At 42.4% G+C, this 70,409-nt stretch overlaps 4 protein-coding genes and 1 long non-coding RNA gene across 11 annotated transcripts; 3 read left to right on the forward strand and 2 right to left on the reverse strand.

The window, feature by feature from the left end:
• Nucleotides 1–2,412: 2,412 nt before the first annotated feature.
• On the forward strand, nt 2,413–8,050 carry si:ch211-203k16.3 (angiopoietin-related protein 7). Of its 2 annotated transcripts, XR_004694266.2 has the most exons (10): nt 2,413–2,592; nt 3,132–3,354; nt 3,825–4,040; nt 5,558–5,677; nt 5,770–5,884; nt 5,980–6,117; nt 6,600–6,816; nt 6,901–7,096; nt 7,174–7,629; nt 7,735–8,050. XR_004694266.2 is itself a non-coding variant. In XM_035143825.2 (9 exons), the coding sequence occupies exons 2-9, from the start codon at nt 3,202–3,204 to the stop codon at nt 7,318–7,320; spliced, it is 1,302 nt and encodes a 433-aa protein (XP_034999716.1). In that variant the 5' UTR covers nt 2,413–2,592; nt 3,132–3,201; the 3' UTR covers nt 7,321–8,050. The 2 variants fall into 2 exon arrangements, 1 of the variants encoding a protein (XP_034999716.1); XM_035143825.2 differs by having other exon boundaries at nt 7,174–8,050.
• Nucleotides 8,051–8,989: 939 nt separating this feature from the next.
• On the reverse strand, nt 8,990–25,148 carry snx9b (sorting nexin 9b). Of its 4 annotated transcripts, XM_035143820.2 has the most exons (20): nt 24,772–25,148; nt 22,710–22,796; nt 21,443–21,517; nt 20,494–20,616; nt 19,280–19,357; nt 18,116–18,278; nt 16,847–16,882; nt 15,144–15,282; nt 14,649–14,733; nt 14,232–14,357; nt 13,924–14,041; nt 13,695–13,825; nt 13,220–13,323; nt 13,018–13,121; nt 12,778–12,855; nt 12,463–12,539; nt 11,123–11,212; nt 10,778–10,892; nt 10,591–10,682; nt 8,990–10,416 (listed from the first exon to the last, which is right to left on the reverse strand). In XM_035143820.2, the coding sequence occupies exons 1-20, from the start codon at nt 24,781–24,783 to the stop codon at nt 10,369–10,371; spliced, it is 1,881 nt and encodes a 626-aa protein (XP_034999711.1). In that variant the 5' UTR covers nt 24,784–25,148; the 3' UTR covers nt 8,990–10,368. The 4 variants fall into 4 exon arrangements, with proteins under 4 accessions (XP_034999711.1, XP_034999713.1, XP_034999712.1 ...); XM_035143822.1 differs by lacking the exon at nt 19,280–19,357 and having other exon boundaries at nt 24,772–25,146; XM_035143821.1 differs by lacking the exon at nt 16,847–16,882 and having other exon boundaries at nt 24,772–25,146.
• A 1,162-nt stretch (nt 25,149–26,310) lies between these two features.
• Nucleotides 26,311–48,762, reverse strand: LOC124851197. Its single transcript, XR_007032279.1, has 3 exons — nt 48,570–48,762; nt 46,124–46,157; nt 26,311–27,256 (listed from the first exon to the last, which is right to left on the reverse strand). It is a non-coding gene; the product is annotated as an uncharacterized LOC124851197 (long non-coding RNA).
• moxd1l (monooxygenase, DBH-like 1, like) lies at nt 27,077–32,900 on the forward strand. The gene is made up of 13 exons (XM_035144159.1): nt 27,077–27,391; nt 27,525–27,671; nt 28,420–28,572; nt 28,742–28,825; nt 29,036–29,191; nt 29,308–29,410; nt 30,342–30,514; nt 30,607–30,695; nt 30,908–31,004; nt 31,131–31,190; nt 31,549–31,667; nt 31,819–31,915; nt 32,319–32,900. The coding sequence occupies exons 1-13, from the start codon at nt 27,122–27,124 to the stop codon at nt 32,469–32,471; spliced, it is 1,701 nt and encodes a 566-aa protein (XP_035000050.1). The 5' UTR covers nt 27,077–27,121; the 3' UTR covers nt 32,472–32,900.
• On the forward strand, nt 33,306–54,466 carry rps6kc1 (ribosomal protein S6 kinase polypeptide 1). 3 transcript variants are annotated; one of them, XM_035144156.2, is made up of 16 exons: nt 33,306–33,502; nt 34,478–34,513; nt 35,703–35,823; nt 36,128–36,243; nt 36,353–36,446; nt 36,552–36,605; nt 36,730–37,152; nt 37,586–37,710; nt 37,886–37,984; nt 40,128–40,175; nt 40,678–40,810; nt 42,266–43,900; nt 44,615–44,704; nt 50,506–50,588; nt 52,226–52,321; nt 52,690–54,466. In XM_035144156.2, the coding sequence occupies exons 1-16, from the start codon at nt 33,401–33,403 to the stop codon at nt 52,789–52,791; spliced, it is 3,357 nt and encodes a 1,118-aa protein (XP_035000047.2). In that variant the 5' UTR covers nt 33,306–33,400; the 3' UTR covers nt 52,792–54,466. The 3 variants fall into 3 exon arrangements, with proteins under 3 accessions (XP_035000047.2, XP_035000048.2, XP_035000049.2); XM_035144157.2 differs by lacking the exon at nt 36,730–37,152; XM_035144158.2 differs by lacking the exons at nt 36,552–36,605; nt 36,730–37,152.
• The last annotated feature ends 15,943 nt before the right edge of the window (nt 54,467–70,409 follow it).

Genomic DNA, 70,409 nt, shown 5'->3' on the forward strand with positions numbered 1-70,409 from the left:
AGATTTTTTCCATCAAGATTTAAGTTCTCAAATCATTGAAGATTGAAGAAAGTGGGAAAAAAAATCCTGGCTCCACCTGCTGATCTGGATCTGCCCCAAAATTTCAATGGATTCTTCCTCCAACTCTATCACGTAACCTCCTTGGTAAAGGTTAAAATCTGATGACAGTGAAGGCCACAGCACAAGATCCACACATATATTCATACTAATGAGACCATTAAATGACCTTTGCCCCATTTCCCATATGGAAACCTCTGCATTCATTTATTCGGGTCAGTCATCAGTATGCACCGGAGAGATAACACTTCACAGACCCAATCAATCCATTCTCTGTAGACACTGGAGCCAGGGTTTGTGTAACTCTATTCATTTAGAAAATTTAGAGCAAGCTGTGTCTGCTCAAAGGATTTGAACTGGGATTTACGTACGAGATGTACGATCACTCTCCCTTCTCCCTCTCTCTATACACACATTCATTCATACATGTTTTTCCAGGAATCTAATCCACACCGGTTCCCCGTCAGTGGAGCAGCAGCTGCTTCACACTCAGTAACAGTCATTTCACTCAGTGTGATGGACGTTTTCCCCTTTGAGTCACACATGATCGATCTTGGGGCTCACAGCGGGCAGCTAGCCTTTCAACTAACAGTAACTTAGTGTGAGTCTGATGCAGAGAGTCGGATAAATCAGCTCAAACTCTTTGTCTTTTCTCTCGTTCTTGTTCTTGCTCCTGTTTGCGTCATGTTCCCAACACTGACAACACTCACCCGCAGCCTTGCCATTTCCATTCACTCCCTTAAAACATCACCACCTGTCCTCCATCCTGTCAAACTGCAGTGTCGCTCAGCTCCACCTTGCAGCTTGATGTCGACGCACGGCGAAAAGCCACTTAGCACACTAACAAATGTTTACCTGCCTTTTTCGTATTATGAATAATTCATCGAGGTAAACCGCTTTAAATGCAAAAGAAATTGTAAACAGCTTTTCGTCATGTCACCACTGACATGAAGTAATTTCTAAAAGAAGTAGCGAATAGGGTCAAATTATGAATTCAGCTTTGCAGCAGCAGGTTTGAGTTGTAAGTATGAGTCCATCATTAAAGGCACTAAAGGCCGGTGGGGCTAAATGTCACTTTTCCACTTGTTTCATACAGTTTGTGAGCCAAAACACTGCCGATTTTCTAAATGTAAACTGCAGAATGAAGAAATCTTGTTCATCACATTGATAATAAATCATTAATTTGCTCCATCAGGCTCTGCTGACTTCTCTCAATGAACTCTTCTCGACAGTTTTAGGCTTCAATGCTGCCTGTAAGAAAACAGCAGCTTGTGAACTTGTAGTTCACTTGAGTTATTTGCTGCTTGTTTTGTTTCTCAGCAGGCACATCAGTGGGGAAGCTCTAAGACCATGAGGTAATTAAGTTGTTACGTGGTGCCACCATGTGGCCCTGGGAGCATGGTTTATCTCAGAGGCATCCAAAAGAATGCATCATATCGTAACATGAACAGCAGACATTTTTAGATTCCTGAGAGTTTATATGTAACATTTATATTCACATTATCAATATATTAATATAATGTGTGATAAAATGATAATATGAGGGCAAAATAAACACTGGACTGCACCGTTTCTGTGCAATGAGCTGAATCCTGAGCCTTTTCACACTTGAATCCATATAAAAATAACAAACACACAGTCGCTCTGAGGTTTTTTCTCTGCAGGGCCTCTTCAACTACAAGTACTGAAGAAACAAGCCTGGAGCAGATCAATGTTGCACAGTCACAGTGCAGACAGCTGGTTTAGGAATCTTAGAATAGCTGCATTAGAAATGTGCCTAAAGTCATGTGACAGGGTCGTCATTAGCAACTCAATTTCCACATGACATTGGGACTGTTTGTGTTTCCGAGCCCCAGTGGAGGGTGTGAAGATGGAGAGTGGCTCGGCCTCTGTAATAGGATCAGCACCCCTCGTACTCCCACTCTGATCGGCCTTCATTACCACCAGCTTCGATCGGGATTATTGTGCCTGCAGGTGATGCTTATTCACTGTATGTGGGCGTTTTGCTGATGCATGTAATGTATGCGCTATAAGCTCTGCAGCAATGCATGGACTCCATACGTCCGTCTCTGTAACTGTCCTGCAGCAAAATACCCCTTCTTATTATCTATTATTTCTCTTAACACATCACTTTATTCCTCACAATAACCAGTGAAATCTAAACCTATTATGACAATGATTTACAGATGCAGCTGAGTTTGATGTATGAAAAAAAACAGCACAATAATGTGGATATTTCTTGCATTTTCTAGCATGTCTCACTTTAACCATCATTTTTTAATTGCCTCCCTACTTTATCTGCCTCTCTCAATCCCACAGTCACTGTGAATCCTCTTACAGGTGGATTATAGGACTAAGATACCTATACAGAGAGAGACAGAGGGAGAGAGAGAGAGCGAGACAGAAGATGAGCATTAAACACTCAGAGTAAGAAAGGAAAAGATTCGTGAGGAGATACAGGAGGAGGAGAGGAAGGAAATGGGCAGAACTCCTCAGCCCGAAATGGAAAGGCCTTGGCGATGGTCTGTGAGTGGGGTGAGTGAAACCGTCACTTCTACAGGTGCATTTATTTTGGGACATTTTCGCCTTTGTTGTGAGGACAACAAGAGTGTGAAACGGGGGGGAGAATGAGGAAGACATGCAGCAAAAGGCCGGGTCAGAACCGAACCTGCCGCAAGCGAAGGAGGACTCAAGCCTCCCAGCAAACATGTTTGTGCCTCCACAGAGGAAAATAAATATATATTTGCACCAGAGAATCATTCCACATTACGTTGTATTGACGTCATGCTCATTGAGAAAGTTAGAAAACAGATCATCAGCTTAATTTGGCTCAGTTTAGGTCAGGGCCTCGGTTTGGCTTCATGAGTATCAGACATGTTTAATCTTGTGTATGTGTCTTTACTGAGTTACCTCAATCTGCAGTATTGTGATAGAGTGATAGAGACTGTGGAGATCACCCCACTATAATCACACTTTCCTAAATTCATGTCTCGTTATCCAACAAATACAAAGACTTTTTGTGACGAGGTGTGAAAATGAGGCAAAATAACAGTTGTTTTTTCGATGTTGTGTAGGAAGAGCCAGCAGAGCCTGATTCACACCGGAGTGTCACCCCCGCAGGGACAGACTAACCCGGTGCCAACAATGTCTCTCCTGTCCTTAAACAACCAACCTGGCTGGAGCGTGTGCTATGCTCTCTGTGTCCTCATCGTGTTGCTCCCAGATGCCAAAGCAGACAACCTGAACGCCACCGCCCGCAATGGAGGCGGCTCCCAGTGTGGGGAGTACTCGAACCAGGTAATTGTTTGGATAACTGCGCAGGTGCAGGTGCAGTTTGATATATTGCCACCATTTTTTTAATTTAACATTTTGTTAGAATATTAAAATCTAGTAAAACGTCAACTACTTTGACATTCAACAAATTTAGCATACTTTTAGCTACAGACAATAGGTGCATATAACTGCAATCTAGTACAAATGTTTTATAATTGTACATAAACACAGTATTTTTATAGATGATGCTATTTTCCACCACTGCAGGACAGAAGCATCAGAATCGAGAGAAAATGTTATTAGTATGATCCAAAACAGAAGAATTTATATTGTAAATTGCAAATAAAACAAAAACTAGGCCTACTTTCCCTTTGGTCTTTCCAGAGTTCACTCTATTGATTGGATGTTCTTATTTTTCAATCCCACTACTGCTCAGGGTTGATAAGATTCCAAATAATATTTATTGTGACCACAAGCACTTCTTCATCTACCAGGTGATGGAGAACGGGATGTGTCGGCTGGTGGCCACGCTGCCTCAGCTGGACGAGCAGAGGTGCCCGGACATGTTCCGCTGCACGGACGAGGTCTCGTACTGGCTGCACGAGAACGAGGAGAGGAAGCAGCAGATCGTGGCGATGAGAGAGACCATCTCTGCGCTGCAGGAGGAGCTGAGGAACCACCGTCACCGCATCAAGGTGCTCGAGCTGCAGGTGAGATTTCCATATTGACTTAGCAGACCCGGGTCAAATATCAGCAGCAATCCTTTCAACCGCTTTGTGGACTTGCTCTAGTCTATGTGGCGACTCAATGGACGTTTGGACTGAGTGATTGTTTACTTTACTTATAGCAGAACTCATTTAGAAACTTGAATGAAGAAAGTTGTTGGGCCAACTTAAAACTGACCAATTGTGTTTCTACAACTTGTTATCTTGATTTGAAAAAACTTGATTAATTTTTTTTGTGCAACCACTTGAAGTATTTTTTAAAAATTGGTTCAACAACTTTCTCTTTTCAGTGTGTTCTTGTGTGTGGTATTTCACGGCTAGAATTTTTGTTAAATAGTTACCTCGTTCTTGTATTTCCTCAGCTCAGAACATTATGAGACTGGACATATATTTGTTTAAATAAGCCTTGAACACTTCCACTGCTTTCTACAAAGTTCAATTTCGGCAATTTTCTAAAACAGCCACTATGATTAAAAACCCTCTCCTGTGCTGTGTCTTAGAGGAGGAAACGCATTACGTTATTCCTTGTGTGCACTTCTGCCCTGTACCGTGGTGCCCTGCCATCAAGCTGGCTTCCCTGCAGCATGTCCTTGACCTTAGTCACTAACAGGATTAGCCTCCTACTCTTCCACGTGTTGCCTCATGCGTCTCAGGCAGTGAGCCCACACACAGCAGCAGAGACTCGCTCTCCAGCTGGAGCGTTCAGCGGCCACAGGTGGATGGTGCGCTCATGTGATGTACATTAGAAGAGGGTAGGGGAGAGGGCTCCAGGGTTGGTGGTAATGGGAGTTAGCGTTATCCTCCATGTCCAGGCTAGGAATAGACCGCACACTGAAGTGAGTGGAGTTTTCAAACAGGGGAGGTGTTGTTTTTGTCCTGAGAGCATGCAACAGACGTTGCTAGATTTAATGTGTTCAAAGAGATAGACTGTATATGAGGTTATATCGAGATGATGTCCCCTGTGGAGAGGTCAGGATGTCATAAGATTTCTCTTTTTTTGCTGTGTATTTTAGTGACATTTCAGCACATGACAAAATAAGACATTTGTTGTAACTTTGTTTTTCCAACATGCTTTCCAGTTTAAAACTGAAGAAACTAACAGTAAAAATTCAAATGTGAAATATACCAGAATGCCACATCTTCAGGGAAGAGATTACTGACGCTGCAATTTCTGCAATGCAGCACTGCTGCAAAATTTAAAGCAGCTATAGGAAAAGCAAAATCAGTGCATGATCCCTGAGCATGATGTTTCTCTGTGCTAGAAAACTAAACTATCACTTTTTTCCCCCTAATCATAGCAAAACTATTGTATTTTCCCTCGTAGAATAATTAATATTAATTTAAATATTTAAAAATCCATATTTTCTGCTACTCTGTACAGAAACAGAGCCACTGCTTACTTTTATTCATTTTTACAGCTCATGTAGTGTACTTTTACATTGACTTCACTTATTGTGTATGTCTTTGGTTGTGTGTTTGTGTATTTATGTCACTGCCTTCAGAGCGAAGACAGACACCATTTGAACGTCTCCCTGGAACAGCGTTTTCATGAGTTGGAGGTGCACTATGCTGAAGCCACCACCCTGCTGCACCTCCAGGGCACTCTGATCCTGGAACTACAGGTAAACTGCAGCTCCTCATCCTAACTGGGTCTTTTCAGGATCAATGCACACTGACTGTTTTTGATAGTTGGACTGTTTGTGTCTCTGCTTAGGACCAAGTCCACAATCTGACACTTTTGGTGAATGATGTAAAAAGAGGCCCTGGTTGTTTGATCAACGTCGTCCATCCCAACCCTCTCATGAGCCGCCAAGAAGCCCTGCACCCAGGTACACATTTCCACAAACCCACATGCTATGATCAGCCAGCAGAGGGTGCCAAACTCTCCCTGTTGATTTATTCCTCTGTCATTCTCTTCCATCAGAGACTCAACATGTGAGGAACTGCCCCATAGACTGTGCGTCTATCTACTACAATGGCGTGAGGAGATCAGGCCTCTACACTGTAGTGCCGTCATTGGCAGGCATGCCGGTGGAGGTTTACTGTGACATGGACACAGATGGTGAGTCTCATATATGAACATGAGGAAAATACATATTGGCTTCAACTACTTCACAATATTTCAACTGAAAAGCCAGAGTTGCAGTCTGTGTGTTGGCATGCACACACTACCTGCTGAATCCAGTCTGCCTGCCACAGTTGGTAAAAACTTTGTGGATGTTTTAACAGCTGCCAACGCGAGTGGTCAGTCCGACTGTGTTCGTGTCGGAGAGAGGGAAAGCGAGGAAAAGAGCGAAGCCCTCCTGTTCCTTTCAATGCCATTCGGTTTCTATTTAGTTAGGTATTAATTACAGGATGCTCCCCTGCACACACAAATCCACTATCTGCACCTGCAGCACTCTCTTTAATATGGGAAGGAGGAAAGGCTGAGAAGGGATGGCAGAATTGACAAGACATTCCCCCATTCCCCTACAAATCACCTACTGGCACTGAGGGGAAATCACGGTTATCCCAAAACATCCTCCCCTTGTCTTTTTGCCTCAGGTGGTGGCTGGACCGTGATCCAGCGGCGGGTCGATGGCTCAGTGAGCTTTGACCGCAGCTGGAGGGACTACAGGGACGGATTCGGTGACCTGCACTCAGAGTTTTGGCTGGGCAATGACCACATACACGACCTGAGCACCCAGGGCGACTACAGCCTCCGGATAAACCTGGAGGACTGGAGCAACAAGTACAAACACGCCGTCTACCAGAGCTTCAGGTCAGTGTCATGGCCACGTGTGCAACCAGGTGGGAGACACATGCACAACCATCTGTATCTCTTGTTTCACTAATGTGTGTGCAGTGTGGAGGATGAGGAGCATCAGTACCGTCTCCACGTGTCAGGCTTCAGCGGCACAGTGCAGGACTCGTTCAGCTGGTACCACGACAAGCAGGGCTTCAGTACACCGGACAGTGGGAACATCTGTGCCGAGATCTCTCACGGTGGCTGGTGGTACAACCAGTGCTTCTACGCCAACCTTAACGGCTTCTACTACAGGGTATGTGCACACAGATTATCCCTCTTTGAAGTGTTTTGTTCCATTAAGAGAGTGCTCACTACCTCTTGACCCCGCAGGGAGGCCATTACACCCCTCAGGGCCGGGGGCCGCTGGGTCCTGATGGGATCGTCTGGCACTCCTGGAAAGACTCTGACTATTACTCTTTACGAAAGGTCAGCATGATGATCCGACCACGCAGCTTCCGAACCCGTTTGTCACCCTGAACAACCGTCACCCTGACGACGGTTTAGCTGCAGCAACAATTCTTCAGCAATGGAGATGACGCAATAAATCACTGGACACCACGTTGACGGTGACGTCCAACGAAGTTTTTATTGACAGAGAGGGAGGTTAATGTTGATTGAACTGTTTTGTAGTGAGGGGACCTACAGACTAACCAGTGGATATGACATCTCCTCTGTTTTTGAAGTTATTGCATATGCATCTCTGGCTGGTATCCTTGATATTCTCATGCGGACCTGATTTTCTGCTGCAGAGTTCTTCCTGGGACATTATTCACTGACTTGTGGGAAGTGAGTTCTTCGTAATTTTGTACTTTTATTTTATACTTTTAGCTTGACACATTACTAGTGACTCGGCCAAAATAAATCAGCAGATTTTGTCTGATTTGTTGACAGTGTGATGGAACTGATGGTGTCTGAGAGGAGACGTGTACAACTGGCAGGCAGAGCATGTGAGATTATTGAATGCTTTGCATTCGCTGTGTGAATGTACTTCTTGTGATATCTATACTGTGCTATATTACATTTATTTTGAATGTCAGCCAACTATTAATTGAATCAAATGTGTAATTATAAGAAAACCTAAATGTATTAGATAAAAAAGACCCAAGTGCTACTGTCTCTGTATAGGCTCAGAGAAGAGAATATGTGCTCTTGGAGGAGTGTGTATACACACATATGTGCAGTACAATAAACACTACATATCCCATGAGTCACAAAGGTTACTATATACACACACAATGATGCAAGTTCTAAAAAGGATTTGATGAGAGTTCAGATCCATTTTCAGACCAGGATCTTGAAACATCTCTCATCATAACGTAAAATACAGTTTGTGTGTGGTATCCAGTGAGTGTTGAGTCATGTGTTCAATTCAAATGACATCACACAGGGGTTTCCTGAGACCTTTAGCATATTGGCAGGTTTGTGTCAGTATAGCAGGCATGTGTCGTGCAGTGGTAACACCAGGGGGCCAGAACAGACAGAAAGAGAGGCTGCAGCTTGTGATCACTTCGATTTGAACTCTGAAAAACTGCCTTGTGTTTGAATGCCTCCACCAACCAGAGCAGTTTCAGAAAATCTAACCAGCTCATCTTTCAGTCCAACTGAACGTTTGCACCAAATCTGAAAAAAGCGTGTTCAAAAGAATGAACAAAAACATATATGTAATTTCTCAGGCCACTGGATGTCGCCAGCGCGGTGGCATAAAAGCCTGAACACTAAACACCCCCCAATGTTTTAAGGATTATATAAAAGCCCCAAACACACAAGATCACATCCACTGAAAATAACCCAAAACAAATGAGAATGCCTGTACTGTCTGTTATATATGGGGATCTCCTCGCCTGGTGACTTTATGTGGCCTCCACATCCAGCTGCACCTGAAGCCAGTGGGAGATGAATGTGGTGTAAAAGGGCTCTTTCACTTCCTCCACTGCAACACTGCACAAACACAGTCTTTGACCCTTTGCACAGGCGGCACACTCATTCTCATTCCTCTCCATCTCTACGCACGAGTCTGCTGCTGCGAATAAGAGCTGTACTGTGAGGACAAATCAGAGAATGCGTGGTGTTTTACACTTTGAGCCCAGCCGAGAACAAGATGAGGTTTCTTTCCAACACACACACAAAAAAACAAATCAAGTCCCAATGAATACAAATCATTGTTTAATAAATCAAACAGAATTTCTGCTCCTCTCTGAGTTGCACTGTATTGAAAATACTTCTATACATAAAATAGTATCTCAATAACAAGAAGCACCTTATAGGTCCAACAGAATATATATATATATATTTATATATATGTATATTTATCATGTGTAAAGTGGTAAGAAAACAAAGAGTGAACAAGATTAGAGACTGATTGAAAATTGGGCGGTGAAAAACAAAAAAGAAAATTTGCATACATGACACAATCCATTTATAAAACAAATATTCTTCATATCAGATCTGGGAGAAAAGAATCATGTCTGACACCATCCACACACAAGCTATCTATTCAATGATGTTTGGCTTGAATGTAAAATGCTTAAAATAGTCAACCCCAACCTGAGAGTCAGTTTTCGCATGTTTTGTCTTCTGTCCTGAATTGTAAACTGCAGCATCATAGTCCACAGGCTGGGGGCAAATGTGTGAGGGGTTTATCAACTCAAGCTTATTCTATCTTCTTCAAAGGGGGTAAGGCACTTGAGCAAGACAGGAAGGAGGTGGAGCTTCCTGTTGGCTTTTTTGAGGAAGTGCAGGGTGAAATAGAACTTGGCACTGCCGGCAGTGGACATACAGAAGAGACACACTCTGCCTTCACCAACTCTTCCAGGACTTTTAAAGAAAGCTCCACTGCTTCTAACAATGTCAGGCAACATTTGCATAAACGAAGAAAAGGGCAGTAAAGCTGTGATATGCTGTCAAGCCTACCTTTAAAATTCAGCTCCCCCTGGTGACAGGAGGGAGAAAGGCTTTGGTTTTTATTTTTAATACATCGCCAGATAATCGTGCAGATAACAGTTTTGCTACAGGTGCATCTTTACCTTTTGTTTTTCATGGAATCAAGATTGAAAAAACGAGTATTGCTTTAAAATAACATGAGCAAAACTTGAATCGAATGAGGAAAAACTCATGTGTGACTCATGCAATGAAGAAAATTCACGGACGCTAACTGTAACTCGGATGTGTGCTTCCTGTATCCCAAGCTCTGGACCTTGGACAGAGGAAAGGATTGAGTGTAAATAGTGTTTCTCATTCTGCTCTCATTTCTGATCCACGAAAAATGAAAGCGCACACAAGTGCCGAAGCCTTTCCAGCTGTTGCACATGCTCAGAAACTGTTCATAAACTTCTGAGCTGACAAATGTAACACCGTGAGCTGGGTCTGTAAAAAAGGAGGCGATGAGGTGAGAGCAAAACAAATAGAGAGATGTGACGTTTAAATTAAAAAGGAAAGAGGGAAATGAATGCAGAATAAGTAAATATATTTCGGCTTGTTGAGCTGGGGTTTTACTCTTCTTGTCTTGTAGTGCGACGCTGACGGCTTTCACATCGTAGTGAACTGACTGTGTGCCTGTCTCAGCTTTGCAGCAATCTGGGGATTCAGAAGAAGAAGAGAAACGAGCATGAATACAAACTCAGAGGCAGGTGGAGATGGTTTAGTATCGAGGCTTTACGCAGCTTCTCTGCAGGTCTACAGGCCACAGAAAGGTCTGACTGGCTTCGAATTTAATTTACTGTGAGCGATGGTCGATGAAAACGACTTTACCGTCTCGTAAAACTTGACTTGCTCCTCCAGGTACAACTGCATGACCCTGTTGTAGTCATAGATCCGGTTGCTATGGAAGTGGTTCATCTCAGCTGCGGCAGAAAAGAGGCGAAACCAATGAGATCAGGCAACACTTGGTGACTAACTGCCCTGCGTCACTGCCTCTGGCTCAGAGACAGTCTGGTACCTTGTAAAGTGTAAGACATGGTGCTGACTCGCTTCGCCATGGTCACTTTCTCCTGAGGAGTAATTTTACTGGTGGCCACCAGCTTGTCACCCTCCTTCACCTTGTCTATGGCGGCCTGTAACAAATGAAAAAAAAGAACATGAGACTCGAGTTACATCGCATTAAGGACAGAGAATCATTTTAACATATATAATGCAACTTCAACCGCTGGATGGATATGGATATATATATATATTGAACCTATCAACCAACTCGTGCTGCAAAACCACTTCTCTTGAAGTTAGGTTCAGTGTGTAGACCCAATAAATGTGTTTTCAAATAAAACTAACTAATTTCCCGATGTACCTTATGGACTCCAATGGTGTCTGGGAAACATCCAAGAAGACCCTTGTATTCATTGTTGGTCTCCATGAGGAAGTGGAGGTCTTTCCTCGGCTGGAAAATGAACAAAAAAACTAAAAGATGAGGCTTTCGGTGTTGAAGTTAAAGAGGGAATAATACATAGATATAAAACTGATGAGGAAGAACACAATGAAATATAACGTGATTGGAATTGAATTTTATGTACAAAGCGGAAACAACACATGTATCATAAGGTCATAGATTCAGCAAGGACATCCAGCCGGTGAAGTAGGGAACAGTGAGATGGTGAAGGAATAAAAAACATCAACATAATCAAAAATCTAAACTTATTTTGTGCATTTTCTATCTTTTGGGCAGAGAAGGAGGAAGACACGCAGCAAAGCGCTGGGTTGAAACCGAACCTGCGGCAATGAGGCCATTTGTCCATTCGTTTAAACTTCAACACTAACACTTGTTCTTGAATATATAAAGGAAATCTCTGTGCAGGAATATAGAACAACAGATAAGGAAAGGCAGATAAGGCTGTGGATAATAGAAAAACCTTTTGGCTCCTGACATGAATCCTAAATTGCTTCCTCATAATTCTGTAAACTATCACAGGCAATGCTAAACTACAGCCAACAACTCTACTGACAAACACGAGCTTACCAGGTGAATCCTCCTCCTGCTGCTGGGACAACAAAAAGCCCACATTGATTTAACAACATTCTACACAGTGCTGTTGAGACAGAACGTTCAGCAAAGCCACATCCAAAAAGGTCAAAACAAGAACGAGGAAACACCAGAGATAAGTCTGCCATGATTTCTCCCTCCACTGATAGTGCAGGACGCAGGGTTAAAGGGGTCATTAAAACACCGCAGCTCGGACGTAAACACCGACTGCGAGCAGGAAATGTTCGCAGATATTGCGAGATGTTGTGAACTGGGACAACAATGTGGTTGATAAAAAAAGACGCCTAAAATAAACCTCAAGACCTTTGAGACACCAGAGGTCTGACAGCGCTCGTTTCTGAAAGGAAACAAACATTGTACATCCAAACACACATGACAGGTTGTGTGCTGAAAATGAAGACAAGGCCATTGCAATAATGACTGTGACACGAACATGAAGGAAACATCGTTAAAGTGACATCGTGACAGGCCTGATATCAAAAACGTGTATGGTTTTCTCTGGTTGGCCCTGTGATACACTGGTGACCTGTACAGGGTGTACCCCACCTCTCGCCCTATGTCAGCTGGTTCTTGCAACAGCAAACACCCCCACTACATCAAAGAATAAGAGGTGTAAATAACGGATGAATGGATAGGCACTCTAAACATACCTGCTCTGCAACCATCTGAGCGATCTCCTCGTACGTCTTCCCTGCTGCTGTCATGGCGTCAGTCAGGGTTGACTCACCTGAGGGATTAAAACATGTCACCACCCTGTTTCTTAAGACGACTTGTTTGTCATTTCCATTCAAAACAGATTTCCACACAACGAGCGACTGCAGAGAAAACTGCATCTGCATAGAGCTTGTTTTGAAGGAGTTCCCAAAGACAGCAAAGTGACACGACTACCAAATACGAGCTTACCAGGCTTACATGTGGGAAATTTCAATTGCAGAAAGCTCTTCAATAATATTTGTGGTCATTACCTTGGTATCCACTGCTGGTGAAGACTGAGGAGAGGTTTTGAAAGGCTTTGCCGATTCTCTGGTACTCTTTTGGCAGAGCTGTGTAGGGGGCATCAAACGTGAAAAAACACGAAAACACTGTGTAAAAAACTACTATATACTAAATACTAAACATAATAATGACGTCTTTTATTCATACAAACAGTAATTACAGCACAAAGTGAAGGGTTGGCCTGTGTGTGTGGTGCAGTGCAAACATACGGCCTGTGCATCTCTTCCAGTGCTCGTTTCCCACTGTGAGGATTTCCTTCACGCCGTCGTCCATGGCTTTAGTAAACCTGCTGAACTGCTCGCACTTCTGTTCCCTGAGAACGAGGAGCACATGTACGACACCATTACAATTAATGTAGCATGTATTAAAAACATACGCTGATGAGCCACTGTTTGCAAAGCTTCAACTCACACTTCCACAGGATCCAGGTCTGCAGCCTCAGGCTCTATTGTGGTGAAGATCATCACTCCCACCGTCTCGTCCTTCTCTGCTTTTCTCTTCCCCGTCTTCCAGTCCTGCATGAAATCAATCCATCATTTTAAATCACAAAATAAACTAACACAGCAATTAAGTGCTAGACTAAACTTTCAGTGGTCACAAATCATCTGAGTTCTTCACTCTAAGATGAAAAGAGACCCACGCTATATGCAGCCATCGAAAGTTACATATAGTTAAGTCCGACATATCTGTGTTTGTTTGCTGATATGAAAGCACAAATTTTACACAATAAACAATGAAGAAAATATATTAGTTTTTTGCGTTCAAAAATATATATTAAAATTTTTTTTTTTTTTTAAGAAAAGCAGTTTAACTTCTCCAATAATATATTATTTAAAGGCACATAAAATAAGACCTAGAGGAGGAAGAAGGAAGTGGGATATCAAACCTTCTCATCCTTGTAGGTGAGGAAAAGCTGGAAAACATCACTGCTGGAAACAATCGGGTGTCTGCACATCCTGGTCATCCAGCCCTGCAACCGCTCCATACGCATCTTAATAAACTCCTCCTCAAAACGACCTGCAATAGAGTGAAGCAAACAACGAATGAATGATTTAACCTACATGCTGACTTCAGGAATGTTTAGTTATGTGTCTTACATAGGGTCAAGCACTCACCTGTTACCTGCTTGTCTGGCAAAGAGGGGATGGGGATGGCGGACCCAAATTTGTCGAGGAGCCGCTCGTACAGCCAATCAAAGTGCTTGTATCTGTGATTGACTGTTCGGTTTGTGGTCTGCGAACCAATAACATGGAGTTATATTGACGGCAAGTAGTGTAAACTGGTGAAATTATTACTTTAACAGTAAAACTCCCTTTGGAGATAAACATTTTCAAAAGGTCGCCTTGAAATTATTAGTGGTGGACAGTGTATAAATTCTAGTTAAGCTCAATTCCAGTTAAAACACATGCTATGTTACACTTACACTGGCTGTGACTTGGTACTCGATGTAGCTCTTGAGGCCGTACAGCTTTGAGCCTTTCTTGGGATCAGCCACAACACAGTCGAGCTGAGTTTCTGGGTAAGACCACACAGGACCAACTTCTCCCATCTGAGCAGGAAACATTAGGTTTAGAAAACTGCTGCTATTTGTCTTTTAATATTAAATCATCGATCATTCTCACAAAAAGAGGAACATATTTACAACCATGCTGTGCTACTATTCTAGAAAGTATAATTAGCATAAATAAGTTCCCTTATTTATAAAATGACAAGAAAACCAAATATATTGTGTTTAGTCATGCAAGTTAAGTTACAGTACCACAACCAGTTATATAACAAGTAAAGATATCTGATGTTATATATTGCATACAACTGGCACAAATACTTAGAGAGAACCTACATAGATTGTTAGTTTTTCTTTGCCCTTAGCGAGCTGTTTGCACAGAAGGTAGAGCTCCGGCCCCGACTTGGAGAACCCTGGGAACCTGCTCAACGAGAACAGACAAAGTTTAAACAGTGATGGTGTCAACCGGTCTCTCTAACTCTGTTTGAGGAAGCTTTCTGTGGCATATTTAAGTCACAAGTATCAAATTACTGCCACTATACATAAAAAACATGTATAATCCTTAATGTTTGTGGCAAGTGAATGTTCAAGCTGATTCAAGCAGAGATAAAAGATAAAGAACGGCCTGGTCCAAACAATATGAGCATTGTAGTTGTAATGTGCAAGAGAAACTGACATTTCAGAAAACAAGAAACTCCCTCAGGCCAAAACTCAAATCCAAGCTTAATCTTATCACTAATATCAAAATATTTTGCCATTTTTCTTTGTTTCTTCCCTTCAGGCCCAATTTTTTTTACACCAAATGAATCCTCTTGTTTTACAAACTCTTACTTGTTGAGGGAGATTTTCATTGAAGTCGCGGTAGCTCCACCTCTCTGCATCGCTCCACTGTCTCCAGGGTCTGACTCCGAGTATCCTCCGCTGGACTTCACGTCATCCCACTCGTCATCCCACTCATCATCCTCAGCTCCTGAGGTCACACACATGCACACTTAAAGAAATACATTCTGTACAGGAGCTGCACAAGTCGACAGCAAGTTAAACATTTGCTCTGTTTATTAAATATCTCCAACTATTACCATGATTATTTGTAATTGTGCTTATACAAACAACTTAGGGCTGCAGCATGAGTCTGATATAGGGCAAAATTTATATTTTTTTATATAGGCTTATTTTTTAAGTATAAATGCTTTGCTAAACTTTACTCTCTGGTCCTCAGCATTAGCAAGACATTATCCTGAGATACTGGCATGTAGCTTTTCAGCCATCAAATACACTACATTTCTTTCAGTTAATGGCATAACATACAACACCCATAAATGTGTGTACAACTAGTTGAAGACATTGCACTTTGCCCTTGTTTTGATGTTAAAAAGTTGTCATATTACATTTTCTCATAGTTCCAGTTTCTCATGAAAATACAGAACATGCATCATTGTGTTAAATCCATGCTCGCAGGCAGCGTATAAAGTATATCTTAGAAAATCAAAGGTTTTTGAAATGGTTTGAACGTGGAACCAATCCTCAGTTTCCATTCCTACACGCTACTAAACAAAGATATGATTTGTATGACCTTCTCTGAAGCTGAGCACTTTCAAAACATAAAAAACAAGGTTTTAAGGTCTGAATGTGGCTGCAAGTGAGCAGAGAAAATATTCTTACTCATACACGACAAGCAAGTAATAATTTATATTATTGAGAGTACTCCAGCATTACACCTACAGTACAACAGCCAAAATCAAATAAATGGAGCGATGCTTGCGATTTAGTTCTCACAGTCAACTCAAGCTTTAATCATGTGACCTCATTCTCCACAATCCTCTACCATACACTATTTGGCGGTCTACTTAAGCTGCAAAGATTTCACATCTCTGCGTCAGTATTTCTGCCTGTCGACTCAGCCCCTCCACAACCCCAGCATCCACCTGCAGGGTCCAACAGGGGAGACACACATATCCGATTTGAAGTCAGAGCATAGAAGTCAAAACTCTATGTTCTGCTGCTGTAATGAACATTTTAAATGTGAGTTGTCCTATTGAGCCACAGATTTGGTCAAAATTAAGACCAGAGTTTCTGAAACATAATTTCAGAGAAAACAAGTTTTTTAAAGTTTTAAAAACTTCCAAACTTAAACAAAGCACTTAGTTACGTGCACTGTCAAACACTCTGAACAGCGTTCATTCTGCCGTGATGTGACACAAACTCCTAATTAATCACCAACACTTCAACGCCTGAAAGATTTCACTGTTTCCTGAGAATTTGACTGCACAAACATGTCAGATGAACATAATCCACTCACACTCTTTTTCAGTTTCAGAGGTGAGACACAACTGTCACTTTCCCACATATCATCATCATAAAATTAACACGGTGTTAATGTCAACAAATTAAATGCATCACACACATGCTTTTTACCGACACAAATCATTTCCTGAAACCATTCGCTAGAAGCTGTCAGTCTTTATGAGCACTTAGTACCAGTCCACACACAAACATTAGGAAAAAAGCTTCCACCATTGCAACACACAGAATACCTGTGCAATCGATAAGGTAAGGATATGGGTAGATGTCTTTGGTAGGAAAAGGGAAGAAAGGAAAAATCTGTTAATTCCTCTCCTCTCCATTTATCCCCTCTGTTCTCTTTTTACAAAAACAACTGGAGAATTGAAAAAACAGGTCAAGTAATTTATTCTTCTGAGTCATGCATGAGGCTAACGTTTCCGATCGTCTGGCAAAAACCAAAGCGTGACGGGCTGGTCCTGTCCACGTACTGGAGCATCTCTGCAGAGTGACACAGTATTTCTGCTGGACGCTTTGAGTTCCAGATTAGAGGGTTTCCTGTGTATCCTCAAGGTATTTCAGTTGGTATCAGGTTAAGACTAAGGTCTTTATACTTAAGAGAATATTCTTTCTCATTTTGGTCGATGATGCAAACCTCATCGGAGTCGGACACTTCAAAAAGGCAGATTTTTAGTTGATTTTTCTACTTGACCTATATATCACTCTGTGGAACATGGGTTGTACAATCTTTTTGTTGAACATAAGATGTCTGTTAAAAATATATATATGAGGGAAAGACATTATGGAAGTACTTTAAAACAATTTAAAGGTCCTCTGTCATAAGACCAAGACACCTTTTATAGCTGCTTTTCATTTTCATCCAGAGACCTTAAACCAAGCCTATAAAAACTAGACTGTGGTAACAAAAAAAAAACTCATACAGGATATGTACTTAATTTCTCTGATGTCTGACTGAGCAAATATAAATGTACAACACATGACAAAAGCCACATAATCTAACTGAGTGTCAGAATAAAATAAATTCTGGGAATATTTGATGCTCAGTAGTAAATCTTTCTTAGAATAACCTCATCGACTGGAGCCACACACTTTGTCCTGTCTTCACATTTACAATTTCTATAAGTAAACTACCCACAAACAGAAAGACAATAACTCCAAGAGCTAAAAACAGTGTGTGACCTTTGCTACGCAGGCTCCATTAACTTTCTTTGTAGCAAAACACTTATATTAGATTTGAATAAACTTCAATCCTCCTGTTAAACATTAGACAGGAGACAAAAATAAGAGGAAGCCCAAATACTTCAGAATATTCACCGCATAGGCTTCATTTCCCGTTTTCAATGATGGTGTGTTTTGAATAGTAGTTCTCAGTAGTGGAAGTACAATCAAGAGTATGAACCTTTAGAATCTTTAAATGACCCAAGATCCTAGGCAGTGGTTTTATTCTGCTGACACATAATTAACGGGTTGACCATGGCTGCTAACTGTAGAGCTGTCCTTACCGGGGCCCTGGTAAGCCTGAGGGTGACCCTGTGGTACGGAGCCCCAGGGTTCAGCAGCATTCTTCCCAGTCTGGGTGCCCTCTGGATTTGCCGCCCAGTTGTTGTTGGAGCCCCCTGAGGGGTCCGCGTTCCACACCGACCACGGATCATTACCGTTACTCGCCTGGAAGAGACAGAGGGAGCAAACGCGAGAGATGAAATGACAGATTGAGTAAGGAGAAGCAGATGAGAGAGTGGAGTCCATTCTGGTCTGTTTAATGTGGAGCTGACAGTCTTCTTAAAATAACATGCTGTTCACAACACAGAATGTAGAGCTGGCCTCTAACAGGGCGTCTGTTGAGATAATCTATCAACTCGATGGTGACAGTGTGGTTGGTGGTCTAAAACAAAAGCTTCATATCACATGCAGCAACAAGAAAACATCAAAACAATAAGAAAATTGCATTTGAAAAAAACTAATTAGCAAAAGCTACCATTCTCAAGTCTTAACACACTAATATTTAAAGTACTTGCAGGCTGAGAAAGCAACTCCATGCCATGCTTGCAAAGCAGGCATATTCACCCCTATACAAGCCTATCTGGATGGGCATGCAACCAAATATGTGTGTGGGCCTTTTGTGGGTTGCAGCTAGTTTGATGCTAACTAAACAATGAGCTGTGTGTAACGTAATGCACATTCACATAGAGAAATCAATAGTTTCAAAGCAAACTGCTGCAACAAGTGACATATGAACAAATATGAGCAGTGAGAAACAACACTGAAACAGCATTTCATGGATTTAACAGCTTCTTAACATTCAGACTATTTTTTATATAAAACTCAGTCAAGATGATATTAAAAAAAACTGATGTTTATTGATATTTATTTGATTCTCATCATAATCTGGTTTAATTCATGTGTTGTGGTTGACTGATTATCCAGTGTGATAAATCAATTACAAATGTGAGGTATAGGAATCACTGACTCAGACTGAGGTGCTGATTCATACAATTTAGAGGAAGGTGGGAGCTGAGGTGGATGAAATCATGCTTTCTTCGGAGGGTAGGAGTAGTCAGGGCCATTTTACCAAAGAAGAACAATTGGAGAGGGGAGGGGTTTGCTGGGTGAGTGTGGGGGGAAATTGGGTTCATGCCTCTGGCCACGCCCACCAACATGGCGGTTACCTCATCAGGGGACGAGAGATAAGGGGAAACTGGGGTGTCAGGGGTGTCCGGCTGGGGACTCAAGCCCCCAGCATCCACCTTGAGGGGAGAAGAAGGTGACAACATCACAAAGCGCCAGCAGTGATGGTTAATGGGATGGGTTAAAGTGATGCTGTGTGTGAAAGGGAGAGAGAGAGAGAGAGAGAGAGAGAGAGAGAGAGAGAGAGAGAGAGAGAGAGGGAGAGAGAGAGAGAGAGAGAGAGAGAGAGAGAGAGAGAGAGAGAGAGAGAGAGAGAGAGGGAGAGAGAGAGAGAGAGAGAGAAAGAGGGATGATGGTTGACACATTTCCTGCCTTGACAACCACTTACTTTGCACATTTCCCTCATTTTTGTGCAACCTCCAGCTAACAAGAAAAATAATCTCCCCAACCTTATTTACTCTCTGTTTTGAGTTAAAAACCTGCTTGGGCTATAAATGACCACGATGACAATCTTCCACAGCAGCAGCTCTCACTTCTGCATCTCAGGGTTCACAAGAATAGCCGGGGTTGCACAGACGTCATTAACGTGTGACTTCTGCTTTTTCTTCAGAATCACTCCGTCACACACGTTTGAGTGAGAGAATGGAAACATGGCAGGAGTGCCATGCAGGGAATTACTGTATAAATTCACACTTACTTCTCCAGCACTGGTCTACTCAAGGCAAGGTTGTTCATTTGATACTCTGACAATAGGTCGATAAATTGCAATGCCGCCGCCTATCAGTGGAGTTATAATCTACATTTTCTCATATTCAGCCACACTGAACATTGACCACTAAAATCGAATCAGATAATCTTTGAGTCCAGAAATTTCAAAAAGGCAGACTTGATATATCAGGTTCAAGAGGCCGAAAAGGACACCTTGACCTTTGACCACCAAATTCTACGCAGTTCATTCATGAGTCAAAGTGAACATTTGTACAACATTTGAAAGGATTCACTGGACGTGTTCCTGAGATATGGCATTCACAAGGCAACAAAACTGTGCTTTGTGAGGTCACAGGCACAGTGACCTTTGACGACGAAAATATTATCAGTTCATCCCTGAGTCAAACTGATCGTTTGTACCAAATTTGAAAAAAAAAATCCCTCAAGGCATTTATGAGATATCGGCATGTCTGTCGGCAGCGCAGACGCTTGAAAAGCAACAGTATGAGTTTGCTAAACACGTACGTTCTTTAGGTGAGCGTGTTACCTGGTTCTGTGCAGGTGTTGATGCGGGAGCATAGGCATCAAAGAAGGTCAGGTCTGGGGCTGCAACATTTCCTACACTTGGAGTAGGTGCAGCGGTTCCTGCTCCTGCGATCGGTTTACCAAACTACAAACGAAAGAACAAAAAGACAAAAACAGTCCCATTAGAAATCTAAATTTCCCATTGGAAAAAAGAGAAACTAATCCAGATATTCCAGAGGGATCTAATTACTTTTTAAGCTACATTCCTCCATGGTTATGTGATCATGTCTCCTTAGTGTTCCCTGGCTTTGAAAACTGGCTTTTTCACTTCCTCTGTTTATACAGAATTAAATTTAATATGAACGTTGCAATGAAATAGAGAATAAGCTGCTTGTCCCGATGTTTTTCATAAGAAATTACATAAGCTACAAGTGTATTTGTCATTAGAGGGTTTCTATGATCTGGACTCTTATAAAAAGCGTCTGAGGGCAGCTGGAGAGGTAACTTCAGGTCAGACAAACACATCCACGTGAACTTGTTTGCAGAGTTAAGCAGGAGAATGGTATCGGTCTCTCTCTAGTACACACACACAGACACTAGACTGTTAAATGTTGCTGTAGGAGTTGTTTAGAGTGAAGCTGAGCTGTTAAACAGACTTTGCTCGTTCTCTGTCTCTTTGTGAATGTCTTCTGAGTGAATCATATCCTCCATGATGACGTCAGGGCTTTTTGGATAAAACAGGACGCAAACACCAGAATCAGCAAAACTCTGTAGGAGGAACATCCTGTCGTCGTTTTACTTTCAGGCAAGAGTCCACAGCACAGTGTGGAAATATTTATCTGTGCTCTGATAGGGATAGTACATATTGTACATTTTGACTTTAAAGCTTGACAGCAGAGTTTTCTTTACTTCTGATGTGATGTCTGTGGTGAAATCATCACCAAACACAAAGGAACAATCGTCTCACTAACCTCGATGTAGTCCTCTGGCACCAGTCCCACCTCCCCTTTGGAGTTCTGTGCTTCAATCCAACCGCCTCCGATATGCTGTGACAGAGACGCAACACAACTTGTTAGCATTTTTGCCATCACGGACCAAATTCAGTTTTACACTTGTGTATATGAGTTTATTTGTTATTAAAGCCTGATCAATGTGGATTTTTGGAGACTGGTATTATTACTGCTGATATTACAGCGTAAAACATATCCTATAGCGATATGTTGGCCGAAAAAATGCAATGATTTCCAAGATCTCATTATCAAACCCTTTATTATAAATAAATATAAAGAAAAAGAAAACTGAAATACAACCAAATATATAGAACACCAATTAGGAAAATAAACATTATCTCTTAACTTCAAATGAAAAAACTAAAATGCTCATCTTTTCTGCTTAATTTGTTCTGCAAAGAAAAGGTCACACTGCTTCTGGTAATGCTTTGATCCCATTACTAAGCTGCACAGAACTGAATGAAGCTTTTCATATAAACATTTGTGCAGAAACTGGAAAAACGTTTCTCCTGGAAAATGTAGGCGAGTTACTATAAATGTGTTTCTGTTAATTCATTATCGTAATAAAGGAAAGCAGGTTTCCCTATTTACAAGTTGTTTAAAGATTGAAGTTGGAACTAAAATCTGACAATTCCCAAGTTACCCAAATATCCAAAAACACCCTTAACAGTAGGTTGATTTAGTGGAGACATGTTTTTCGGTCCAGATTGAATTAATACCGACTTTGATTAGGAAACTATGTAGGTCAGAACAGAATAAGTGACCTTTGAACTGTTGACACCGTCTGTAATGACATCATGGTCACTCCCACAGTTAATTGTTTCCTCTGTGTGCGTTTGTGACACTCAATGTTTATAGACAACCTCACATCATGTGACTTGGACGTTTACAGGACTGGACATTTTAAATAACAAAAATATGAAAGAGAGCAAGACGCTACAAAACCCGAATATATAATAGTAGTTAATAGTAAAATAATACCAATTAAAAAGTTAAGTAAATTTAAGAAAAAAAATTCTAACACATCGAAAACTTTTAAGTGTTATCTGGAAACAGGTAGGTCCAAATAAATGTTTTTAATTATCAACCAATTGAGACAGTGTCCATTGTAACTAATGAAAAGAATGAAGCGTCTATAGTAGAAAATTAATGTTTACACAAGTGATTGGCCACAGTGTACTGTGTTCTTATATAGAGGGATGGTAGAAGAATATCAATATGGATTTACCTGATTGGTGATAGTGACCGTCTCTCCTTCTTTCACTGACAGTTCGTTGTTTCCTGGCTCAGCGGTGAAGTCATATACAACCTGTGCCTGGACACAATCAAGAAACAGAAACACACCCTTACTGTGTGTTTGATGGGCACTTTATTTTGATGCCATAAACATATACTTGTACATGTACGTGCATGGGAACATAGACAAAAAAACACCTAATAACCCCCTGAGGAGTGTAACTCTTGTAATGTGGGATAAAGGCTCAGTGAAACAGGACAAACTAGTTATCCTGCACCTGAAACGCTGACTATTAACTAGACACCAGTATCAACCATAAACAAGGCCAGAACCAACGTGTTACCTATTTCAGTTTAATACAGAAGCCTGCAGTTCTTCTCACAGAGACCTACATCTACTTATCTGCCCTCCCCCAGGGCCCCAGAGTCCACACGCATGCACGTACATACATTCAACCAAGCAAAGGCAGATAGGAAACTGTTCTAAATACAGTTTATTTTCTCTTTTGACAGATCACATTATGAGTCTTAGGCCTAGCCACTTATTCATCTTAAATTTGACTATTCAAATGACTTTGAATTGCAAGGTCATTACCCTGACGATTGAGTGGGCATGCCATGTTTTGAGTGTGAGTTATGAGTGTGACTATCTGACTTTGTTCATGAATCAGTAAAATGAAATACAACTTGTATTCTTTGAACATAGAGGTTGTTCAGTGTCCTCCTGCCACCTCCCAGGAGTCAAAGGAGCAGGTGAATGCTTTTCAAACGGGAACAACATGTTTCTGCCTCAGCTCTGCAGCCTCACTTATTAACATATGTAACTAGCCTCCAGTGCACATCCACTGAGAATGGATGTTTAAATAAGGAAGGAAACGTTATTATGCCTCTAACAAGTATAATAATTAATATGTCTCAAAAAATGGCTGGAAGGAATCTTTGGTGAGAAGGAAGCAGGAATAAAATAATCAAATAGGGCTCTGACTCAGCCATTTATTTCCTGTTATTATAATAGTAATACTCACAGGCTTCTGATATTATTATTAATAAAATTAAGTTAAATATTAATTGTACTAAAATAATAATTGAATTAGAGATGTTCTAATACCAAATCTGTACCGATCAGATTCCTTAGGGTAGTCTTTAAAGTATATTATTTTCCCACTAACCCCTTCTTCTTCGTTGCTCCAAAAAAGCTGTAGCCTACTGTCACTGGCAAGTGTTGTTTTGATAGCGGCGCAGAAGAAGAGATTTCTTGTAGTGTCGTTTTCACCACGTCAGCATTTTAGCAATATTACGTACCGAAAAAATAAAAACTTAAAAGAAGTAATTAAACCTACAGCTATTTATTTGTGTTCTTCTACAGTTATGACTGTCAAGCCACATAATAAAGTTAGATGGCATTCACTTATTCTCTGTATGTCGTTGTTTTTCAGAGGTTTTAATAATGAGCCCGGCCCAACAACAACGACAGCAGTCATCACTTCCATACTAGAACTTTTACAAATATAAACATATTAATAATGCTAACATATAAATATACAAAAATGATACTAGTAAAACTATAAAATGAATATAAACATATGTATAATACTTTACACAAGTCTACCACTTGTGACAATGAACAATAATGACTGTCACCCACATACACAGGGCTTCTGTACACAGAGCCACACACACACACACACACACACACACACAGGCCAACAACTACATTTCCCAGCATTCCTCGCAGGAAGAAATGACCCGCAGTGGAGAGGTAGTAAAATGTCACAAGACACTTTCTTAATGAGACACATTTTCCATGTAGAAAACAACACGCACATGTATTGTTTCACATCTACCGCACGCACATGTTGTTAGCGTCCATTACACAGCACCGGGGCGGAGGTTTCCACTCCTCATGCGAAACTTATCGAGTTTCAGTTGAACTGATGCGACAAACCGCTGCCCTGTGCGCATTTTCCGTCAAAAAACAACAGCGGAACACACTCTGGAGGAAACAGATGATCCGGGTTCGGGGCGAAACAGCAGAGGGAAGCAGCGGGACTCACCTTTAGCGCCATTGTCCGAGCTTTGATCAATCATTACAGACACAGGCCCTGCGCTTTCTCCGGCTCTCAGCTGGACATTTCCCCCCGCGGCTCCTCAGCTGCGAGCGGGGAAAACACGGCGACTCCTCCCGCTGCTCACGCTCCTGTGACTACACGCTGCTAAAAAAAAAAACACACACACAACGAGCTTATTTACCGTGTTTAACTTTATAAAAAAACCCAGTAAAGTCCGGGGAGCGGAGAGAGGAGAAGACGGGACGGAGGCAGGAGGAGGGAGGAGTGAGTGGAAGTTTGAACGGCGCAGGGCTGCTGACAGAGCGGAGGGAGGGAGTGACCTGCACCGCCTGCTCCGCGGAGGGAAACCGGAAAGGTAGCGTCGGTGTGATCATACGATCCTCCGACACGCGACTGGTTCACATTACATCATACATGTGTTTTTAAACTCTTATATACATGTTATTCATATACATAACTCTTATTTTATTGGGTTTTTATATAATTATGTAAAAACAAATTGGGCTAGATGATAAAACAATATAAATAATTATGGCAATATGATTTTCATGAATAGCAATATCACAAAAGTCCAATATTATAATATAACATAACACATAATCAGTCTGCCTCAGATATTGTTTCTGCTTATTAGCCTTTAAACTCCAAAGAAATAATACTGTGACATTTATCATGATAATTATTGATATGAACTGATATCCTTTAGCTAAATCCAGCCCCTACGTAGAATATAGGTCACAGATAACAGCATTCACACAAATTAATATCCTACGAATGAAAATGTTAAAATCCTTAAAAACAACAATTCAATACTAATACTAATATCATGACTCCTCTACAGCTTAATGACATTTTGACATTATAAAAACAAATGACTTCAAGTATAATAATAATAATAATAATAATAATAATAATAATAACATCTGTAAAATATGAAATATATCTAATTTCACACAAAATATTTTTAATTTCCCCAAATTATTGAGTGAATATATATATATATATATATATATATATTTTTTTTTTACAACATATAAAGTTTTCATAGGTCCCAGCATATATTCTGAGCCTCAGTAATGTTGATAGAGTTCCGGTGTAGTAACCCACTCTGGCCTCCAGGCGGCTACTGTGTTTACTGTCTGACAGCTCTCAGCTGGCTCAACGGCTCAAAGGGAGTCACCCTCCTCTCTTCTCTAATGCTTAAGGCGAACTCTGCTGGCAGCAAGCTGCTACTACAGCTTCTTGCTCCTTTATATGGTCCCACTGAAGTTCAACATCTCTAAATATATAAATACAAGCAGTGACACGGACACAAGAACAGACTAAAGCAGAGAACCGCCCAAAAAAATTCAGGGATGAATTCTGACAAATAAAAAGCACATGTTTAAAAGCAATGACAATGAAAACTGATTTGACACTATTTTTAAAACATACCAAGAGAGGGTGGTGGGTCCAAGTTTAAAAAGTATTGCACCTCATTCCAGGAATTTGATGCTATCAATGTCAGTGGCACTGTCACCTCACAGCAAAGAAGTTCTTGGTTTATTTTTTAACGTGGGTTTTCTCCGGCCTCCTCCCACATTCTACTGTAAATACATGCAGATTGGGGTTAGGTGTCATGGTAACTTTGTATGTCAGCCCTGCCATGGACTGGACACCTGTCCAACCTGTTCTTTCAACCAGTGTCCGCTGGGATTGTCTTCTCGACCCCCAGGACACACGGTATGGATAATAATAATGATATTCAGGAGGTTTTATTTGTTTAGGACGTTTCTTAACAATGTCACAAAGTATAAAAATAAAGCCGCAATGAAATTCAAGTTAAAACTTAAATTCACACAGAGATTTAAGTTGTTTTTGAAAGTCTTATACAACAGTGTGTTATTCTGTCCTCTCTATTTATATCAATAAGAATTCATATCAGAAACACCACCTCAACAACATTGGTCTCATTTATGTGACATAGGAACAGAACTGGGACAGCAGGTTGATGATATCAGTGAGGGGGGGCGGATACAGTTTACCCCAAGTAGCCTCAGACAGGTCCACAGCCATTGTTCTCACACCAAAGACTGCGAAAGACATTGACAACAAACATTGAAGAAACCCTTTCATTTTAAACTATGGCGAAATTCAGCACAAAAATCCGAAGTGTGTGTGTTGTGTTCATCGCTGCACAAGTCCTGCTGTGAAATGACTGTGCACTTTTGAAGCCTGTATCACCTGGCTTCATCTCACGGCACAGGTGTGTGTGGGAGGAGGGTGGGAGGAGGGTGTTTGGTGGGTCCACAGACACTGAGCCCAGTGTGAAGATTTCCAGCTTCACAGAGACATCATGCGCTCTCTGCTTCTTTTCCTCTGCCTCTCCCTGGCCGGGACGAGGGGAGCGGGGGCGTCGGACCACTCCATGCCCTTCATGGTGTACCTGGACCTCAACCGTCAGGTGTGCCTCGAGTGGGGCTTTGATAAACTGAAAGGAGACATTACATTCAAACTGACTGTCAACACCACGGGCTGGGTGGGCTTAGGCTTCAGTCCCAGCGGAATAATGAAGGGGGCAGATATGGTCATAGGGGGAGTTGGACACAATGGAATCTACTTCACAGTAAGTCATTATCCACATTTTGAAAATGTGGAAGTTTGTTTTATGTTTCCTCAATCCTTGCGTATTTGTTTTTCATGTTCCACAGCAAATATGACACATCTACTGGCCATTTGTTTCCTTTTTTGTCCAGTAGGATCGTCACGCCACGGGGAAAACCATGCCTTTGGAGGACACTCAGCAGAGCTACACTCTCCTGTCTCTGACTGAAAGTGAAGGACGAACCATCATGGTGTTTCAGAGGGCCCTTCAGACGTGTGACGACCAGGACTACCACATCAACGTAAGAAGTTTTCTTAGTCACTGAAGACTCAATACTGGTTCAAATTATAACTTTGGCCTCTGATTAAGTTTTAATTTACATTGTGTTTAGAGATTGTATTTCCTTTTACAGTGTGAAAGCAAAATGATAAAAAAAATCCAATCAAATGGATGAACAATTTAATCTAAGTATAAGTTGGAGCTCTACTTCGTCTAAGAGGCCATTGTTTCCATGACAACACTAACTTATAAAGGCCTCACTTAAACTTGGTTTGTAGTTACAGATCATGGAGTTTACGTCTTTGTTGTGCTCTTTCTCCACTTTTTTGGCTCTTCACTTTTAATGCTATAACCTTTTGTATTGTTGATCTAATTATGCATGTATGGCTCAGGTTTCCGACCTGTAACCATGTAAACCACCTTATAGGACATCTTTTGTTTGGTTCACCTCAATGTTCCCTTCACGCTGGCTTCCATTGGACGATTTCAGATATGAATACAATGGCTACAATGAGACGCACCAGAGGTGTACAATATTTTGTTTACCATTGAACACCTGAAATACAATACGGTATTAGTAATAAAACCTATTTGCACATGGGGAGCTGGATTGTCAGGGAATGTTTTGAAATAGCCGGGGGGGGATAAAGACTTGATTTTTTAGTTTAAAGAATAGAGAAATATACTGTATTCTCCTCTGAATTAAGCCACATTATCACTTGAGCAGTGAACTTCAGCTTTTCACTAAAGTTGCCGTCTCTCTCCAACAGGATAAGCCCATTAAGGTGATCTACGCCTTTGGAACAACAGATGTGGTCAGTTACCACAGTAACCGCAGAGGCACCAAGGAGGTCAACCTGCTGAACTACATGGCCAGGACCTCCCAACCTATCTCCAGCTATATCAGCGCCACAGTGCAAAATGTGACAATGATTTAAACACAGTTTTGACGATGATAGACAAGACAAATATGTGAAGATTTTTGTACTTTATACTATCTAACAGGAGAACTGCAATTTCATTACAGACAAATTCAACAAGATGTGGATAGATGTGTTTATTTACCCGCATCCTTTTCAAATTTTTTTGCAGATCACTATCCCTGCTGTCCAAACCTACTACCACTGCAAAGTCATGAATCTTCTAAACTTGCCTACAAAACATCACATATATCTTGTAATTATCCTCTTTCTTCATACTTCACCGCTCTGACCAAAGTACTTATAGTATAAATCCCACATTAAAGTATTCTTAGCTGTGGGATTGTTATATTAGACACCATCTAATATAAAAGGAGAAGATCTGCATTAAAAGCTGCATTATTTTAGGTTCATTTCCTATTATTCTTTAAACCCATCGCACAAAATCTCTCCTGCTCTCCCTCAGATTTCCCCAGTGATCGAGCACCCTGACATTGTCCATCACATGCTACTGTACAGCTGTCCCTCCTCTGTGACCGAGCCGTACGACAACCCTTGCTACATCGGAGACAAAGGGGACATTTGCTTTGGGGTGGTGGCTGCATGGGCAGTGGGAGGAGGGGTGAGTCAAGTTTCCATTCTCTCTACTTTTATAGCATTTAGAAATTCCAAGATTCATTATATTGTAATTGGACGCCAGTGATGTGCTTGTGCCCTACTTTATCTCTGAAACCTCAGGTGTATGAGCTTCCAGCAGATGTGGGTATTCCTATTGGAGGTGAAGACAGTGATAGATTCTACAGGCTGGAAATCCATTACAATAACATCCACCTTGAAGCAGGTAAATACTAATTTTCATACAATCAACACTAATTACATACAAAATATGGATAACTTGAACTTAAATGACATTATATTATTTTATATTATATTATATTGTTTTTTGTCGGCTTAAATGACTACATTTATTCAATTTCATTATTTTGAACATGTGACTTTAGGCTGTAGGAGTATTGATTGGACATTGAACTGTTCATCAGCTTTTAACCAAATACAAGGTTCTGTCTAAATGAACAACAACCTCTAACGTTAATGTTTAAAAATCCAATCTTGATCCATTCAATCCATAAAAGTAGTGGCCGCACCCGCTTCTGACTCAGTACTCTGCTGCGTGTCTTCCCCATTCTCTCTCCCCATTTTGCGCTTGAACTGCCAATAAAGGCAAAATGTCCAAAGATATCTAAAAAAATATGAAAACTTATAAATAAAGAAAGAAACTACTGTTACAGGAGATTGGTCACAGGTGATATTGCATCCCTAAAAAATACAACTTACAATACTATGAAATACAAATATTTTTTTATTCAATAGAATACAATTGATTGATTAATATGGACAATATCGCAGCTGTAATTCTAGAACTTCAGCGATAATAAAGTTCATAGCATATTTCAAGTCCTGATCGAATTGGTTCTACACCTCCCAAGATGCAACCAGCAGCACCTGTTAGGGCCTCCACATACCTGATGCTTGTGAGCAGCAATCCTGCTGTTTGCAACACACAATTATCTCTTTTATGTTTATACTTTTTAGGCCCAAACTAAATAACCAGTTCAACCCATTTTCTAAGTATTGACATAGCTCCCTTATGAACCTAATGATCATTACATTGACATTTTTGTGTCTGTACTGTATTTCTTCTTTTCTTTGTTCTGAAGTCTCAGCATCCCATAACCAGGATGCAACATTTGTAAACTCCTGTCTCTGTACAGGCAGGATAGACAACTCAGGACTCAGACTCTACCACACAGCCCAACTCCGGGAGCATGATGTGGGCATCCTGTCCACGGGTGTGCTGCCTTTTGACCATATAAAATACAGAATCCCTCCAAACGTCGCTCAGTTCCACACCTACGGCATGTGTAACACCTCTCTCTTCTCTCAGGTATGGTTTGGTACTTATTTCAAACGTTAAGGGGTTCTCATTAAAGATAAATGAGGAAGATTTTCTTGATCGTCTTTATTTCCTGACACTAGTCGATGGATTCTGTGCCTGACCTTCAAGTGTTTGGTGTCCTGTTGCACACTCACTTGGCTGGGAGGAAAGTCAGAGCTGTCCACTACAGGTAAGACAGAGGGAATTTACATCAGACAATATCAAAGGGAGGAGGTTTTCGAATTTTGATTTATTTTGATGTATAAACTGTAACAAATTGTTCGTAACTACAAAATAAGGAATTTGTTGTTATGGTAGTGAATCCAGTTTTGGACACAGGTTGTTTATTGTTTTTATGTAAACGTAGCGTGAGCCTTATTTCATACCTCTCTGTCTCTGTAGAAATGGAGAGCAGATCGACTCTTTGGCTGTTGATGAAAACTACAGCTTTGAGGTTCAGCAGATTGTCAATATTGGAAATATCAAGACCATCAAGCCGGTATAGTCTCTTTTTATAGTGTACAGTTTTTCAGAGGGATATCAGTTGTTTCGGCTGTTAACACTATATAATATTCACAGTGCTGGATAATGAATAATTACTATAATTACTTGTCTCTAATTACAGAATGATGAGATTGCAGTGGAGTGCACCTACAGCACTCTGAATCGCACTAAAGTCACCGAGGTGGGTTAATACTGTCTACATTATGAACTTCCAACAACAGCAAAAGAATAACGAGTAACATGAACCCTTTAAATTAAAGAAATGAGCCGTTTTAACCTTTTCAGAACTAGGAATCTAAATCATAAAACTAATAGATGTAGGCACATTAACATGAATATCATTGATTGTGCTCTGCTCCCTGTCCAAACTATTGCAATATCATTTTAAAGCTGGACTATTTCTGTTCAATAGATCAATAGAATGCATGTGAAAATACTGTAAGAGACCTGTCCAGATCCCCCTCAAAGGATAAGCAGTGTAGGTGATGGATGGATAGATAGATTAATTATTCATGATATATGACATTTGTCTCCTTCAGATGGGGTTGGCGACCACCGATGAGATGTGCTTGGCCTTTCTATTCTACTACCCTGCAATCGAGATCACCTCGTGTACAAGCCACCCAATGACACAGTCTCTATTGAACACATCCTACGAGTGAGACCTGATGCACTGCATCACATGACATTCGTGCCAAGACTGAATCTGTAGCACCGCTTCTGGTTCACAGTTTTGATACATTATGTTTTTAAGCAGTTATATGTTGATATGCTCTTTGGCCAAGTTGCTTTGTTCTGTTTTCCGACAGGGTGACTGACAACACCACGCTAAGCCATGATGAGATTGTCGAGTATGAGAATGTGCTGAAGAGCCTTCCACAGATTCAGATGCTCACCGATGTTGATGTAAGTAAATATAAGCTGTGTGACAGTGACTTCTCTTCCCCACATTCAATGTAATGAAAAGGAACAACATTCGGTCATTGTCTCCTTTGTGTTTACGTATATAGAACATTTTCTTGACTGCTTATATATTATACAGCATTTTTATTTCATCTTTTTGCTTGAGATCTGCACTTTAACAAACATTTACTTTTGTCCTTCACACGTCCACCAAATTTAATTTTGTACAGCTTTGAGAGTTTTGTGTATTTATCAAATGATCATGGACAAAGTGTTCATCTTCCTGTAGGTGTATGTGGCATTTAAGTTAAAGCCACTAAAACAAAATAGACTTGTTGGTGTTTCAGTCTTGTTTTCTGAAGTACAGTAAAAAGGTGATTTTTATATGATATATTCTTTTCCACAGCACAATCTCACGTACAACATAAATGGCTTCATCAGGGAGATGAAGAAGAATCCGACTTTCACTTGTTCGAGAGCGTCAACTCGACTCTACACTTCCTGGATAATGAACCCAGGAGGAATCATGCTTTTGCTGCTCTGGACTGCAATAATGTAAAGTCTTTTTATGAGCAACAGATCAAATCCATTGTAATCTTCATAAAGGAAAGCACCGATGATAAGATCTGTTTGACTGATAAAATGGAATTGGGTATATTCAACTTTATTGAATAAGGGTTACTACATACCATTTTATATTTGTACTGCATCCCATTATGTACGTATACATATATCTATATAGATATATAGATATATATGTGTTTACTATTTTATACTTGTTTTGTATGACATTTGATGTGTTTTCTGTCTTTTCATATCTTTTCTCTTTGGGGTTCACTTTAAATCAAGGATCAGGTGTCATGTTATTCAGCAACTATTGATTATCGTACTGAGATTAACATTGCTATCTCACTTTAAACTCTGTTTTATAAAAGCATATATTAGTGGGCCATATCTGCCTGGAGACATTTTAATCTACTACCATAGAATATATATAAAGATGCCAATATCTATATATATATATATATATATATATATATATATATAATAATGTATTTTATACATATATTATAACTATATCAATATGGACATGATATGGACACGAAACAGAGTGAGAGCTGTAGCCCAACTTTATCTTTTATATTTCTCATTTAGTCCATGTACATGCCACTGTTAGAATATATGGCACTATCTCATATTATCACTGTTTGTTGAGTTAACTGTGTTTATTATTTGTACTTCTGATTGTTTATTGTAAACAGAGCCAATCACTTAATAAAGGATAAATATGAGATTTAAGAAGCTGGAGTCATCTCGGTCGAAAAATAAAAAGAGAATGAAAGTGACATTACAGCATGCAGTTCCTCCGGCTCTCCTCGGGGGGGAGCTCTAGCTTGTTTGCCTGCCTGTCACTGTGCGGCTTGCTGTCAGAGAATGAATGTGAGCGGCTAGCAGGCTATTAGCTTTGGCGATGTGGTCACTCTCAGGATGATATCGCAGCGGGACAGAGGAGAACTCGCTCGGTTTTATACAGTCACGGACCCGAAGAAGCACCAGAAAGGTTACACGGTGTATAAAGTCACCGCTCGGGTAAGCAGAGGGGGGATGGACACCCCGACAGCTAGGCTAATGCTAGTTGCTGTTAGCTAGCTGGTGAGATGCAAACACAGTGTTGTTAGCCTGGCAGTGGTAACTAGCTCTTGTGGGCACCGCAGTTAAAGCTAATAGGCACATTTAGACTTCATTGGGTTTTTAACATTTGGGCTTTTTCACTCCCATTGGGTTGTCAAGCTGCTAATTTACACCATTTGCAACACTGATGTGCTGTGTTTACCCAGAGCTGGACAGTTAAAGAGCCTGTAGTCAAGATGCTGCTACATGTAGCCTCCCAGTAAACAACGGCCATTGTGGTCCCAGTGTTTACGAGAATAGGCTGGTTTGTGTTGTCATCATATTCTCAGGCATGATTCCCATTGACATTAAAGCAGTAATGAGTGTTAACTGGGATCAGGAGCCAGACAGGAAGCTGAGATGGAGAAATGTCAAAGCCTGAGTTATCTTCATCACTAACATGTCAATGGCATTAACTATAAAAAATATATTTTCCAGAGTGAAGGGCCTCTGTGCTTTTGAAAATATTTCAAACAGAAAAAACACTGGGGCATTTGAAGCCTTCTAATTTCAGGTCTAGTTCCCTATTCTCAGTGATAATAAGCAGAAACTCCCAGATCAAGTGCTGACATTGAGAAATGTCAGCACTCTAGTTTAATTAGAGTGCTGACATATCCTCCATTTAGTTTCATCTGCACATGCTCTGTTCAGTAAGTCAGGATAAGGACAGGCTGAGGCTTCTACATCTCCTGCTGCCTGGGCTCCTGTTTGTTATGAATGTCAGTGATGTCTCTCGTTCTAACTCTCAAGACTTCCGTCACTGGCTCCATAATGCACTCATTGTCACGCTCAGACTGGGTCCCGGCTCATACTTGTGATAGCCCCACACTTGGTTGTGGCCCTTGCAGAAACATCAGCTTTCCCTCTGAGCTCTCCTCTCCCTCCTCCACACAGATTATCTCCAGGAAGAACCCAGAAGATGTTCAAGAGGTAAGACACCAAGCCATTCTTTTTATATGACGACTGTGTGTGTGTGTGTGTGTGTGTGTGTGTGTGTGTGTGTGTGTGTGTGTGTGTGTGTGTGTGTGTGTGTGGTGTGTGTGTGTGTGTGTGTGTGTGTGTGTGTGTGTGCAAAGCTTCAGCAAACTGCCGACTTTCTTCAGAAAGGACGTGGAATGTTTTCAAAGGAATTTTCCTCAGCCTACGTTGGTTTAGACCGCACAAGACTAATATAATAAATCATTTGATATGCAGTACTTTTCAACAAATGCGTTTAAACGATCTACGTTTTTTTAATCTGCTTTTCTCATCTGCCTCCTTACATATGAGATTGTACAAAACAAGCCGTCATTTTTTTGACTGGAAAATTCAATTTAGAAGATAATTCATTTCATCATCTATCAGGAAAAAAAAAAGTCATTCCTCTTTTGCTCTCATTTAGTCATTGTGCATTTTTGTGACATTGCAATTGTCCACAGATTAAACGTTACACGAGGCCTGTCAAATTTAAAAACTACAGTCTCATCAGCCAGACAATTTGTAGGATTTGTCTTCAGACATCAGTTCTTAAATGGTTTAAAACAACTCCTAGAATATTAGTTTTTCTCACAACATGCAGTAAAAATACTGCTCTCTTGCTTCTGAAACACTCAGGAATGCAGTCTGTCCTGGACCCAGTGCTAATGCAGCCAGCATGATGTCAATTACTGCATGTGTGTCTAAGATGCCTGAAAACAGCTTACCTCTATTACTTAGTGGTGCTCCAGTTTGGGAGTGGTGCTCAACCCAGTTTGTCTCTCACCAGCAGCTCAGACAAGAACTTAGCAAACCAGATTTGTCTCCCAACATCATGTTTTGCTTCATCTTACAGAGTAAGGAATTACTTGATCCAGGTTTGTGTCTAATGTTGTGACTTGTATGTTTAGTTGGTTACACTGGTTTATGTGTTCACATAACTGACATTAAAATCCATCCTAGTTTTAGGCTGTGCTGTTGTTTAAGTTCTCTAAAGTCAATTGATAATGAGATTACTTTTACAGACAAGTACAATATTGAGTTACTCAAGCAGCGTTTCCTAAAGTACATTGAAATAATCCATTTGATTCCCTAACTTCCCTTCCTTAAGTCAGCGTATTCTCCTCTATCTTCATCCATCTCCACTCTCTCTCTCTTTCTGTAGATAACAGTGTGGAAGAGATACAGTGATTTCCGGAAGCTTCATCACAATCTCTGGCAGCTGCACAAGGATGTATGTAGCCAGTCAGAGCTGTTTCCTCCTTTTGCCAAGGCCAAGGTCTTTGGTAAGAAACTAACCTCCTTAATTTCCTTGTGTCAAACATCTGCCCTGATGTTTGTATTGGACCTAGATGTGCAGAGACATCTCCTGCTTGATTTGTATTGTCCTGTGGAACCATTAACATTTGATAGTTATCTTAAAGCGGCAAATGAAAACTGTAATAGTGAAAGACTTTGCATTCATTTTAATTAATTCAGTTAACAATATAATAAAAGTAAACTCTGCAGTTCCCACAATGAGCAAAAACTTGACAATCGGGAGAGGAAAAAAAATCTCTTTTAACAGTGTCCTTGTATGTTCATGTGCAGGTCGTTTTGATGACTCAGTGATTGAGGAGAGAAGACAGTGCTCTGAGGATCTGCTACAGTTCTCTGCTAATATCCCTGCTCTGTACAGCAGTCAGCACATCCAAGATTTCTTTAAGGTACAGTACACACACACAAACACACAGAAACACATCCACACATACACACAGAAACACACACACAGCAACACATAATTTACTGTGGACTATGATTTAAATATCTTTCCAGGGAGGTGAGGTCCACGACGGCTCAGAGCTCATTGGACCAGCTGAGCCCTTTTCAGATTTCCTGGCAGATAGTTTATCAGACTGCAGCTCTGACGGTACGATCACAGACACTTAACTCTTCCTCGTAATCAGTCTCTACTCTTAATTTACTGTTGCTGTAAATTCAAACTTACTCAGAGATGTATGGACATGTTTTTCAGTTCAAAGGGACTTCAGTGGTGCAGATGATTTGACTATCACGTCTGAGTATGGAGGTAGAGTGTGTTCTTTGAATCAGAATGACATTAAATATACTATTGTTTTTGGTTTGGCATATATAGACTTATTATGTAGTGTTTATAGATGTCAGTATTGACCCTGGCATCCGTCCCTGCTCAGGCCCGTCCAGTGACAGTGACTTGACCTCCCTGGCTGTGGATACAGACTCTTTGGCTGAGCTGGATGATGGCATGGCCTCAGGCCGCACCTCCCCAAACCAGCCACAGGGGGGAGCTTCCCACATTAGCAGCAGCTGCAGCCCTCGCTTGCCCTCCCTGCACGACCACCGCTCCCCATCTCCTAGCCCAGTCCCTGCCTCCTCAGCCCCTAACCCCGAGGTCAGCTGGCCAGGCCGGACGCCTCTCTTTTCTGGCACTTTGAAGAAAGTCAGCGGTGGCAAACACAAGGACGTTAAGTCAGACTACCTAGAAAAAGCCAGCGAGCTCATCTGCGTGGCTGTACAGAAGGAGAAAGAGCAGGACTACCAGGCAGCTTTTTCTTATTATCGCAGTGGAGTGGACCTGCTACTGCAAGGAGTGCAAGGTCAGTTTGGTCAGGAGCTGGATGCTGTTTCTGCAGTGGAGTCCTCTAAAGAACCATTTAAGTCCAATAATTAAAAGTACTGTCACAAAACTTTTGAATATGACAGTTCATGTCACTGTAGACTTAAGTTTGATGATAAATTGAGTAGTGTTACACTGACTTCCTGACTTAAAAATCCTCCACAGACCACACCAGTGCCCTAGAGCATCCCGTTGTAACTAATCCAAAGTAACACAAATTGCTGCAGCCTTCTAAGATCCTTACATTATACCAAGTGGTAATAAATAATGTATTTCAGCTGGATTGGTAGGCCTTGTGTTTACATAGGCTGTGATTCTGTCAGCGTCTCCCTAATTATGAGGCAAACAGTTTATTATTGTAAGTAATTCAGTTAATTCAATAATTCAAGTTTTTTATTTCATCCCTGTTGTAGGTGAGGCCAGTCCCACACGACGAGAGGCAGTGAAGAAGAAGACTGCGGACTACCTGATGCGTGCAGAACAGATATCCAGTCAGCATCTGAGAAGCAACATGGGTCAAGGGTCAACGCAAACAGTAGTGAGTGGGATGAAAATGTGAAATTATGGCTGTTAAAATATTTAAACCATTAATTATGTTTTTTTTATAATTATGTCAGCATCTGATCTGATCCCAACATCAAGGTGATAATCTGTTGCCCCTGCTGTGCCGGTTCACACCCTTTAACCACAGACATGTTTCTCTCTTTTTCAAGGCTTTGGGGGCACAGTGCTGCCCTTCCACCAGCAGAGCAGGCCAGCAGAGTCCATCTGATGAGCTGAGAGCATACAGGGTGTTGGGGGTCATAGATAAGGTCAGTTTATTCAATCACTCAATCAAATTTGATTTGTATAGCCCATATTCACATATTACAATTTGTCTCATAGAGCTTAACGAGAGTAAGGAAAAACTACCAAAAAAACGTGACGGACAGAAGTGCAATAGATTCCACGTGTAGCTAAACACATCAACAAATATCAATATTTACTTTATAGTCTGATAGAAATGAAGGGAGCAGCGATGACAATGCCTTTACAGTTGCCTGTATGTTTTCCTCAAAACTGTTGACATCTGGCAAGATATCTTTTTGCACATATTTTAATAATCCGCTTGGGCTCAAATAGTAGTCACACTTTATTAGGTGCAAGTCTAAAAACAGGATTTTTATTTTGAAGTTACAATCATAATCTGTTAATCCTTTTTTCTAGCATGTGGATAAATCAACGTTAGTACTGCTTTTACTTTGCCTGATGCAATGTCAGAGTTTTTCTCCTTGAATATCAAAGGTTTTAAGGTGAAATGAAAAAAAATAACATAACAGAATAATTAGACTTAGCTGCAGCAGAGGCTCATTTATGTAACAATTTGTGCCAGCCTAGATAAATGTGGATGGTATCCATCCCCAAATTTCTCCTCCTCGTGTCCTTTCCTTCTTCGACCATCTCTTTAATCTGAGGCAATAAAACCTAATAGATTTACTGGATGGAGTAGTAAGGGCTGAGTGTGTGTATGTTTAGCGTCAGTTATGACTACCACAAGGTCAGTTTGGGTTGCCGGTCCCCTCAACCAGCTGCCGGCGAAGCAACTTCAGCACTCAGCCATGAAATGACTTGGCAAGCAGCTCAGAGAGTAGCACACAGTATTGAATCAATGATGCTCATCCTGGATACATACACACACAAAAACCCTAAGGAAAATGTTGAAACAACATGTGTTACTCTACAGAGATGCACTTAAAATCCACAATATTTCAGAAACGAATCAAGCACAGAATAAACACCGTAAGTGAAAACAAAGCTATACAGAAATGGCCTCGCTTTCCTTTGCTCTTTCTCCTCCTCCTCCTTCCTCCTTTCACTTTTAATGGGGACAGAGGGGACAGATGGAGAGAGCTCCTCACCCCGGTGCCCCCCCTCCCATGCCCCTCCACTCCACCTCCCCCTTCCCTGATGTTTGTGTCTTAATTATATTAGCGCCCTGGCTAGCACCGGCACTCTGTTTACTCACAGCTCCATTCATATCCATTTAGCCCGCACCTGTTTGGTCCCAGCCAGGGTCACATGGAGGGAACGCACCCACCAAAACATACGCACGCACGGCGCCGCGCACAAACACACAGCAGGTCACGCACATATGCTCAAGCTCTCCCTCGAGACGACGAGGGAGCAGGAGAGCAATGGAGATGTCAGAGCGAAGAGGAGGGCGGGAGGCAGGATGAAATAAAGACATTAGGAAGAAAGGAGAGACAGAGGGAGAGAAACGAAAGGAAAGTGAGATGAAATGGTGGGAGCCTCTTTTTCTGTTTTAATGTGTGTGCAGATGGGAGAAACGTTCAGAGAATGTAGCAACGGCACTGCCAGATATTACAATGTCTGCAATGATGCATTGCACAGACCTGTGGTGAAATATTGTTCACAACACATGTGGTCCAACATTTTAAAACTTTAGGAGCAGGGTAAATATATGTGTGCAACTCATATGAACTATGAGCAGTAGTTTGGCTCCTATGTCCTTTTGGTGTCATTTAAAACCTGAATTATTTTCAATAATAATTTTGGATTACTTCCACCTTGAGGTTATGTTTTGTCTGCATTTGTTTGTTAGTTAGTAAGATTATGCAAAAACTACTTAAACCTAAAAAATCGATTTAGGGGACTGATATTTATGAGTGTGTGGAACATGGTGCAGATTTGATTTTCTGTCAACTTATCAATTAATGATTGATTTGGCTGTAACTTATTGATGAAAAAAATGATTCATAGCATTGATCCCTCTTTATTGTTATCACACACAGATTTTCTGGTATAATTCAGGGACCTACATTTATCTTTCAGTGACCCTCATGTGTGCCCTGACCCAGTCATTGAAAAACACTGCTGGAGGACACAACCAATACACAATCTTAGACTGTGCGCGTCTGTTCAAACATGTCATTTAATGGCACTCTTCCATCACAGGTTCTTCTGGTCATGGACAAGAGAACAGAAGAGACTTTCATCCTGAAAGTAAGTGTAGTGTGTATGTGTATGTGTGTGTTTGTGTGTCCCTCATCCTGGTCTTCCCAACTGTAAGTGTAACTGAAGTGTGCCAGAAGCCCCTGTGTGTGACCGCTGTAATTGATTCTAATGGGCCTGTCCCTGTCAGCTCCTCTGCTCTCAGGTGTGAGACGTGTGCCAGATGCCAACGCACAGCACAGGCACAGATGACTACACACACATGCGCGCACACACATACCTACACACACTTGCAGCCAATGTGAACTTTACGTGTAGCACTGATGGATTTATGTGGCTCTTTTAAAGTCACGCGCTGTATGTGGCTTGATGAATCCAGTGACTTTGGGGCATAGCTGGCACTTTGTTAATGGGAGCTTTCTCCTTTGCCACACTCTCAAAGAAACGCTATAAACACTCACCACCCTCTTCCTCCTCCCGTCTTCTGTTTTTTTGTGCCTACTTTGATTTGAATTGCTCACCTCCTTCCCTCCTCCACTATTTCTTGTTGCAGGGTCTGAGGAAGAGCAGTGATTGTGGGCGGACTAAGAGGACCATCATGCCTCATTCTGTGCCCCACATGGTACAGCTGAGGAAGTTTGTCGTCTCTGAAAACACAGTTTTCCTTCTGCTGCAGTACGCCGAAGGTACGACTTGCACACATCTCACGCTCATCCGTTTCATCTTCCCCCTTTCATCTTCTGTCCCCTCCTTCACCTGATCTCTCTCTCTCGTCTCCCACCCCTCTCTCTGCCCTTGTTCCAGACAGATGTTTGATAGAGATGGGTGTGTGTCACAGGTCATTATTCTGAATACCAGGTGGCACCATGCTTCATTAGCTATGCCAACACCTGGGCCTCCTTACATCCCACTCACTCTAGGATGTGTGTAGGTTGCGTGTGTGTGTGGGTGAGTGCATACGGTGTGATGCGGCCATATTTTTTAATGCCCTGTAACCTTTTCAATCTGGTGTACTCCATAACCGCCCTGCACTAATATTAGTGCACTGTATTGAATATCATATGGGGCTGTAAAACATGATCTAATAAAGCCGATCAAATCCCACAAAAGGCAGTTTCCCCATTGTTGCGTCCCGGCTCTGTTATTCAGAGAATCCAGGGTCGCTCCTTATGCTTCTATAGTATGTTGTTAGCCGCTGACAGGTTGAATGAGGATAGACAGGCAGAGGGAGGGAGGCAGTGACCTGAGTGACATTGGACAAAACAACATATGGATGGTTTTACTTTCTAAGCCATCGAGCTGCCCCGCTATCATTATCATCACTGTGAACTCCCTATCCATTCTCATCACACACAACAGATGCTGGCTTCCAATTGCTCACACTACAGCTGTGTGTGTGTGTGTGTGTGTGTGTGTGTGTGTGTGTGTGTGTGTGTGTGTGTGTGTGTGTGTGTGTGTGTGTGTGTGTGTGTGTGTGTGTGTGTGTGTGTGTGTGTGTGTGTGTGTGTGTGTGTTACACAAGTTAAAAACACTAACAATACACTGGGAACCTAAAACATACACAAGCCCAAATCCCATTTAACCAAAGTGGTTTCAGTCACAATTGTTTTTGTTTACCTTTGTTACTCACTAAGTGGAAAATAATGACATTTTTCACCAAATTGTCCCTTTAGTGCAGTTGCATTTGTGCTTTCATCTCATCTTAAGAACAATAAAAATTAGACAGGAGAAAGTCAGTTTAAAAATGTTAAGGGCTTTAAAGTGGCCCCTGTATCTTTCTCCAATCTTGAAGTCCCTGTGTCAAAATTTGTGGGGGCGCGTTAATGATGTTTCTAACATGTGACCGACACAAAACTGAAACAGAAAAATACTAATATCTCAGAATAAAAAAAGTGGTGCCATACATGTAGAAGAGGCAAATGAAGATGTCAACTTGGAAAGACAAAGAGATTCGAGAGCTTTTGGAGAACAAGCTGAAGTTGCTGAGTTCCTGAAAACATTCATGGAAAAGTTCATTCAGTGGAAAAGGACTAAATTATCTAGAAATGCTTTCTGTCAATTTTCTCATTCCTCCTCAAAATATCAGCTATATCCGTAGCCTGCTTTTCTGTCTCTAACGTCCCTGTTTCTTTCATCTTCAGGTGGAAAACTGTGGTCACACATTGAAAAGTACCTACATACTTCAAGCCCCGAGGAGAGCTTTGACATTCCTTTCATTCAGAAGAGCCACACAACGGCTGTGCACACCCCACAACCTGCTGTACCACAGCTGGATGTAGACTCAGCCGGTTCAGGTTCAGGGCCCGTCGCTGGTTCTATTTCTGTCTCAGAGCTGCAGAAAAAGGGAGGAAACATCATCGCGCATCTTAAAAGAGTTCTTCCCACCAGGCTTATCAAACAAACGGGGGCCCAGTCAGACTCTGGAGCCAACTCTGAGGAAGAGTGCACCAACAGTTATTTGACTCTTTGCAATGAGTATGAACAAGACAAAGTAGAACCAGATGCACTTGAGGAGGAAGAAGCGAAGAGTGAACAGGAAATGCTGTCACTGGAAGTGCCCGTTGTGACGACCACCACTTCCTCACGTAGCCGATCGCTGATGAGCAACGACAGCCTCTCGTCACCTCTCAGCTCTCAGGAACTTGGCTTCTTCACCGAGTCATCCGACAAAAGTGGCCACACCCACGACAATGAGCAAGACCACAGCGAGGGACAGGACCACGGGGAAGTTTTTAGTCCTTTACCCTCTCCTGCTGTGCCCCTGTCACTGGATCAGTCCAAGCACACGCCAATGGAGTTTTTCCGTATTGACAGCAAAGACAGTGCAAGCGAGGTGACCTGTCTCGACTTTGGAGAGCAGCGCCCCCCTAATAAGCAGGTCCCGCTTTTGTCTACGTCTGACCTGGGCTCGGACATCCCTGAAGATCTTCCAGAGCTGGCTCAGGAGGTCAAGGGCCACAGCTCGGAGCTTTGGTCATTAGATTGCAGTGATAAAGGCTCCAATGAGTCAGTGCCAGTCATCTCATTTAAAGAGGCGGTAGTGGCGGACGAGGGTCACCCACCAGATCTCCTGGTCAACCTTCCTGCAATGAGTGGGACCGTAGACTCGTCACAGGAGGAACTGGAGACCTCGGGAGTGTGTCTGGGCCTCGAGGCCACAGCCTCTCCTCAGAAGTGCATCCAGCCAGATGTTTTACAGCTTCACAGCCAGCCGGAGGAGGAGGAGCAGACACTGGAGCAGGAGCTGTCATCTCTGTGTACAGCCTCTGCAGCCTGCGACACCAGTGTTGCATCCTCCTCTCCACTCAACTCATTGTGGGATGACTACAGCCTGGCATTTGGCATAGAGGCCTCTGACAAAACGGTTTCTGATGAATGCCAAAATAATGACCTTCCTCTCGACTCAGAAACTCCAGGAGCTGACTCAAGTAGTGAAAAACCAGAGGCCAGTACGAGAATAAACACAGACCCCAGTGCAGCCTCTATCCCAGACGTGTACGGGACAGAGGCCTGTGCTGTGGTCGAGGGTTTATTACATCTTGATGGTGAATTATCAGGAGTTGTTAGCAATAAAAGTGTCAGTGAGTTTGATAAAAAAGTATCGCGGCTGTTCGCGAAGCTGGACGAGCTGTCGCTGGCTGCATCCCAAGCTCGTATACCGGAGGAGTTTGTTCGACGCTGGGCTGTAGAGATGGTGACAGCTCTGGATTCACTGCACCAAGAAGGTATCATCTGTCGAGACCTGAACCCCAACAACATCCTGCTCGACCACCAAGGTTCGACATTTACATACTCTGTGTAATGTGTGTAAACTCTCGGTGGCATGTGGTCATCTTTCTTTATCAAACAAGTATAAAATCAAATCCCTCTGAAGCTGCTGTATTATATGGAAGGCATATTTTTCTTTCCTCAAGCAAAAACCAAATGCCTTCTTGGAGATTTGAAGCCAGGCTCTCTGCGTGTTCCTTTCTGAAAGCCTGTAGTATCTGACTGAGGGACTGTGGCTCTCGCAGAAAGAGAAGTGTTGTTTTACCAGCAGGTCACAGATTCCCCCTCAACTTCTTCCTTTGTCGTCCTACAATCATGTCTCTCCACCTCGTTATCAACAAGCGTCTAATTAGCTGAGTGGCTGTTTTCGTCTCCCTGGTGGTAATTATTGTTCTAAAGGGCCCATCAACGGCATAGTGTGGTGCATCAGTCTGGCTAGCCCAGGCTAATGGCCACGGCTACCTAATGACACCATTAGTTCTAATGATAGCGTTAACGGGTAGCCGCTAAACAGAAGTAATCGCCGTGGCCGTGTGCTTGAAAAGCTCGCAGAGAGATTTTAGAGAGGCAGAAAGGAGCGGAGGAAGGAACGTTGCAAAGGTGAATAAACAGTCAGAAAGAGTAGAAAGTCAGAGTGACACTTGACTGTATGAGGTTGACAAGAAGCAGAACGTTGGATGAATGTTTCACACAGCTGAAAACTTTCTATCTTCTCTGTGCAGGTCACGTTCAGATCACCTACTTTTGTAGCTGGAGTGATGTGGAGGAGTCCTGTGACAAAGAAGCCATTGCCAATATGTACTGTGCACCAGGTGAGCTGCACATCAACATCATGATACACGTTTGTTTGTTTTACCCAGGAGCCTCATTTTGTGTGCCTCTGCCCGTCAGTGCAGAGGTTTATGTGAGGTTCATTCTATGCTGGTCCATAAGTAGGCCACTCTCCCATGGTCACAAAACCCTCATTCATAGCCAGACATGAATAAACTATGCAAGTGTACATGCATAACTCAAAGTGGAAGAAACAAATTACTGCTGTAATTTCTTTTGGGGGGGCTAGTAGACAAAGAAATCTATATGCACAGGTTAAAGACACCTTATATTAACGGTACATAAAGTATTGTTTGAGATTTTTATTAACAGTCAGATTGCGTAATCGATGGAAAATATAGTTTTCTTTTACTCATTTTCTTTTACTGGTTTTGAGGAAGATGATTCGTCTTGTAGTACCTTTGTTGTCCTGTAGAGTGTGCTGTTGTGCAGCAGTGAGCCAGCAGTGTGTCAACCCTGAGTGTTGCTCCCAGCAAACTCGTGGCAGCTCTGGCATGTTGTTTAAAAGCTGCTTAAAACAAACTGCTGCTAGACTACAGCACCATGTCCCTGCTTAGCACTTCTGTGTGTGTGTGTGTGTGTGTGGCGGGTGTTTGTGTGTGTACGTGTGCATGCGTGCACATGCATTTGACATCTACGGGTGGATAACTTTCCGATATGCCGCTGCTTTAAGCATATGGCTTCTCACTTGGGCTGTTGGGTAGATTATACGCAGTGTGCTTAATTACACCTTTCTTAAATATGCAGGATGGATAACTGTTCGCTGAAAACACTGGACGCACTCAGAGACGTTCACAATGACCCTCACACTCATTCACTCTCCCACGCACTTATATTAAGCTATTCATCCTCTCTCTCTCAAGCCAGGAAGGTCACTTCAGATTTAAATCCTCCTTGTGTCCAGAATGTACAGTGCGACACTGTTGTAATAAATCTGAAAGCAACAATCTAATACCCAAAGTGTGTATTTCTAGTCCCTTAGCAACGGCTTGTTTAAAAGCCTACTAATGGAAATAGAAGCACACGCAGGCATATGTTCCACTGGTCAGCTGTGGATGACCTAAAGTCACAGGAGTGAGAGATGTAGGTATAATGTAGCTTCCACAACTAAGAGTGAAGCCACTGAAGTTAGTTTTTTATTAATTTAATCCTGATAATTGTAGCCAGGGAGAGTTTTTGACCCAAGTTGTGGGGTTTGTATGTAGCCTGGAATTTCCATTTTGTTAAAAAAAACTTGTGGTGAATTAAAATAAACAAACACACTTGACTTTTTTTAGAGTAAAGCAATGTTGCAATGAAGTAGCATTCATCACATCATCTATAGATAACTTTTATCCCTGCCAAGGAGGTTAAGTTTTCTACCTTGTCTTGTTTAGAAGGATAATGCAAAAACTACTCACCTGATCTCTGCCAAATTTGGTGGAAGGAGGGGTCCTGAAAAAAAACCAAAAACATTTAGTGCTGGTGCAGATTTAGAGGTGATCCAGTTTTTTTTTCAACTGTTTAATGATGAATAAAACATTTAGGTTTCACTCCACTTCCTTCATTTGTAATATTGTTCGTCCTTGGCAAGTTTTAACTCTACTAAGTGTCATTCTAGTTCACAACTCTATTCAAAAGTTTATCAAATACATTTGATGTAAAATATGAAATTAAATTAAATCGTCATAACTATTTTAAAGAAAATTATTTCACATTGGTTAATTGACTAACAGCTTGCACAGTTCGTTTCAGTCCAGTTTGATGGACACAGTGTCCAAGGAATGAAAAGGGAAAAGAAACTTAAGTGTGTTATAAATGATTGTCTGCATTGCATTTGAGTGATGCTGCGTTCAGGTCACACAAGCCTTAATATAAATAGATTTATGTAAGAATATTTTTTATGGCAAAAGAATAAACATGCTGGGGATTAAAGAGACTAGTTAGTTAACTAGATCCGAGCTGTTAGTTACACGGCTGTTGCTGTCATGAGGATCGATGGATGTATTTCATACCAACAGCCAGCAGGTGGTGTTTTATGCTGTTATTAAATGAACAGACCACTTTAACATCCACAGACTTGTCCAACTCAAACACTGGACACTTTCTCTCTTATTCTTGTCCCTCATACGGTCACTTATATTATTTGCTTATATTAATCCCACCCCAGCAAGCTCTAGATCAGGTACACACATTAATGTGTAGATGTTTGTGCTTGTGAACTTCTACACACTAACATAGAGGTTAGCGAGTGTGTCTCTCTTCTGCCCTTGTTATATATTGCTGTTTATCCAGACAGGGTCAGCTCTAGTGATGGCTTCATTCCTGATGACAGATTTATGAGTGTTTGCCAGAAAGCTAGCAGGGGGCCTGCTGTGACCGTATGTGTGTGTGTGTGTGTGTGTGTGTGTCTGTGTAAGGAGGAGGGAAACATGTTTTTAAAACGCACACATTCACACCCAAAAAAACACAGGAGTGGACTCGGAAAACACAGCAGCAGGGCGTTAATCTGTTTATTCTGCACCATTCTGCTTATTTACTGTGTCGCCATTTCGTCATCACTGATAAACATCAGATGGCTACTTTTTTGTTCTCTAATAAGAAAAAAAACAAGCTGTTGAGTGATGGTGTGACGCGGCCCATGTTTCAGCAGAAATGGTAATTGTTAATTGTTCTGTAAACAGGGAAGCAAGGACAAAACCGATTGTCTTCAGTGTCTAAGAAAAGGGAAATTCAGTATTCTTCCCCATCTGAGGTAACAAGTCTGTTACTGGGGCCACAAATATTCTTACTGTTTGTTTTAAAAAAAAAAGTCCTCCTACCTGTTCAACAACAACATGATCTACTGGAAGATAAAGTTCAGTTCCCCTTTTCAACACCGAGCCGTCATCTCATTGTTTTGAAAAGATTTTCAGGGAAGAAATTGTACCGTGAAAGTACTTCTCCTTTATTATTTGAATTGTCTGATCTGACAGTGGAGAGGACACATTATTTTACTGTATTAGATTTGAATATGCTATTCAAATGGTTATATCGGTGTTTCAACAGCTCACAAGACATGCACTCACAGTCTTGGAACATCACACACCGATCCCTCCTTACTTCCTACCTGCGCACACTCCACTTCCTCTTTCAACAATGACTGTCGGTTAGGCTTTTAGGGAAGTCGGCCTGAGAGGAGAAGAGAGAAAGTTCCTTATGGCCCCCAGGAGGGAGGAGATGGAGTGTGATTAAGATACAAAGCAGGAGGGAACTTCATTGTTGAGGGGAAAGGGAAGAAGAGGCCACAAGGTGAACTCACAGTATTGTTTCACCGATGCGTCTGAACTCCTCAGAATCCTTTTGTCTTCTTCTGAATTTTGTGATTCACTTCAAAGTTTTTTAATGTGCGGGCCAGGAAAGAAAGTGTCAAGTTACTGGCAGTATGGTCAAATTTGGAAAGGTACACTTCACACAGAGCATTGTTACAGTTACTTTGAATGACCCATGGCCTGTGGATGCAGTTAATTCTCCCTTCCCATCCTCTTTCTCTCTGTCTCCCTTTCTCCCTGCCTCGCTCTGACAGAGCGGTAAGTGTAGCCAGCTCCACTGTACTCTCCCTGCAGCTCCTTAGACATTAATCCATTGTGATGACATCGACCTTGCTCTGAGACGTGTGTGTGTGTGTGTGTGTGTCTGTCCAGTATTTCCCCTCCAGCTCATAACCACGCAGGTATCACTAGTCCGTTCAATGACGATCTTCTCTCCTTGGCTGTCAAAACAGTAGTCCTGGGGAGCCCTGAAGACTGGTTGCTCAGTTGGTTGTGTGCATGTGTGTGTTTATGTGTGTGGACAAAACGTGCAAGTCGTATCATAACCCTCTCTAACCTTGGCTGCAAGAGAGCCGCACAGGCCTCCGGAGTTTCCCGGCAGCCTCCAGGAGACGAGGGGGTCTTTGTCTCCGCAGCTGAGGAGCCTGGTCTCTGGGCACACACACTGCCGTGACCCTGGGTCTTGGCCCTCCGGGTGACCAGGCGCCCTCCCTCTGGAGAGAGCAGAGCAGAGGGGAGCTGAGTGGCACAAGAGGCCATCTGGTACCCAGTGGAGCTCACACATACTCCGATACACTCACTGACACATACACTTGTCACTTCAGCAAACTGGTATCATCACTCTGGGTGTCTTAAATACACATTGTGAATCCCAACATCCCAGTCACTTCCATCGAGCTGGCGTTCCACCCAAATCTCATGAACATCAGTTTTTGTGAACTGACAGAAAATTAATTCACAGCTAATTTAGATAATTGACTCATTCAAGTAATTTTTCACACAAAGATACCAAGCATTTAAAAGCCCCATGAAATGGAAATTGCAGTTTTAATCCTGTGTCCCTGTGATAATTGTTCTTGTATCTAATTTCATTTGCCAAATATATGTCAAAAAACAATATCATAGCAAAGTCTGTCTGTTCCGGTCCTGTAAAACGGTTTCAACAGTCTCATGACTCATTCTGCACTCAGGGGCGTTTGCTAATTTTGCCTCCAATTATAATTCTTTCTCAAATGTTTAAATGTCTCCCCGTGTCAGACTTGTCGGTTGAATCCACAGGCTTAGGTGGTTGAGAGAAGTCCTCTATTGGCTGCTGTAAAATCACAATCAATTCTTAAACATGACAATTTGTTGCTTTACTTATGTTGTTACTTTGAACAGAGTCTCTTTGGACTTTTGTTGTTTACATCTATGGATGTCAGTCTTATTGTTTTAATTATAACAACTAGTCTGCCAGAGCTGAAATACAATGGTTACACAACTGTTCCTGGTCTCTCTCCCCCTCCTCCCCCGATATCTCTCTCTCTCCTCTTTTCCACCCACCTTTCCTCGCTTCCCCATTTCCTCCGCTCGACCCAACCGGCCGAGGCTGATGAGGGACTTTTTTCTCTCCACAGTCACCAGAGAGCTGCTCTTTGTGGGAACAGTTATGTTTCTCTATAATTTTTAAGGTCTCGACCTTCTATGTAAAGGGCTTTCAGATTATGTTTATTATGATTTGGCGCTGTACAATTAAAATGGAATTGAAATTAATTGAATGAACAAAACAAATGAAACGACCTTGGGTTGTAGAAAATTGTGATTTACTAACGTGCCACTATTCCTTGACAATATACAGACCAAACATGAATTGTTAAATGGAGAAAATAATCAACAGATGAATCAATGAAGGAAATAACTGATAGTTGCAGCCCTCGTCTGGTTAGATTATCATCGGTCTGGTATAGATTAATTTTCAGCTGAAGAAAATAAAAATAAAAATAACTGTAGTTGTAGCTGTAGTATTAGTTTTTGTATTCCTGCTTTACATTTCTTTGTGTGTGTGGCAGTGCGTGTGTGTGTGCGTGTTATATGCATGTGTGTTTGAGGTCAGGTCATGCAGATGGTGTGAAGTTGCCGCACAGACGGTTTCCTCAATTTAACTGCTTTTTTATTATGCAAATAACCCTTTTATGAGACACACACTCGTGTGAGTGTGTGTGTGAGAGAGGGACTGTGTCCATGTCTTTGTGCTCATTTCGAATCGATTGTATATGTTCAATGAAATATTTTGTAATCCAAGATGTCATTCTGAAAGTGTTTAGTGTTGATGGTTTAAAAGAAAATGACCTGAAAAAGCTTCAAGTGGATTTAGTTGTACATTATTATTATTTTCTCATTTTACATCACAAGTGAATTTTTCCCATCTTCCTCCCCATCACATGAGCTGTTTCCCTGTTTTTTTATTTATTGATTAATTCTCTCTCTTCCTCTTTTTTCCGTTCTTGGTTCAGAGGTGGGAGGTATCAGTGAGGAAACGGCAGCGTGTGATTGGTGGAGTTTGGGCGCCATCCTGTTTGAGCTCCTGACGGGCATGGTGAGTCAAAAAGTATTAAAAAAACCGTTATCTTTGTTACTAAGGTGTTGGGGGATGTCTGTAGGTGTCTTGGCTTTCAACTCTCTCACACTCTTTATGGTCTTGCCAAGTTGTGTGTGATTCAGTGCGCGTGTCTGTTTGTGTTTGAGTAGGTGGAGTTTGTTGTTTTGGTGCATTTGTGTTTGTGTGTGCGAGGTGCGTCTTGGCTGCCTTCTCTTACTCTGGTTCTCGGGGAGTGCCAGGGGTGTCCGTGTGACTTTCTCCCCCAGCCTGAGCTCCATCTGCTGGGCCAGGGGGTCAGCTCTCCCCGGGCCTCTGTGCTGGCTCCTGTAGCAGCGCTGGGCTCGGAGCGTGCCGACCTCGCATTGGTCGTGAAAGGTGAAGACAGGGGCAGCTCTCAAGGTGCCGCAGCACGGCTGTCTGAGGGACCGTCTTCCAAGACGGGCTCGGGAGGACGCGGAGAATCTTGTTTGCGAGACAACAGATACACACTCAGCTGTTAGACATGTCCACAAGCACATTCACATGCTAATTATAACTTGCTGTTCCCTTGAAGGACACACACACACACAGTTGGACACCCAGTGCAGGTGCAGTGTATCCCTTCAATTTTTTATTGTCTATTAAATTTGAATAAATTCTAACTGATTGCCAGTGGGCATATTTTCATTTCAGCCATCGGTGGTTCCCATCAATTGCCCAAACAAGAGTCGGGGTGTTAGGTTGGTGTTATTATGTTGAACAATACACACCCACACTTACCTGAAAAAAAAGCCAAACCTCCGTCACACAGATGTCTCCTTTGATGATTATGTCTGGGTACGGTCCTGGCAAGGAAACACACACGCAGGCACACATAGTGTCTCTTGATCCTTGCAGGATAAGATCTTGCCTGGAGCAGTCTTGACTGCAGCTAGGAACCCAGCCAGAACTCCTGCAGCACGTATCGGGAGAGGGGGAGAGAGAAAGAGGAAGCGAGGGAGAGGAGGCCGACCTAACTGATGGAGAGAACACACAGGGTCCACCAACACAAACACACAAACAGTTGACGCACACGTTCTGCTCTAGCATTTTCAATGTGCAGGTGTATATGCTTTAAAAGTTGTGCTGCTGCATTAAACTGTGATTATTGTCAATTCTTGTATCAATAGAAGTGTGTTCTGTGTTTAGAAAATAACTTACAGGTCTCATGCTCCCTCTTACTCACTTCTGACAGTTTGACTTCACTATTTCCCTGAGTGCAACAGTTTCTTGTGAACTGAATTGACAGTTTGATGTGGTTAGACAAAAAGCTTTTACAGTAAGTTGTCTGTGTACTAACGAAGAACAAACGAACCACATTTTCCCATGTAGTTCTTCCTATGACGCTGTCTGATACACAGCAGTTCTAAGAAAGAGCAACAGCAGTGAAATCATGCCCTTTGTTGTAGTTAGTGTGATCAGTGTTGTTTCAGTTGCTCTGGCTCTTTGGTCTCCTCCTATTTGTCCAGTCAGAGTGTTCTCACGTTGACCTATAGGCTCCGCAGGTGTCATTGTCTCTGTCCCCTCAGCTCCCAGTGTGTCAGGTTTTCTTTGTTTTAAATTGATGGTTATCTACCTCTCTTCTCTCCACCCGCCTCCACCCCCTCTGCACACAGTCTCTGCTGCGGTGCCATCCTGCAGGAATCAGTCGCCACACGGCTCTCAGCATCCCCGAGTCTGTTTCAGAGGAGGCCAGATCTCTGCTCGAGCAGGTGAGGGTCTGCGGTGCTGTGTGACTTCACCTGTATGAAAATAAAAAAAATGGATACTGCTCACTCTGTTAAAGTAATGCTCCCTATCGCTAGTTAAAATATACAGGATTGATCAACCTACTTGTTCCATTGCTGTCAACTGTCCAGTTTTATCAGGTTTTTAAAAATAAATCCTTAAACAGCAATAACATGTTGTTGGGAATAAATTCAGTAGAAGTACTGGACATCTTGACAATACAGTATTCAAAGTGTCACAAAGTTTTTCGTACTGAGCGGGGAGCTGAGATATACTTCTACGAAAACATTATAACCTGTTTAATTCATATTTTTCTGTCTGTGTGTTTTTCGGTCTCTTTCCTCCTGTGCAGCTGCTCCAGTACAACCCAATGGAGAGACTGGGGGCAGGAGCGGGAGGAGTGGACGATATTAAATCCCACCCTTTCTTTGCCAGAGTACACTGGTCCAAGTAGACGCTAGGCATTGTGTGACTGCGGAAAAAGCTGAGCTGCATGCTGGGAAACTCGCAGTCCCAAATGAACTCCTTTTGAGACTGGAAACACAAGTAGATATACAGTAAATTATGCATCTCTGCACATGTCCCATTTTGTTCATTCCCCATTTACTTGTCTGATTCTTTTTTTAATCTTTTTTAATAGAATTGGCGAAGCATCAGTATTACCTTCCCTGTGCACTGCTAATTTCTTAGGGTTTAACACTTAAACAACATGTGTGGTGCAATAATTTTCACAGAAAGTGTGTGAGTGATGATCCACTGCAGCGTTGTTGCTCCTTGTTCCGAAGCCAAAATAACAACTAAAAGCGAGAGGTGACATTTTGTCCTCGTGTTTTCACTGCATTTATTTAACACGGTTTGTTAATTTCGTTTCAAACTGACGCAATTCCCTTTTCTTAAAGACCCATGTGCAATAAACTCCATTTGTCGCCACCTATAACACTTAAGTCATTCCTCATGAAGCCCACTGAGATTTAATTGTGCTGGGCTGAGCTTCTGCTTCGATGACAGGGTTGTGCTGTTGCTCTGATCTACAAACGGATATCTAATTTCTTACAGGTTTTGTTTTTTGTGACCAACCCCTTTTTACTGACAACCAGCCTAAGGTTCAGTAAGAGACGGACACTATGCAAAGGTGAATGAACAAAATCTACTGAGGCAAGAGACAGATTTTGATTCTGATTGAATATTAGTCAGAATAGGTTTGAGTTATTTAATAGATTTTTGCAAGAAAAGGTTTAAAGGTTTTGTAGACCAGACTGTATGTAAAGATGGATGACCTGGCTCCACTATCCAGGAATTAAACTGAAATATCTTGGATAGCAGCGCTGCCCATCTTGCACATTTGGAGTCTGCGCAGTAACGATTGGGAGATAGAGCCATGATAGCGGAGGAGGCGGGGTTAACTGACTAGGTGTTGATCGAGATGCTTTGGCCTCACTTTTTTGGAGCAATCATGTCGTCCATCTTTATTTATAGTCGACGGCGAGTTATTCATTCTGGAAATGAAGAATAATAATAATGAGAGCGCAGACTTAAACCATATTTGACACCGGTTTTACACACTATTTTATGAAGTAAAAAAGTTTTTGTGCACGTAAGACTATGATTTAAGTAATGTATTTAATACTATGAAGAAAAACAAATCCATCGGACAACAAATAATGTGTGTTCTGTAAATATACCTTTTAAAGGATGTGCTGAGTGAAAGATGAACACATTTGGTCAAAGCCTTGATTATCTTGTCAATCACACACTGCCTGATCAATCACATCCTTGTTTATTTGACTGTGTGTTTTGTGTTTTAAGCAGCACTTCCTCTAACCTGCCACGTATTGATTTTATAAACCTGTAATAACTGAAGATGAGACAAATGCATTTCTCTTAACCACACTCAGATAATCACTCCTGTTTCCGCCACAGTGTAAAAATGTTTCCTAACAGATAGCAGAAATTACAAGATCCATTTCCCACTAATTAACCTTTTTATCAGACACAAACTTCGCAGTGAGATGAGATTGATGTTTTTTTTTTCCTGGTTTCCTATTGAATGCTCCCTCTCGTCTGTGTGTGTGCGTCTGTACTGGTCTGTCAGTGCATTCTGGAAAACAATAAACATACCTGGAGGAGCACATGAAGAGCGGTGGTGCTTTCTTTGTAGATATGGTGTCCTGTGTGTGTTTGCTCTGAGGCTACAGTCCCCCCTCTCTGTTATCAGCCGGACTGATGATACTCCTAGAAAGCTGCTGTCACTCCTGCTGAGTGTCACCGTGACCATAATACACACACACACACACACACACACACACACACACACACACACACACACACACACACACACACACACACACACACACACACACACACACACACACACACACACACACACACACACACACACACAGCATGTTTCAAATACTCAGCACTCATTGATACAGAACTCTTTGGCCATTTTTTGGGTGCAGTTCTGTTTTTTCTGCCCTGCTTATGCTTATTCAGTAGTAATATATTAGCTTAGCTTAGCATAAAGACTGGAAACAGGGGAGAGAGCTTTGACCAACCTGAGCCCAAAAGCCCATTAGTTCACATTACACTGAAAAAATTAAGTTTTTCACTGTAAAACAACAAAAAATACTTGTATTGGTTTCACACAAATAACTTAAGTTTGGTCAAATTATATACATATATATATTCTTTTTTGTGTCATATAATGAAGTGAACAGGTTCATTAGTTGGTCCAGTGGAGTCTTGTAGAAGTAAGCGCTCCAACTAATTAGGCCTGAGCATGTTACTTTATTCACCACACAAGGTGGGCAAAGAGCTGCTCCTACCCTTCCTCTGATTAGCTAACCATAACTAGCTTTTTACCCTAACTCTACCCAACCACCACTTCATCATCACTAACCAAACCAATCCAACCAACGAGGGCAACAAGTAAACTAATCAGAGGTAAGGTTAAAAAAGAAAAGAAATGCAGCACTAAAGAAGAAACTGTTTACTTTACATTTTTTCTTCCTTATAATCTCTTTACGAATCTAATAATATTTCTTTCCCATTTTGAAGAAAATCCACATTGTAGATTGTGTGAACTGAATGTGAACTCAGTCCTGCTACATCTCTATCACCTGAGATGACACACGCTCATCCAGACACACACATACACGCCCAGGTCACTGCAGTTGTTAGCGTTTTTCTCTTGCGTCTGCCTCACTGCCCCAGGGTCAAGAGTCTGGGCTGATTAGTGCTCGCTGCCAGACCCGTCTCTCATTACACACACACGCAGGGCGACAGGTTCAGAGAAGAAGCCTGTCAATCTTACTCAGCGCAGATGTGAGATGTGCCTTCACTGCGCTCACAATGACCGGATCCCTCGAGCAAGTATTATTAAGCTACATGAAGGATTTCTTAAAATATTGGTTTAAAATTCGCTCATGTGGAATTATAAAGCCTGCAATACACACCTTCATTATATTTCTTGTGAATGATGATTTGAAACAACACGATGTCCTCTCCTTGAAACATCTCAAGCTCTAAAAGCTGTCAGAATATTTAATCTAGTACTAGACGCAAGTGCAGTTTTGAAGTATTAATACTCAACTCAGGTTTTTTCCATTTTCTACTGCTTCGTATTTTATTCTGCTACATTTTGCAGGGGACAATACCGGTCACACGTTGCAATCGTCATTTCGGGGAATACAGAACAGCCATGTTTGCTATTAGACAACACTTCATTGTTGGAAACATGTACTACCCCCAGTGAGTATACTGTGTACACAGTGTACTACATGTGAGCGTACTGCCTTAAGTATCCATAGTATTAACTTTCTGTCAGCTACATGATTTAAAATCAAAAAAAATTATTCTGTGTTAATAATATAATAACATCACACAGACTAGTTTTACCGTTGATATGTGGTTGATAGTACTTTTGTACTTCTAGGATTTTGAATTAAAATTGTTGTACTCGTACTTTTACTTTATTAAAAGATTTTAGCTCTAATCCACCAGTGTCTGCTGCGCTCTTCACACACAAAGAACCAAGGTGCATGTGTTTTGCATGTGTGTGTGTGTACAAAGCCACAGGGAAGGATCCGTCTGGTCAGAGGCAAGATTAAGAGGACATGCCAAGGACTCCCATGATGCAACACAGGCCTCCTGTAAAGAGCCCTGAAAGCGTCACCCGGGCCTGGAGGCCAAATTGACCCCTGAACCCTTCCTGCAACTTCCTGGACCTCTCTCTCTTTCTCTCTCTCTCTCTGTAGTCTTTTCCCACCTCTCCCTCTCTCTGTCTCTCTCCCTCTCCTCAAACGTGCCTCCCCTCAGCCCTCGCACCCATCGCTTTCACACTGAGGCTCCAGCGAGCGGGCAGCAGCCAAATGGCCTGCCCTCTGCCTAATATTGCTGGTGGTCAGGTTTTGTTTTTGTCTTTGACGGTTTGACTTTCGCTCACAAAGCCCAGGAGAACTCCTGTAGCCCAGGGACGGACACACACACACACACAAACGCACACTTGCGCCAAGCTGAAGAGTTTCTGCTCCGAGACCTCGGGCGTCTTCTGCAGCTTCTGTCAGAGCCATGATGTCATTATGAGGAGACACAATGCCTCTTCATTACCCTCACCCCCTGCACACAAACACACACACACACATCTTAACTACTGCACAGACATACATTAGCAACACAGTGAAAAGCTTTAAAGCAGCACGTGTACAGGTGAGCTGCACGGAGAAATGGGTCAAGGTGTAAAACAAATAAATTAATGACTTATTCCTGTTCTCATTACAATTTCTTTATATTTTGAATTTCTCTCCTTTTAGGGTATTTTACATTAGGATTAAGAGGAAATAGGTAATTAATCAATTTGTTTTCACCGATATACTGTATATCCTTTAAGCTGTTTTCAGACAGGAACACCAGAAAATATCTGGAAAATTGGGTCTGGACTCTGACATTTTACTTGGAGGCTTGTGGGAAAAGTTCTGGGAAATGACCACAGTAACTGACTCGGACATTTACATTCTCACATACAGCCGCTCTGGAAGATTTCAGGAAAATATCTGGACTTCAGTGAGCAAAATTAAATCAATGCGACAGTAAAACACTCATGTTGCAGCAAATTGTAATTTCCTCAATTAAAAACAAAATAGTTAATTTGATCTAAATAGTTTTTCTGGCCCTTTCTGGCTTTACTGCGATTTTATATTGTAACAAGCAGCAGCAGCTGGTGTCCAGTGTCGTCCTCAAGAGATCGTGACCAAACAACATCAATAAACAGAGCACAAACAAATCCCACCCGTGTTTGTTTGTACATAATCAGGATTCAGTTTCCAACAACAGCACATGAGCATCTACTGAAATGTGCGGGAGAGAACGGCTCAAAATATTCAGTAAAGATTAAAGTGTTCTTATCCTTCCTGTTTCTACACCTAAGTAACTCTATAGTAATAGCTCCGGATTATAAAAAGTATCACAGTAATCGTGAAAATGTACATCTAATTAAATCTATTGATCTAGCTTTAATTAACGGATGTATTACTACTTGTTAACGCGGGGTCACTGCACTGACGCCTTGGGCTGAACAGATATTTCAGCTGATCCACTGGACTGAGAGAAATGAAAGATGATTTAACGATGAAGAGACATAGTTCATGTAGAGTCAGAGTCACTTTGTCTCTGTAAACACAACAACCAACATGAACCATGAATGTTCCAAACGTGAGACAACATAACGTGAAGTCATGTGAGGCCACACACACAAATCTGATGCTTAATTCAACATGTATGACCTTTGACCCTTAAATAGATGGAATGTCTCCTCAGTATTGGAATCGTCTGCATGTATTCCTTCAATGAAAGTGTCAAAATTAACTCAATCTTGAAGTATTCACGTCACATAAGACATGTAGAAAAAAAGGTGGCACTCCAGTGTTAGTTGAAAAAAATCCCCTCATGTAACAAGTAAATTCTAAATTAAGGTTAAAAAAATGTCATCTATGACGGAAATAAAAAAATTTCAAGCTAATATCATTATCAAGGGTCGGCAAGTATATTTATGAAGCAGAACGTTTCTATGAGCAGGACGATAAAGGTCTTATTTATCCAGAACACTGCTCTGTTTAGGACAGAAGTTTGGGATCACTCCAGTATTCATTAATAATATAATTAATAATACAAACTACACAAAGGACCAATGTGAGCTTCCATACACAGTGGTCTGGTGTTTTTATTTTCAGAGCTAGTAACTTCAGTCTAAAATACATTTTCGAGCATATGTATTTTTTGTTATCAGGGTATAGACCAACATGTTCCCTCGGATTTGTGCGTTTATCAGTGGAATTCAATCCAGATGGAGAAACGCCTAAATGCCTGTAAACCCTGAGAGGTGCCTCATCTCCCTTCAAGTCACATTATCCAAGGTGTCTTGCTGCATAAAGCTTCCTCCGTGTACCTCGACTTTAAGTGGAGGTTATTTTCCGCGCTCTGAGCGTTGTTCTACCTCACCTTCCCCGCCACATTGGATTTGGGGAGGGGGGTCTCTTTAAATAACCCGCACGGCTGCGTGTGAGTCACGATACGAGAGGCTCAGATGGTAAAGGAGTCCCAACCGGTGCCCAAAAGATGTGTCACTAGTAATACCTCCCCCCCAGACCTGAGGTGTCTCTTCTCGTTGCGCTGTGGGCCTCTGTGATCTGTGTGGAAGGGCGGCGAGCCAGGGCCCAGGCATGCCGTTAGCAGCTCACTAACATAGCATTAGCTCCGCGGTCATCTCAGTGGGCCTGTGCTGTCTACACTGCTTCCTCACGCTCGGCTACACACACCTTCTGTGGCTCTGCACCGCTTGTTAGCCACAGACCCCCTCTGTCATAAGACCACCCTCCCCTTCCCTCGGACCGGGGCCCTTATTCTCCCTCCCTCTCTTTCTCCCTCTTTCTCTTCATCCACTCTTTCTCAGCAAGTGCTCCTGTTATGTGTTAACGCACACATGTAAAAGCATCTTGTGGCTGCAGCTCAGGGACAAAGGCATCGCACAAAGAAAAGAGAGATAAGGAAATATAACAGAGAGAGAGAAAGCGAGCTCCATCAGATCACTTTCTCTCCTCCTTGTGTTCGGGGATGTGGGGTTGCCGCGGGCGACCTGGAGGGGAATGTGATGCCTGTTGAGGAGGAGACATTCCTGGGAATACTGCTCGAACGCTGCGCTGGGAGCGAGAATCCACCCACTAATCTGTCTGTTCCTCCGAGGCGCAAGTCATCCTGGCGACGAGACACGTTCTGTTACCACACACACACACACACACACACACACACACACACACACACACACACACACACACACACACACACACACACAGCCTGAGTTAAAGTCCCAGCCATACGACATCTCTCTCACCCTTGGGGAAAAGGCAAAGGAGGAGGTTCAGAGGGAAGCAGGGGTGGGGTTGGGGAAATAAGGGGGTAGATTAGGGAGGTAGAAGACATGTCACACATCTTGACAGGGGGTGAGGGGAGGGGGAGGGGGCATGAGAAGGAAATGAGATAAGGATGGAGGACTGTCAGGGAGGTGGAGAGGAGAACAGTGGGGGCAGATGAGATTAGGAACGAAGGGAAGGAAGGAAGGGAGGGTAGAAGGTTAAGTGCGATGTGACGGGTGAGGGGAAGGAGCTGTAAGACTAAAATGTGAGGCGGTGGGTGAGGAGAGGAGAGAAGAGGAGGAGAGAAGAGAAAAGGAGGAGAGGAAGAAGAGGAGGAGGGAAGAGGAGAGGAAGAAGATGAGGAGAGGAGAGAAGAGGAGGAGAGGGGTAGGAGAGCCAGTTTGAGTCACTGATGAGCGGAGGTGATGGAGTTCACTGGACGTCATGATATACAGTGTCTATGGTAACAGGCGGCAAGAGTGCACCATCTGAGGGTGAGGAGGGGGCTGAAAGGGGGTGAGGGGTGGGGTGAGTGGGGCGTGGAGCAGTGTTCTTGAGGGAGTGCGTAGGATCCTTGGAGTCCTGGCACCTTATGGCATGGCCTGCAGTCAAACAGATGCTGCAGGCCTTGCCAGTCTTGAGCAGGGCACAGATGAGACCATTTAGAAGCAAAGGAGGGACGTGCCTTGTCTTACCGAGCAATGTGTGTGTGTGTGTGTGTGTGTGTGTGTGTGTGTGTGTGTGTGTGTGTGGACCTGTCTCTCAAAGAAAAGAGAACGTGAGTTGGTTGTTGAACTTATGCTAATGAACACAATTTGATTGTTTATTCACTGTGTTTAGACCATGATGCACGACAGCCAGCTGCTAACAGGAAGCAGTGGTCATATAGAAGGAACTGGTTTGAAGAGGTGCACATTTATTAAACTGTGCGTTTATTGTACTGGATTTTGATGATTAATGGACACACAATCGTCTCTTTGAGGCTAAAGAAAGGAAAAAAATCTGCTGCGTTCATGTGAAAGGTGAACTCTAAAAAATGTCCAGACGCAATTTTCAAGTTCATGTCTAAAAAGGCGTCTAGACACTTTTTTAAAAATGTTGATCATTTTTCATTTGAGTGTCCTGAGAGATGGTAAATCTCTAAACTACCCTTTTTACTAAACAAAATTATTTTCATACATGTGTCACAAAGAAGGTGAAAATGTGTTGACAGATTGATTGAAAATCGTTGCAGATGCATTGAGTAGGTTTTGCATTCAACATGGCAATTTCTTGTTCTCCATGTTTCTCTCTCCGCAAATCGTTGCTGCATGTTTAAGGAAAGCAGACGGGCTAGAAAAAATAAATCATCATATATCTTAACTTGAGAATCTGTGCCTGTGTTTTGGAAAAGTACCGACTCTAGTGGGCGGAAGTAAGTGGAAGAAGAGCAGCGCCAACTCTCTCCTCGCTGTCTATTCTCTCTCCTCCATCTCTATTTTTTTTCAAGTGTAAGTGATAATATCCTCCCTTTTTCTACCTCTCACCGGCTTGAGTGATTTGCTAAGGCGTTGTGTTCGTGTGTGCGTATGCGTTCGTGTGTGTGCGTCTCACATTAGCCTTTTTCCATTAAAGCAATTTCGCCGCCCATTGTATTCCTGAAGAGGACCTGGGAAGTCACTAATGGTGCCTTGCGTCCACACTTGCGCGCTCGCACACAAACCCGCGGCACACGCACACGGCAGAACATCTCTCGGTGCGCGCTATCATCACCTGTCGCCTGATTGCTGTAAAACACACACATTAGCATAGAATGAGACACATTATCACTCCTGATTATGGTACGCTAAGAGGTTTCACAGAAAAAAAAAGACCTCGCACCTTTTCTCCACAATGCCTGCTGCTAGTGAGATAAATGCATGTTGTCCAACATCTCTGATGCTACTGAAACAGCCTGAAGACTCCGCTGATGGATTTAATGGCCTCTTGTTGTCCGTGTTCATAACTACTCAGATTTATCACATCAATAATGATCTTTTTTAATTCAGATGGCGCTGTGATCCAGCTGCCACCGTCAAAACATGTACTTTGCATGTTTCCAGCGTTTTGGAAAGTGAAGCGAAAAGTGCCGCGCTGGTGGTGATTTCAATAGGTTATTACTTTTTTAAGTAGAAGCAGAAGCCCACACACACACACACGTACACACACATACAGCGCATCCGCCATGACGGAGGTAACAATGCATGGTGAGCAGGTGGCCTCCTGTTCCCCGCCTTGATGAGCACAGGAAGTGTCGGCCGTGCACGGAGGAAGCAGCGGACACTTGTAGCAGTTAAAGGTCACCCCCCTCCCGGCTTTTCGCTGTGTTTTTCTTGAGTCTGGGGTCGCTGATGAGGTCCTGCCATTTTCGAAAGCCCTCACTCATTTCAGGCATTTCAGGGCGGAGGGGGAACGGGAGGAAGGAGGGAAGATGCTGTCACTGATGAGTTTTGACTATTTTCTTTTGTCTGTCTGGTATTTTTTCAACATGGCTATATGTCTGGATCCCTATATAGCCTGGAAGGGTCAGAAGGTGTTGGGAGGAAGAGGCAACGATGGGAATTCCCTTGCATTTGAGTTGACTTCATGGTGTTTTGTGAAAAACTGTAGACTTCCGGGGTTAGGGTGAGTTGAAAGAAGAATTTATTTTTTTAAAAACGGTCCAGCTTCCTATTAGCGACAGAGAGACCAAAGAGTGATAAGAACTTTCTCATCTAACGCACAGCGAGACAGCGGAAAGTGTGCGAATGTTCCTTTAAGCTTTGCACAAGCATCAGAGCCGCTGCAGGGATTCAGAGGTTTTTAAGTTAAAACCATATCATTTAAAACACACAGAGAGAACACACACACACACACACACACACACACACACACACACACACACACACACACAGACGGAACGGAGGTCTGTGATAATGACATAATTGTCCCGGAGCACACAGCCATGCAAATAGGGAAGATGGCTTGTGTTGCCATCCGTAGGTCTCTGCCATCTATTTCCATTATTCTAATGCACTGCTACTGATGACCTGATCTCACACAATTAACTGTGAGCGAACGAGAGAGGCTGAGGCAGAGAGAGAGAGAGAGAGAGAGAGAGAGAGAGAGAGAGAGAGAGAGAGAGAGAGAGAGAGAATGTGTGGTATTTGAGGAAAGCATTTCTCTGCCCTTGTCTTTCTACCCTGATCTCCTGGCTGCTTTTTTTTTTGTTGAAATGGTGGTAACTTTTCCACTCTCATTTTTGTTTGACTTTTGTCATCTCTTCATCTGTCCCAGGAGGCAAAGTTGGGCCGAGTCAAACTTACACACTTTCTCTTCTTCATACTCGTCACTCTTTCTTCTCTTGTTCCCGTTATTTTCACCACCAGGGTCCAAGATCATCTTCCCCCTTTGCTTGAATGTGAAAGTATTCTCAGACTTCTGGACCCCGCTATGTGTGTGTGTGTGTGTGTGTGTGTGTGTGTGTGAGAGAGAGAGAGATCTTGGGAGAATGGGCTGTTGATTCAGGTCTGTTCCTTGGCTCCCCGTCTCGTGGTCTTGGCCCAGATCTGATCCCTGTGATTGGATCGGGGGGCTTTTGTGGTGGCGGATGGGACAGAATTAAGCCAAGTGGCACGCAGCGAGCACACTCCATGGCGGGCAGATGGGCGGAAAGTGAAAGAGCTGTGATTTCTCATTGTGTCCAGCCGTCTTTTGGGGTGCGCGCGTGCGATACCCCCAGAGTGCATCCTCCATCCAAGAGCTCTATTCTCCAATCAGTGGCCGCCGCTTCCCGGGTCCAGAGACACGTCTCTCCAAGATTTCATCTCTGTATCAGAGCACAACTGGGATGTAAGCAGCTTAGAGGAGAATAATGCAGGGCAAGATATAGCTGCTCAGCCTTTGTTTAAGGCTCTCAAAACTGTGTGATACACAGACTTTTGTTCACATCATTTCAAGAGAGAATTTTCATGGTGTTCCTCCCTCAAAAGTTTTTTTCCCGTGCTTCTCACACAGATCATTTAAAAACATATGTTGCAGCTGAGTTTCTCCTGCCGGACCCATCAAAACTGTCAGAGTGAGCCCATGTGAGAAAACAGTAGGAGATCCTCTGCAGGATTAACCGCAAGCGGGGGGGGGGCTTGTTGATGACGTTTCTAACATGTGACGTAAAACTGAGAAAAAACCTAAAAGAACAAATATCTCAGGATGAAAAAGAGTTCAAAGATGTCAAGAGAGCTTTTGGTGATAAGAGCCAAGGCCTGTGTGGATGTGCTGTAGACAAAAACACGTGATCTGCACAGCGGAATTTATACGTTACGTCCCTGCCTCTGCCTGCTCCACCATCCCTCACCTGAACGCTCTGGAGATATCTGTGGTGTTGTAAACGCCTCTGAGCAAAGAATCTCCTGCTGCGCTCTTCGTGTGTGAAAGGCAAAAACTCCGGAGAAGATCCGGACCCATTCAGACGCACATCCTCCGGAATTCATGACTGAAAACAGCTACAGGGTTTTACTGTGCGCCTGCAGTCGCGTCCTGCTGCTGCTTGGAGCTCATGTGCTCAAGAGATTTGAGAAGCCAACAGATGCCTAAAATGTCTGTTTAAACATGTTCCAAAACCGATTAAATAGATATAAAGGGGTTAACGACCACGGCAATAAAACTTCCCACAGATAATATTTAACCTCTTACCTTTGGAGCCCCCCGCCCCCAACCCTGTGTCCCACCCCTGCAGCTTAGCCTCAATGGGATTTACACCACAAGTGTGTGTAATAGTTAAGTGACCCACTGCTTTTTCTGTGCATACATATGCGAGTGTGTTTGGGTGAATGTGCCGATTACAGCAGATTACTTACACCCATGTTAAAACAGGAATTAGTTCCCAATAAGAACTGCTTAAAGGGCCTAAAAACGTCAAAGATAATCATTAGGGCCAAGGGGAACATTACTCGTTGCATCACGCAAACACCCGCTCGCACCATTACACATTAAAAAGGAGTAAATACCCACACCCCTCCTTTTCTCCATCCCATCCCGGAACTACACCCAACTGAGCTGGTGGCGGCGGCACTTAACCGCTCCTCTGATCTGGACATTAGCCAGCAGGCTTTTATTTTGAGGGAGGGGGTTAGAATCATGTGAAAAGGCCAGAAAAAAGGGTGTACAAAACGCTCTCCGTCCAGCCCATCCTCTGTCTCGGACTGATTCAGCTCGAACCTTTTGTCTCCTGTTCTGAGAGCCGAGCGACAACAGGGAGAGAGAGGGGAAGAAAGAGAGACTATGGGAGATAACAGCGGTAACATGGCGTCCCCCAGCATGGGTTGAGTGATCTACTTAGAAGGGCCACGGCAGGGCTGGCCAGCAGAAGCCAGATAGATGCCTGAGCAGCCTGGCCGAGGACCAGACGCCCCTTTAAATCTGCTACTATGGCTAATCTCTAATCTGGAGATTTACTCTATCTGTTCCCCTCTCCCTCTGTTTCTGTTCCTGCTCCTCTCTCTCCCTCTGTTTCTACTTCTCCACATCTATAAATGGAGCAATCTGTGAGTATTTCAAAAATGCATTTATCCCCAAAATGTGTTATTAAAGACTGTCTAATTCCCCTGCACATCCCTCGGCTACCTCAGCCCCACCCCCCTTGTATCAAGCCCCAACAACAACACACACATATGCACACAGTCCCAATTTTTTGCAGATGGTCACATAATGCACAATCAGCCAAACAAGACGGCTGATTTCAGGGTAGAGCGCTGGACTCCCTCTCCCTTGGAGGCCATCCTTGGTGGACATCGCTCGCTAGAAGCCATTAAATGTGAGCGGCGTGAGGCGAGCCAGCGCCAGTCACAACCAATCCTCAATCTTTCTTTAGCTGGACCAAGTTCCAGTCAAAGAACTGAGGGAGCGAGGGAGAGGCCCCCTGCTTGTCGGATCACAGAAAGACGTGCTGAGTGCCATGCGTGTATCAGACGATTACCCCACACACCTTGCAACAACAAAACATTTCTCTGCACAGGTTTTCTTTACAAATAACGGGTCTTTAAGTGTTCATCAGTAATTTGGACGGTGCATATACTTGGTTTCCATCACTGCCAACAAACGCACCTTTCTCCCTGCAGCACTCAACACATGGCAGTCTTGAAACTTGCATGATGAAGACATGATGTGTCACAATAATTAGAAGGTGGAGACAATTGCTGTTTAACATGGAAATTTATGCAGTCCTCAGTGTTTTCTGTTTCAAAAAACCCCACAGATTTTCATTTATTTCGATTGATTTATTTGTTTTTGTTTTTCTGTTCTGGATCCATCCGATTAATTTTCCCTGACCCTCCATCATGGACGGCCGAATGTTCACTGACACTATTGTGGCACAGGTCAAGAGAGGAGAGGTTCCTGCCTAATGTGCATCTTCCTCTCCGCTCTCCTCTTCGCCACTGCCAAAAAGACAATGCTTCCCTCCTCCCTCGTCCCTGCTTTCCCTGTACTTAGGCCCTCGCAGCAATTATGCCCAATCACAGGGCCTCAAAAGGAAGCAACCGGGGCTTGTTTGTGCCTCCGCGGTCATTAAGAGGGGGGCGAAGAAAGGAATTAATGACTTAATTGAGGAGGAGAGAAAAAAAGAGGGGGGAAATCACACAGACTCTGGGAGCGGAGGGGAGCGCATGAATGGGAGCGCCTGGAACGCTCCTGGAGCAGGGGATTGTGGGATTGCTGAAGTGTGTCAAGATTTTGGTTGTCCTCCAGAGCAGATGGCGGCTTGTCGTTCGCATACCATCTATTCTCCTCTTTGTCAACCCCAGAACGGCGTCTTTTGTTCCTCCCCATTGCTTCGCCGCAAAAGTTCATGCAGCATACAACAAAACTGAAACACTGGTCCAGTTTGCTCCAGATCAACAGTCTCAGCATCTCTCTCTCTCTCTCTCTCTCTCTCTCTCTCTCTCTCTCTCTCTCTCTCTCTCTCCCCTCCTCGCTCCCTCCTTTCTAAAGTTTTGACCAAATCAGAAAGGATGCTGTGTCTAAAGAGCTGGTGTGCCAGGCTTGGCACATTGCTATTCATTCCTCTCTAATGTGGCAGGGTCCCCCCACTGCCAAGCCTCCGCTCCTGCTCCGTAGACTCCTGATTACTGTGGATAAACACGCAGGAGGAGACACTCCCCCCCCCCTCCTCTTCTCCTCTCCTCCATCCACACCAACCGAGACTTGAGAGATACACTGCCTCCAGGAAATTCTGGCTCGGCTCGCTCTCGCAAAATTTCTCTTCCCTTCCAAGATTTCAAACCGATAAAATAATCAGGAGGAGGCCGGACCGCGGCTCGCTGACTGCTCAACTACCGTCTGCACCTCTGAAATGTTCCTCTTTGGTTGTTGCATAAAAAATGTGAAACAAGGAGGGGACGCGACACCGCAGAGCCCCGGGGTCGACCCAGCTGATGTTCGCAAGCTGAGATGCCTTTTAACCGTTTCCCTTTTTTCTCATATTTTTACTTTCATGTGTCCTGATTCCTGGAAGCATTCCTTCTGTAAACAGCAACTGAAAAAACAACTGAGGCTTATTCGGAAAATGAGCGAGCACCTTTGCGGGGCTGAATAATTAATGTATGCTAATGCTAACAATGTATTAGTTATTCAAATGTGATCCTTTTAGACAACAGCACTGTTTACCCTCTATTACTCCCTCTGATCGTCCACTCCAAACGGGGAGCACAAAAAGAGAAGAAAGCAAAGGAAGAGAGGAGAGATGAGTGAATGTGACACTCGCAGACACCAGACAACACAACAAAGAAACACAGTGAGATTAGCATGACAGAGAATACTAACGCTTCACACATTAATATACGACATGAACTATATACCCATAACCCTCAGGGGCCCGATGCAATATGCATCTCCTCCACCTCCTCCTTCAATTTTCTCTTTTCACACCTCACCGTCATTTTTTACTCTCGCTCAAGTCTTTTCTGTTCTTTACTCATCTCCTCTCCTTCTCTTTCCCACCCCTCTGCTCTTTCTCAGCAGACGTCTGAAGGGCCCTTCAGTCCTGAGCAGATGGGGGACTGGTCTTACCGGGGCCAGGGGCCACTGTGCGGGGAGGAGAGGGCTCTGTGTCTGGAGGATGGAGGGATGGTTATGTGTCTGCACGCTGGGAGACGAGGGCCTCCCATTGATAGATAAAGGACCAGGTTAGCTGTACTTGAGGACTATGGTTCTCTAACGCAGGAGGTGAGACTGGAGAGCCAGGTCACACATTAGCATGCGTTTTGGTTTTTTGTCCCGGAGTCCGTTACTCAGTCGTATCATTAACAACCAGGGGGATGGAGAGGAGGTTGAGGCCACTGTCCTGTTTGCTGTGTAGTATTTACACAGTGTGTTAGGCCTATATGAAGTGTGTAAATATTTGTAGTACACATTTAAAGTACACAGACGGGCGATCTGTTAAAGTATTGCTTCCGCACTGTTACATATAAACATACAGTATGAAGTCGACATACGAGCATTTCCCCTTTACCTGTAAGTTTAAATTGAACTGGAATCCCCCCCAGAGAGGCAGCATGGATCCAGTGCAGGAATGACAGACACACAAAAAAAAGATACAATTCTGAATAATTTAAAAAAATGAAATCTATTCCATATAATAATCTCAAGGATTATAACTTTTAATCATATCAAAGGAATCGAAACAGAGCATTACAATGTAAAGTAAAATCCAATCCATTTCATATACAAGCATACCCAAATTAAAATGCTTGAAACAGAAGAACTGAAAGGTCAAAATGCAGATATGAGACAGGAATTGAAACACAATGTAAACTACACACAAGTATTTTTTTCCCCTTGCCTGTAAGTAATCCTATTTAAAGAACAATAACTATAACATATGTTGTGCGAGAACTATGAAAATCACCATTTGCCTTTTAAATCTTAGTATCTCCCTTTACTCATGGGAGATATTAATATTTTGTGTTACTGGTGTCCCCAAACTTCTCCAAAATGTCTCAGAATCGTGCCACTACCAAATACTAAACGTACTTTTGGAGCAGGGGAAAATATACTGCAGCATTTTGCGCCAATAAGACAATAGACCCTCTTAATTGTTCTTCTACATATTGTGTGTGTTACATCTCTGCTGCATAAGAGTGAGGTATTCAAAGTTTGACACAGGCCAATATCACTGGTTCAAAAGACCCTAAACATTTTCAATTTGTAGAAAGCAAACTAACAGAAATAGGTCAAACTTGAAAATATTGATCCAAGTTTTTCTATTCCTAAATTTACAAAGTCTTTATCTAAACTGAAAGAATGTCTTCGCTACTAAAGCCTCTTTATGTATTTTAAATTAGTTATATTCATGCAAATTAATGTAAATTAACAAAGTTAATTTGTCATTATTCGTAGAAAGTTTGTTAATCTGAGTTGTTTTGTGTCATGAAAAACAAGCATTTGACGTAATTTCACTTTAAATATAATAATAATGAATATTTGATGGTATTCATGACTGCTTGAAACAGGCAAGGGGTGCCCCGCCCAATCTAGAGGGCCCCCAAAAGGCTAGAAACAGCCCTGTTACCTGCAATCAAAATTCAGACACTAACATATATTAGCATGAATGACACATGCCTTGGTGTCTGGGTGGTGGGTTGCGCTGCAATCATATCTTTTCAAGGCCCTTCAGTACATATTTTCCTGCCAGCTCTCATATCCGCGAGTCACTTTCATTAGCGAGTCGACGGCATTAAGACCGCCTGGAGCGACCTCCTCAAGGTGATTCGGCGGAAAAGTCTTTGAATCTGCCTGAAGCTGCTGCCTGCACAAAAAGATCAACGTGTGTCTGCGAAAATGCAAGTCTCCTCATCAAAGTTGGGCCTAAATGAGGTGCAATTAAGGTATTTCCACCGCCACCATAAAACAAAAGCCACATGACAGGGGAGCCGTGGTTTCACCGTCACCAATAATCGCCCACTAACTTCACACGTTGTCACTCAGCGGGAACAAGGTCAAAGATGTGGAGCTGACCTGTTTTTTTTTTTTAAACGCACATGCCAATCACGACAACAGTAAAATCCCACTAAGGGGCTATAAAACAAAGTCATTTATACACTGAAAGCTAGAGACCCCCTCCCTCCATTACCCTTTTTTAATAATGATATCAGTAATAGAGTCTTTTGTTTGATAATGAGAGCCGCTTTTTCTGATGGGGAATAATAATAATGCAAGGCTATTATAATTTTATCCACTGGGATTGAATAAATAACAAAGCTTTGTGCGATATTCAGCGTCCCACTAAAACACACACGTTCTGTATGTGTGTAATTGTAGGGTTTGAAGCTGAAGTGGCCGGGCACCTCGGTCGGGCGACACCGAGAGGAAAGCAAAGGTCCTTGGAGTTATTGTTACGGGTGTAACAATGAAGTCGATTTAGTGTTAATCATACGCTTTCGTCCGGCAATAAAAAGTCCTGGCTGTGTTCGCCCTGGGATGAGACTGTTTTGATGCTAATTGTACAGTGGAATAATAATGAAGCTAATGACATGGAGCTCTCTGCATGTAATTTAAGAGAACATGTTTGTGGTGCTGGGGAAAGACTGGCACTCGTAATGACTGACTCATTCCTCGCTGTTTACAAAAGGTGGAGAGGTTGAGATCACAATTAAATGTAGTAATTATAATG

The sequence above is a fragment of the Hippoglossus stenolepis genome, chromosome 20, assembly GCF_022539355.2.
Source record: "Hippoglossus stenolepis isolate QCI-W04-F060 chromosome 20, HSTE1.2, whole genome shotgun sequence".
In the NCBI taxonomy this organism is placed as follows: domain Eukaryota; kingdom Metazoa; phylum Chordata; class Actinopteri; order Pleuronectiformes; family Pleuronectidae; genus Hippoglossus; species Hippoglossus stenolepis.

Bases quoted from the DNA above. Each gene is read 5' to 3' on its own strand.
- rps6kc1 (XM_035144156.2), top strand. From the start codon at position 33,401: ATGATATCGCAGCGGGACAGAGGAGAACTCGCTCGGTTTTATACAGTC. The intron at 37,153-37,585 runs GTCAGTTTGGTC...TCCCTGTTGTAG, and splicing joins GCTACTGCAAGGAGTGCAAG to GTGAGGCCAGTCCCACACGA. The intron at 37,985-40,127 runs GTCAGTTTATTC...CTTCCATCACAG, and splicing joins TGTTGGGGGTCATAGATAAG to GTTCTTCTGGTCATGGACAA.
- moxd1l (XM_035144159.1), top strand. From the start codon at position 27,122: ATGCGCTCTCTGCTTCTTTTCCTCTGCCTCTCCCTGGCCGGGACGAGG. The intron at 27,672-28,419 runs GTAAGAAGTTTT...TCTCTCCAACAG, and splicing joins ACCAGGACTACCACATCAAC to GATAAGCCCATTAAGGTGAT. The intron at 31,005-31,130 runs GTATAGTCTCTT...CTCTAATTACAG, and splicing joins ATATCAAGACCATCAAGCCG to AATGATGAGATTGCAGTGGA.
- si:ch211-203k16.3 (XM_035143825.2), top strand. From the start codon at position 3,202: ATGTCTCTCCTGTCCTTAAACAACCAACCTGGCTGGAGCGTGTGCTAT. The intron at 4,041-5,557 runs GTGAGATTTCCA...CACTGCCTTCAG, and splicing joins TCAAGGTGCTCGAGCTGCAG to AGCGAAGACAGACACCATTT. The intron at 6,817-6,900 runs GTCAGTGTCATG...ATGTGTGTGCAG, and splicing joins GCCGTCTACCAGAGCTTCAG to TGTGGAGGATGAGGAGCATC.
- snx9b (XM_035143820.2), bottom strand. The intron at 20,617-21,442 runs GTTAGTGAGACG...TTTCGTTTGTAG, and splicing joins TGCCAGAGGACTACATCGAG to TTTGGTAAACCGATCGCAGG. The intron at 16,883-18,115 runs GTAAGGACAGCT...TTCCTACCAAAG, and splicing joins TCAGGCTTACCAGGGCCCCG to ACATCTACCCATATCCTTAC.